Source organism: Molossus molossus, unplaced genomic scaffold, assembly GCF_014108415.1.
Source record: "Molossus molossus isolate mMolMol1 unplaced genomic scaffold, mMolMol1.p scaffold_m16_p_1, whole genome shotgun sequence".
NCBI lineage: Eukaryota > Metazoa > Chordata > Mammalia > Chiroptera > Molossidae > Molossus > Molossus molossus.
Genome location: NW_023425344.1, coordinates 183,718,403 through 183,779,350, shown reverse-complemented (window position 1 = coordinate 183,779,350; position 60,948 = coordinate 183,718,403). Strand labels below are relative to the sequence as shown.

Here is a 60,948-nt window from a genome sequence, read left to right as displayed (position 1 = left end):
GGGACATTTCCAAAGAGGTCTTCAGTCCCCAGGGCCTCTGAGTGATGGAAACCCTGTAAAATATCAGTGCTGGAAGACCTTAAGATCATCTAACCCAGTGATTTTCAACACTTTTCATCTCATGGCACACATAAACTAATTATTAAAGTTCTGCAGAACACCAAAAATATATTTTTTGCTGGCCTGATTAAAAAAAACAGGTATAGCCCTGGTTGGTTTGGCTCAGTGGTTAAAGCGTCGGCCTGCAGTCCAGAGAGACCTGGGTTTGGTTCCTGCTAAGGGCATGTATATCGGTTGCAGTTTGTCCCCAACCCTGGTTGGGTCGTGCGGGTAGCAGCCACTCGATGTGTCCCTTTTATGTCGATGTTTCTCTCTCTCTCTCCCTCTCTCTCCCTCCCACTCTATCTGAACAAAAAATGAAGGAATGTCCTCAGGTGAGGATAAAAAACAGGTATAATTTTAATTTATTCATGGCTATTGTTGTGTTGGCTATTGTCATTTTTAAAAATTGACAATCTGCCCAGCCAGTGTGGCTCAGTGGTTGAGCATCAACCCATGGACCAAGAGGTCACTGGTTCGATTCCCGGTCAGGGCACATGCCCAGGTTGTGGGCCCGATCCCCAGTGGGGAGCATGCAGGAGGCGGCAGTGTTCTCTCTCATTGATGTTTCTATTGCTCCCTCTTCCCTTCCTCTCTCTCTCAAATTCAATAAAGAAAAAATAATAATCTCTTGAAAGTAAATAAATAAAAATGAACAATCTAAGGGAAAAGAGGTCAGTGCCTCTGATTAAATAGACAGGTATTGCATATCTTAAAATTTTTTGTGGCACACTGGTTGAAAATCACTGATCTAGCCCTACCCTGCCATTTAAGAAGGGAGAAAACCAAGGCTCAGATTGAAGTGACTTGGCAAATCACACAGTGAGTTGGTGTTGGGCCCGGGATTAGATAGAACCAAGAAATCCTGGCATCAGATCCTTTACATCTGCCCTTCATAGGTCTCATGGGTCCAAGACCAAAGGATAGAGGCTTCATCCCACCCCAGCAACCCCAAGAAGCTCCCATGGAGGGTAAGATCCAGTGAGAGATCTCTTGGCAGAAACACCATCTATACACCCCATGCTGCTGTCAGGTAACCAGAGAAGAACCTCAACGACTGGCTCAGCCAGGGCTTTAAGGGGAGAGGGCAGCTGGGGGGAGAGGCAGAGGCCGTGGCAGCATCGCTGTGTAGTCCCAGTGTGGCAGTGGCTGCACCAGAGAACAGCTGCTGCTGTCTTGAAGGCATTTCCCTCTGGTGATGAACTCCTAGCCAAGCCACTGCATCGCTGCCTCCTTTTCCATCCTGTTCTTCCCTGAGCCCTGGAGGACCTGGGTGTGTCAGGAGGGACAGGGACAGTGGAGACCTGCCTGCCACCAAGGGATGTGGGTCCTGTTGTTTGGCTTCTGTACTCCAAGCCTAGGTTGAGATCATGTGCAAAGGACAGTTCTGGGAAAAGACATATATCCAATAATCCTATCTGCCTCTCCACTCCTAACCTCTGGGCCAACCAACTTCCCCATTGGCCCTCTTTGTTCCCCTACAGGGAGCAAAACAGGAAGGGGCAGTGCTGTGCTACACAGAAGTAGGACCGGCGTGGCCAGAGAACCAAGGATTAGGAGAGCGGAAACTTCATGTCAGCCTCTGCTGTAGCAAAAGTGGATGGCAAGTAGGAGCTGCCAGAGCCGAGTCCCTTTCTCCTTTGGTGTCCGTGGGGCAGCCTCACTCTTCTACCCCCTAGTTTGCCTGAAGGGCCCTTCTCCCAGCTCTCCACCCGTACACCCTACCCCAGGCTGGGAGTGCCGGCTGGGTGGGGTCCTCAGTGTTGACGAAAGCTAACCAGGTGTCAGGCACCTGTGGTAGAGCACACAGAGGCTGGCGGGGCCACCCAAGCTTGGGGATCTCGTGGGGAATTTACGTTCTTGGTTCCGGGACTGATTCACTGAGTCCAACAATACGTATTGAGCACTTAGTGATGGGGTGAGGAATGAGTTCTTGGGCTTCCTGCAGCCCATTCCAGAGGATGTGGAGTCCAAGGTGCCCAGCAACAGCTCGGGAATACTGACTCGGGCCCTCTCACCACCCGGAGGACTGACTTGGTGGCCCACCCACACCATCTCCTCTCCTGCCACCCTCTGCCCCTGCTTGGGAAGCTGTGAAACGTCACAGTAGCGGGAGAGCTCCTCAGGGGATTTGGAATGGGAAGTATTCCCTGAACTGCTGTTTTCAATCAGCCCATTCACCCTTCAAAATTTCCCACATGGCAGGAATCATGTAGCCCATTTAACAGACTGGGACAAGACTGATATAGAAGACCCAGCCCAATCACCATTGTGTAATAAGCGACACAAGTCTATGTTTTTTCTTTATTGATTTTAGAGAGGAAGGGAGAGAGAGATAGAAACATTGATAAGAGAGAACATCGAATGGCCACCTCCTGCATGTGCTCCACTGGGAATCAGGCCCACAACCTGGGCATGTGCCCTGACCGGGAATCGAACTGGTGACCTCTTGGTGCATGGTTTGACGCTCAACCACTGAGCCACACCAGCTGGGTGAAGAAGAAAGTTTTAAGAAATGGCAGCTGGCAAGTCTGGGCCTGGAGCTAAATAGAACTGAGAAGTAGGCACAGTGGGTGATGTGGCTACTGAGTATGTGCATGTGTTGTGTGTAGACAGAAGTCAAAATCCTACCCTCCTCCAGAGATGACATAAGAAAAGTCACAAATGGACATAATGTGGTTGGGCCCAACTCTTACACAGTAAAATTAAAATAAGGTCACAGTTTTAGAGCTATTATTCAGACAGAGACACCAAGAGTCTTAACTGGCTATGAGAAGGGAGAGGTTTTCTATTTATAGTTACCAGAGCCACATGGAATTATGTAATGATCATGTGTGAGCCTTAGGTAGGTGTCTCCTGGTTGCCTAGTGACAAAGAAGCCTGCAGTGGCTGCCCCTGAACAGTGGAAGGAAGAGTGTGTGTGTGTGTGTGTGTGTGTGTGTGTGTGTGTGTGTGTGAGGGGGGGGGTGTTAGGAAAGTGGTTATTCACCTCGCAAACACAGTTCTCGGGGGTTGAAAATGAGGGAGTTTTCAAGCAGTGTAGAGAAGTTCCCTGACTAGTTCTACATCTGGGGAATGCAAGCTGGTTTGACCACATGTGGGATTTTGGCTTTATTTGTTTGATTGATTTAATAATTACTCTAGACTCAGGAAGCTCAGTCCCTTATTCTCCTTTTGTCATCAAACCAAATAGCACCTATGTCTAGAAACACTGTGCTCTAAACCAAAACTGCTGACAGCCCCTCATTCCAGACCCTGAGCTGCAGGTTCTCATGAACATCAGCTTCTGGGTCAGATAAGTCTTGATAAAGTTGTCTCTTCATAACCCCATCCCCCACCTGGTCACAATCACAGTGGAACCAGGAACTCAGCAGACAGACTTCCTTCCTCAATCAACTTAGGCAATTCCAGGAAGAAGAATTCCCAGAATCTGCCTGCCAAACTCTGGTCCACTTGCTGAACTTTGCTCAGCAGAAACAGGTCATTCTGACTATAAGTTCCCCCAAACTATCCCTACTTGTGTTTTTAAGGCACACGAATTCCTCTATGTAAGGCTCTCTGCTTATATTGAATTATTTTAATTACCCTTACTACTTAAAAGAAACTTTTGCCTTAAAGCTCACCCTTGTCTAGCCATTTAGTCCTGAGATGCTGAGAGGGTGGGAATGAGGACAGAGCCCAATTAACATCAGGGGTTCTGGTTGTTGGGGTCGCACTTGATCATGACTTTCAAACCCAATCCCTTTTTGGATGCTTCAAAGGCCTCCAGAGCTTTCTCCAGAGGAAACCTATGGGTCACTAAGGACTTGACATTCACAGACTTGGACGCAAGCATTGAAATCGCCATCGGCCATCTGTAAAAGATCACAAGCGTTACGTTCAGCCTTCATGAGGAAAGAGCCAGGCCCCCAAAAGTACCAAGCACAGTATCAGCTTGGCCATATTTAGCACTGTGGTTCTGCCAGGTCAATTCTACAGACCAACACTGGTGGGAATGATCTTATGACTTATAATTTGGGAGTACAGAGCCTGTTCCCAAATACCCCCTGACCCCTCTGCAATGTCTGCCATGAAGCAGAGAATTATTTCGGCAGGAAGGCACGAGATATATGGAGGCCACTGTGAAAAGGCAGCTAAGGTTTAGGGAGGTAGGCCGGGATAATCGATCAACCCTGTAGCATCTCAACTTGAGAGGGTTTACTGGAAAGCTGGCACTCTGCTGTGGAAATTGTTAGACTCCAAAGATGGGAATAAGGGACACTGGTGGGGAACATGGTCCTGGACAGGGTTCCCCAGCAAGGGAGAGGGTGGAGCCACAGAATGTGGGCTGTGGTGAAATAAGACTCTCTCACTTCCCAGGGTGGGCCCTGGGCCTCTGGAGTGGGAGCCAAGGGACTTGACTCTGTCCTTTCTCTCCTCCTTCCCTTTGAAGGGAGAAAATGGCCATCTGGCCACTTAAGTAAATGAAAAAGATAGGGCCTGGGATAGGAGTGGCAGACAGCCAAGAGCAATGCTTCAACATCCCCCACCCTCCCTCCCTCTGCCATCTCTGCCCTGTTCTTTAACCAGGAGTGAATCCTCTCTTTGGACCCCTATCATATGGCATGGCTGTCCATGTGCCAGGGAGAGCTCCTCATGAATAAATAGAGACTCTTGGTCCCAGAGGCCTGCCCTGGTCTTGCTGGCCATTGGACACCCCACTGCCCACAACATACTCACGTGTTGCAGTATCGAAAGACGCCCTTGATATCCACTTCCCGGGTGGCTGCATGCACTAGGGGCACACTGGTCATCTCGGAACCCAGTCCCACAAGCACCAGAGTCCCACCAGAACAAGTGGCCTGAAGAGGAAGTAAGAACAAGAAAACCTGGAAGATAAGAAATGCAGACTTCCTGCTCACAACAACACCGCTGTCACACAAATATCTGCTGACTGCATCCAAAAATTCCAGAGAATGAGTCTTTCTATCTGCTGAACTCTTCAATATGACCATACTCAACAGAGTAGCCAAGTAAACCTTCTCTTCTTTAAAGATCCTGAAATAATATACTTCATCACTGGAGGACCAGGCAAAGTGGGAGCATCTTTCACTGTCCACAACATCCCACAAAATAACTAAGGTTCTCCAGACCTCAGTGAGAACCTCCCCTACAAACAACATTGATCTTCAGCAACCTCTGAGCATCTTTTGAAGCTTTACTAATCCATACCAGGTGTTGGCTTCAGTCACTTCATCTCAGCACCTGTTCCTCCTCCAGAGTGCCCACACCACAAGACAGGACTTTTATTTGTTAATTCTCACCTGAGAATATTTTCCCCATTGATTTTTAGAGGGAGTGGAAGGGAGGGAGGAGAAAGAAATAGAGGGAGGGAAGGAGAGAGAGAGAGAGAGAGAGAGAGAGAGAGAGAGAGAGGTGAGAGAGACACATCGATTGATTGCCTCTCACGCACACCCTGACCAGGGCCCGGGATCAAACCTGCAACCCAGGTGTGTGCCCTTGACTGGGTATTGAACCCGAGACCCTTTGGTGCATGGGCTGACACTCTAACCACTGAGCCAAACCAGCTAGGGCAAGACAGGAATTTTATCAAACCGCTAAGGAACCACCCTCTTGGTGAGAAAACTACTAAGCATCATGCAAATGGGGAGGGCTACCGGAATTTTGTGGTTTAAAAACTGCCTTATACATGCAAGCTGGCATTTAAAAATATCTTTGTTCCAGAGACATTTATTCCAGCAGTATTGGTCATAACGGATTTTGTCTTCCTTAAACATCTATCTCCCTTATCAGTTCCCTCTTGGAGTTGGCCAGAGAGTGAAGTTCATCTTGACAGTCTTCGCATAATCCCCATTTTCTTCAATAAAAAGATACTGATTTCCCACACTTAACAAAGACATGCTTCCCCATTTCTCCTACTGATCCTCTATCAAGAGCACAGCTTTTGTGATCACAGACATGATCGTGACAGCAACCCCATTCTGAATAGGTAGGGGACTTATCTTTCAAGGACTATGTATTTGTTACCTGGTTTAAACCTCACAATGACCCAATGAGAATGTTAGGCAAGTGCCACTATCTCCACAAGAGAGCTAAGAAAACAGAGAGAGCTCCTGAGTGTTGTGCCTGCTCCAGAGAATTTGGGGCATCACTGTGCTTGATGTTATGAGTGACAGACAAACAGCTCATTCCAGCCCCTCTCTCTGGGGGAAGGACATGCATGGAGAGGCTTGCATCATGGGGGTGACTCTGGCATTTGTGCTTCTGGGCTGTGGAGACCTGGATGGTGCCCTCTCAGCCAGTTTCTTCCTGTGCAAGAATAAGATGATTCCTCCCAGCAGGGCTGCTGGGCCTACAATCTTAGTGCTCGGTGCGAGGATGGACTCACTGTCACGTTATCAAAGTGCAGAATCACTTATAAACCACCTGTGATGTATGAACTCTGTCATTAGGAGGAGGGTTTTCACAACTGCAAGATGTGCTGTCTCAACTGGAGAAATAGGGGGAAGAGGTCAGAGCTGTGAGTGAGCCACAGAAAACTGAGACGTTTCCTAAGAAAACTGTTTTCCTATCAGCATTTCCTTATTGCCTGGTGAGGAGGAGGAATACGTTCACAGTGACCATCCCAAGCGGTCAGGAGGCTAGCAGTTTGCTGATTACAGACAAAGGAATGCTTGGACTACGTGATCACTGGTCCGTGGTGTGACCTAGGCACCAAGATGACATCAATTCTACCCTAAGCATTTTCCACTTCTTCCCATGAATATTATCTAGTCATGATCTGGCAGGAAAATGACTCAGGTATGTCCATGTATAGTGCCTCCACCTAACCTGCCAGCTGATGGGGTGGCCTGGAGCATTCGACAGCACCTGTCATGCATAATGGCTCCACTCCTCACTCAGGAGAGGCACAAGCCTCAGGTCTGGAAAGGCCCTTGGGTCACATTTACTTCCATGCTCACCTCAGGTAGCCTGGCAACTGGGCCCCCACCATTAACAACTGGAGATGCCAGCTGTTCCCAGATGCTCTCCAGCAGGAGAAAAGAGGAAGGAAAGCCTAGAATTGAGAAGCCACGTCTTTGCCCTGGCCGGTTTGGCTCAGCGGTTGGAGCGTCCGCCGGCGGTCCGGAGAGAAGCCGCGTCTTTTACTGCCTCTTTGTGGATGGGATGGGGGGTGGGGTCACTGACCTGCCAACAACTTGAAGACAGTAAACATTACTCATTATCATAGATCTCAAGGTGCCCAAGACATGTCAAGGACTGACTGATCACACCCATCACCTCTGAGTTTTGGTTTCTCTTGGCCTCGGGGCAACAGTGCTACTGGCTCTTTCCTCCTCCCACCACTTAATGTGCCCCTGATGCCATGGCCATCTTGGTAGGAGGAGAGCTGGGCAGCTCTGCCAGATGCCAGGCGTGAGGGCCATGCCACACAGCTCAAGGGATCAGCTTTCACCAAAATGTCTTGCATGGTGCCAAGTGCCCTTGTGTGTGACCCAGCTGTGACTCAGAAGGAAGGAGGAAGCCCGAACTGCTGAGGGGAAGCAGTCTGGGAGGCAAGGCAGAGTCCCAGTGGTGGCAGCTGTCGCCGCCCCGCCCCTCCCACCCTGGCATGACTGTGCACTGGTTTCTTGTCCCTTCTTCCCCTCTCTCTCCTAAGCAGTGGCCAGAGTAGGGAACGCACAGGCATTGGATCACTGTGCTCAAGGCCACTCACCAGGCCTCGCATTGTAAGATGTGGAGAATGATGACTAATTTCATGGCTTTGGTGCAGGTCGTGCATCAGGTTTACAAAGCACCCAGCAGAAGACCTGGCACGCGGTAGCTTCGGAATCTGGAACATATTCTCTCTCCCCTTTTTCCCCATTCTTTGACCTGTCAATGCCACTTCCTCTCCCTGCCTCCCAGCCAACTTCTCATAAATTACAGGTGGGTCCATGAGGGACTTGTCAGATACTGACAGCTTATCTGTTCCTAATTCTGGGAGAGGACAGTAGTACCCAACCATGACCCTGAAAATTCACCTTATCTTTGTGACTGACTGAACTAATAGCTGTCACTTTGTATAAATGACTCCAAGACTACTGTTTTCCTCAATAAAACACAATAGGGATTTCCCACACTTAATGGAGACATGCTTCCCTGTTCCTCCTACTGATCTTTTATCAAGAGCAAAACTTCTATGATCACAAATATGGACAGCAACCCCATCTTAAACATGAGGGTCACTTATCTTTGAAGGATTGTGAATATTTGCTACAGCGTTTAAACCTCACAGTGACCCAATGAGAATGTTAGACAAGTGCCACTACCTACACAGGAGAGAGAAGAAAACAGAACTATAAAGATATCCTATAATTTTGCTGGGAGGTCACAGAGCAAGTCAGTGGAGAAGCTTGATCCTAGACTCCTGAATTCTGTTCAGTTCACTACCCTGCCTCAATTCCCCAGAGCTGCCCAAACCCCACTCACGTAGATGCCCGCCTGGATGGCGGTCTCCGCGCCAGTGCACTCGATGGTGACTTCTGGCTTGCACCCCAGGAAACCTTCCACTTTACTGGCGATTTCCTGAGGGCTCTCCTTGGAGATCTGGAGGACAAAGTCAGCCCCAACTTCCTTGGCTTTGGACAACCGAGAGGCAGACAGATCTAAAATTGAAAAAAGGTTTCCTTCAAACTGAGACACTAGATGGTGAATTAGGGAGAAAATAAAAATGGAGGTACACCCCTGGCCTGTGTGGCTTAGTTGGTTGGGTGCTATCTCATGCACTGGGCTTGATCCCCAGTAGGGAGTGTGCAGGAGGCAGCTGATCAATGTTTCTCCCTCTCCCTTCCTCTCTCTCTAAGATCAATAAAAACATATTAAAAAAAAAAAAATGGAGGTACAGGTTCTGATGGCACTGAAGCCCTGCTGTAGTGGGTGGTGTCACTGAGCCCAACACATATATCTCTATACCTTCACACACTCCCACACACATCACGCATCTGCACACACACACTCTTCAAACACTTCCATGCTTTCACAGATACCTTCTATACACATTCTGATAGCTTCTCACACACTTCCACATTCCAACTACCCCATCATTTCTCCACACACACACCTGCACACCACACAACTACACACTCACCCACACACTCTCACATAAAACCTCTTCTTGCACAGATGCACAGTCTCAGATAGCTTACACACACACAAATATTTTCTCACAGATGCCTTCTCCACATACGCACACGTGTTTCCATACATACCACACTTCCTTCACAAGCACACCCACACATGCTGTTGGGTAATCTCACCTCACATATATCCACTCATGTCTCTCACTCACACCACATACCTCACACACTAACATCCTCTTATAAATATACTATACTTCACACCAACTCCACATCACACACATACATACAAACACATCCTGTCTCCTGGGCTTAAACAAATAAACTCAGGGTTGAGCCTCATCTTAGGGCTAAGTAGGCAGTATGGGCATCTCAGGTCCATGCATAAAGAGCCAGGTCCTCTTCTCCCAGCAGCTTCAAAAAGTCTCCTCCTGGGCCCTGACTTGGTCATTCCCTGGGTAGGCTTTTCAACCTTGGAACTTGGAGAAAAGAGGAGGAACCCCTTCAGAAATCCAGTACCCCATGAAGGGAATAGGTCTCATGCCTCTGCCTCACACTATAGGCCCAGCTCTTTCCTCTCTGAAGGATAGTTAAAAAGAAGAAAACCTTACCAGTCACCACCACTTGAGCTGCGCCCATTGCCTTGGCCACGAGCAAATTGACCAGTCCAATTGGCCCTAAATAAAGCAGGAAATGGGAGACATTTATGAAATATGAAACAGCAGTTCTTCCCCCTTTGCAGGCCACAAACAAGAACTGTATCCTTCATGTGCCGTCAGCATCTATCTCAGTGTCTTACACATAGTGAGATTCTGGCCATGTTTGTTGAATGAATGAGTAAGTGAATGCATGAGGAATTGTTTCTGCATGAAATTTGCTCGTAGTGCTGGGTTCTGTTTGACTCTCTCCTAAAACAGAGCTGTACATTTTCCACTTACTCTTGGGCACTACTTGGGGATAATGTCAAAGAACCTGAGGGCTCAAGGAAACATTTTTGCAGAGAAGTTATCTCAGAAGGTCTGGATACACTTTCCTGTTTTCTCTTTGACCCCTATCTTCTTAGAACCCACCACACCTCCCCAAAGAGAGACATAATGTTTTTAGGGGCCCTCTCAGGGCCACCCTGGAGTGTCCTGAAGTGAGCTGGCTCCCTGGGTTGAGGCAGCTGTTCAGGCAGCCCCAGGTGGTTCAGCTGGAAGACCACCTGCTTCCTCGCACTATCTACCTGCTAGATGACATGAGGGTTTTCACATAAAAACCAGACCCACAAAATAAGGCTATGCAGAAAATCTTTGGGGATTCTTTTTGGACACTCCCCTTGAAAATAATTTTGTGAGTTCTCACAGAAAGCAAAACACTGGAAAATACCTGAAATGCCCAACAAAGGGATTGGGTGAGTTTCTGTGTGTGCACATGTGGTGTGTATGACTTATCTTTTCATTATTTTTTTTAAACCTCACCTGAGGACATGCTTAGAGAAAGAGGAAGGGAGAGAGGAACATCGATTGGTTGCCTTCTGTACATGCCCCAACCAGTGATCAAACCCAAAACCCAGGTATGTGCCCTGACCAGGAACTGAACCACCAACCTTTTGGTGCACAGGTCAATGCTCAACCAACTGAGCCACTCTGGCTGGGCTAACTTTGTGTATATATGCCACATCTTCTTTATCCGTTCACCCACTGATGGATACTTAAGTTGTTTCAATGGAATATTACTCAGCCATAAAAAAGGAAATCTTGCCCTGGCCAGTTTGACTCAACAGTTAGAGCATCAGCCTGCAGACCAATGAGTCACAGGTATGATTCCCATCAAGGGCACGCACCTTGGTTGTGGTTCATCACCAGCCCTGGTTGGGGTCATGCGAGAGGCAACCAGTTGATGTGTCTCTCTCACATCAATGTTTCTCTCTCTCCCCCGCTCCCTCCCACTTTATCTGATGATAAATAGAAAAATATCCTTAGATGAGGATTAAAAAAAGAAGGAAATCTTACTATTTGTGACAACGTAAATGACCTTTGAGAGCATTATGCTAAGTAAGTCAGACAGAGAAAGACAAATACCATATGATTTCACTTTTATGTGGAATCTAAAACAAACAAAAAAAACCCCAAGCTCATTGATACAGAGAACAGATTGTTTGCCAGAGGAAGGGGGTAGGGAGTGAGTGAAATGGGTAAAGGAGAGGGAGTCAAAAGGTACAAACTTCCAGTTATAAAGTAAGTCAAAGTAATGTAATATACAGCATTGTAACTATAGTTAATAATACTGTATTGCATATTTGAAAGTTGCTGAGAGTAAATCCTAAAAGTTCTCATCTCAAGAAAAGAAAACTTTGCAACTATGTATAGTGATAGATGTTAACTAGACTTATTACGGTGGCCATTTTGCAATACACTTGACCCTTGCACAACACAGGTTCACTTATATGTGGATTTTTTTTCAATAAACGTGTACAGTAATGTAAATGTATTTTCTTAATAACATCTTTTCTCTAGCTTACTTTATTGTAAGAATACAGTATGTAATACATATAACATACAAAATATGTGTTAATCAACTGTTTATGTTATTGGTAAGGCTTCTAGTCAATAGTAGACAATTAGTAAAGTTTTTGGGGAGTCAAGTTATATGTGGACTTTCAACTATGCAGAAGGTGTGTATCGCTAACCCCAGCATTGTTCACGGTCACCTGAGGAACGAATAATCACTTTTACACCTGAAACTCATGTTATATGTCAATTATAACCTCCCCCTCCCCCAAAAAGTGTATGAGGAACAGTAGATCACACCCATAAGGAGTGTGAGCATGCAGTCTGAGTCACCAGTAGTTAAAAGCCTAGAATGATTCAGTCTGAGGCTGCTAGTGTTTGTTCGGGTGGTGGAGAGAAGGCAGCTTCCCAGTGCAGGCAGAGAGCTGGCTCATGGTGGGCTGGACTCTACTCCTTTTACAGGCAGTGAGCAGGCCACCTCTTATCTGGATGGACCAGAAGGTCACTTCTCTGGTACGATTAGGAAGTTCCAAAAGTTGCTTTTCCCTTTGCTATCAAAACTATTTCTCTAGTTTCCTGTCAAGGGTTGAAATGTAGTCCCAAGTTGCATTCTTTAAATGAATAAAAGGGTCATGTTGTCTAGGAAATGACATCATTTCTGCAGATATTAGTTTATTTACCAAAATGCTGGTCACTGAGGGAATGGGACACTGTAATCCTCTCCTACCCAGAAAGATCCTAGGACAGATTTCAGTCTTTGAATGAAGATGTGCAGAGGTGTCCCCACATTCCTCTTTAAATGAACTCATAACCAGGGTATCCTGTTTCTTACCAGCTCCACACACAAAGACCTTGTTCCCCAGGGTGATCCCAGCTCGCCGGCAGGCATGGATCCCCACAGACAGTGGCTCAATCAGGGCCCCTTCCTCAAAGGTGACATTGTCAGGAAGCCTGGGGAGTCAGTCATTCAACACACTCAGTTAGTACCTCTAGGTTGACAATGATAACAAAAGCTAATATTTATCGAGCATTGATTTATGTGCCGGGCATTGTGCTAAGCAATTTATATAAATTCACACGTGTAAATCTTCAGAACAGTTCTGTGGTAGATAGTATTATTCCTCTTTTACAGACAAGGAAACTGAGGCTTGGAGGATTAAATAACTCACTCTAAAGGTTCAAAACTGGTGAAGGACTCAAAAGATTTTAATTTGAAACCAGATGTAGACATAAGCCACATTCCAGCATCTCATGTTTTTCTCCAACCGACAGCCTTTCTGGTTTCACTTTAGCAGGCGATCCCGGCTACCTCCAGCTTTGCAAAACAGTGATTTAGAAGCTGGAGTCACTCTGTTCATCGTCTCCCCATTCCACGTTGCAGAAGAAGCACCTCGGAGGGCAGCAGCTGCCTGGCTGTCCCAGGACCAGTTATGGTGGGAAAAGGGCCTGTCCTCCATATAGCTGACTAAATGCTGTGTCACCTTTCACCATTGGCTTCTTGGTTTTTATTTCCACTGGTATCTTGATCCTTTTAAATAACCCTACTGATGATGACAGCATACATTTGCCTAAGGATTTACAGATTAGAGAGCTTTCTCATCCATTATTTCATTTAATCCTCACCATGACCTTGTCATATGGGAAGGGCAGGTTTTATTTTTACCTTTATTCCACAGAAGAGAAAACTGAAGCTCAATGACATTAAGAGACTTGCCCAAGGTTAAAATGCTAGTGAGTGAAAAAGCAAAGTTTGAATTCAGGTCTCCTGACTCCACATCCTCTGTCTGTCCCATTTCAGCTACCCCTTGGTTCAAGTAGTTCTGTAGTTAATATTTAATTTCTGTTAGTTGTTAACTGTCCAGTATTTATTTATTCAGTGCACCAAATACCTTCAATTCCAGCCCTGGCCAGTGTGGCTCAGTAGGTTGGGTGGCACCCCGTGTATGGAAAGGTTACCGGTTTGATTCCCGGTCAGGGTACATGCCTGGGGTTTTGGGCTCAATCCCCAGTAGGGAGTGTGCAGCAGTCAGCCAATCACTGTTTCACTATCACATCAATGTTTTTCTCTCTTTACCTCTCATTTCCTCTCCCTAAATAATAAAAACATATTTTAAAAAAATATATGTTTAAAAAAAAACTAAAGAAACTTAAAAGCCCTGGTAGTTTGGCTCAGCAGTTAGAGCTTTGGCCCGTGGACCAATGAGACCTGGGTTCAATTCCTGCCAAGGGCACGTACCTCGGTTGCACTTCTTCCCCAGCCCCGGTTGGGGTCTTGTGGGAGGCAACCAGTCAATGTGTTTCTCTCACATCGATGTTTCTCTCTCTCTCCTTCTCTCCATCCCTCCTAATCTGTCTAAAGGTAAATGGAAAAGTATCTTCAAATGAGGGGAAAAAAATCTTAAAGAAAACCATGAAGTTCAAAAAAGAAATAAAGGTGGCAGCCAGACCATGTGCTCATCCCCATGATCCTTCTGTCATGTTCACATTCCCAAAGAATAAATAACAAGGCCTATAGCCTGGCTGCCACCTACCACTCTTTCCTTCTCCCCTCCCCTCTGCTTCTCTCACATCTTCTTCCCTACCCCAATCCCCTGCCTGCCCTGATTACTGTCATCACCCCTTCTACCCACCCCATCAACTCAATATAAAAAAAAGTTTGAAATGGAATAATGCAGACCCCCAACCACATCCTCAGATACCTCTGCCCCTTCCCATCTGGGCCTCCCCTAAAGCTTGTATTGGCTCTGAGCTGAGGGGGCCTTTGGTCAGGAGCTATGTGCTCCTCTCCCTTCACTTTGACTTCCCCTTGGAATGAGAACACCAGGGAGATAAGAGATTGGGGATGGCGCCAAGAGAGGATTGTCACCTGGGAGATTATTCTACTGACTAGGCAGATCACACATGCCTTTTCACGTAGGCACTGTGCAGAGTCCTAGGGCCCAGCACAGAGACAGAAGCACCGTGCAGAGTCCTAGGGCCCAGCCCCTTTGCCACTGACCTTGGGAGAGTTACTGGGTCATCCTTCCCCAACCTTGTTCACTGGGGGTTGAGGGAGAAGGGGGTTGAGAGGGCTAAGTGTCTACCCAGCCCTAATCTTTTATGCCTTTATAAACATCAGAGAACAACAAGGCAACCTGGTGGTTTTCATAATAGGCTTCAGGGAACAGGCAAAAGGGTGATCAAGAAGCCAAGAGGAAGCAGGAAGGTAAACTGAAAATAAGGAGGGTAGGACAGAAAAGAAACTGGTAGTGAAGAAATCCTCACAAAGGGAAACCAGAGAGGAGGGCTTGGGTTCAGGGTCGGGCTGGGGACACAGATAGAAAGTACCCCAGGAGGAGAGAAGAGGTGAGGGTTGCATGTCCTCCTAGAGGGCCCCCCTCAGTCCTCCCATCACCACTGTCAGCCAACATTCCCAACAAGCCACCCCTCCACCCTCCTTAGCCCAAGGCTCCCTTTCAGGGCTAACCTTGTACCATCCCCCAAGCTCAAGGCCATGGCTATGACATATGATGGCAGCATTTACCAAGCACCTTCTATGTACCAGGACTCATACTGAGCACTTGATAGGCTTTTCTCACTGAATCCAATCAATAATTCTATGCATTTCATTATATGGGTTCTATTACCATCTCCACTGTAAGGCAACAATACTGAGGTTACAAAGTTTCAGTAACTTGTTCAAGGTCACACCGTGGTTAGTCTCAAGCTTTACCGCTTTGCTCTTCTGCCTTCCAGAAAAACCTTGTTTGGCACTTTGAGCTGGAAAGGGCCCAGGAAAGCTGGGCTGGTTCAGGAGCCACTGGCTGAAAAGTGGAATCTGCCCACACAACCTACTCTCTTCTAGAGCAGGCTCGGATGTTGACTTAGTTAAACTCATCGTGAGGTCTCCAGCCTGTGACTCCTCTCAAGGCTTCCAGTGGGCACTAGAAAACTCAGATCTGCCAGACTGCCCCCATGACTGGCACCTGGCCTCCATCAGACAAGCCCCATCCTGGCTAACAGAGCTACCGCTGGGGCCAGGCTGGGGTGGGAGGGATCAGAAGGAAAGTGGCGCATCAGCACCCAGAGCTCCACAGGCTGGGGCCACATAGGAGGGGCAGCACTTTGCTTCCTCAGACAAAACTTTCCACCCCCAAATAATTTTGAATGTTGGGGTTCCGCAGGGAGCACAGGGCAGGAGTTCGAGAATCACAGCTTGACTCCTGGCTCTGCTCTGTGCTCACGGCACGACCCCAGGGCCTCTGCTAACCCTTGCACTAAACCACACTACTGGTGTCCACCTTATTATTATTCTGGTAGAGGTAAGGTAAGGCATACAAAGCACTTAGTAGCACAAGGCCAGGCACGTAGTAATAGTAATTGTGACTTTACACGCATTGCCTTATTTAATTGTTTGGTCACTAAAGAAGACTGAAGCAGAGGAAGGTCAAGTCATTTCCCCAAAGTCAGTGGCTAGGAGGAAGTGGATCCAGAGTCCCACGTCACATGCAGGCTCCTTGACACGCCTCCTTAGTAAGACCTGGCAAGGTCACTGCTGTTTATAGTTATCTTTCCTTTAGCTGCAGTGGAGACCAATAATGGAAGATGAGCTGCAAGTTATCACTAGGATGGCTGGAAAAGAGTGAGTGACCTTAGCAACAACTTTTTATTGCTGCTCTTAGTGAGGGGACGTTAAGCTGAAAGACTAAAGCCAAGCACTGTGCGTCAGTCTTAAGTCCAGTTGGGCTGCCTTCCCTCCACTCACTAAGGGCAGGCCCACTGTGGGGATCCCTCATGTCTGGAATTAAGAGCTAAAAAGAAAAAAAGTCATCACAGAAAAGTAGAAGAAAGAACACCAAACAAACAGAGAGGGAGAGGTCCCACGTGGCAAGGCGAGGCTGGGCACTAACTTATAGCAGAAGTTGGCATTGTGCTTATAGAACCGGCAGAGGTTCCCATCATCAGGGGGTGTGGCACAGAAGAAGATAGATGGTGACAGGTTGTATCGGCCAATCTTGCAGAATTCATCAGTTTCTCGGGGAGCACCAGGCTCAATGGCAACACGATCACCTGGAAGGAAAACAGGAGTAGACACAGAGATGCAGGTTTATAGGCAGATACCAGCGAGGGTTCTAGCCAAATGAGCCACCCTCCTTCCTGAAGACCCAGGGTATCTTAAGCAAGCCCAGCCCATTAGTGCTTCCAAAAGAAACACAGGCTGAATTCCAGATTCACACTCTGAGAGAGAATGACCAGCCCACTTCTCCAAAGACTGGTTTGGCCTGCCCTTTTACCAGTTTATGGACTAGACCAACTTACCCTCTAGCTCCACAGTCACCTCCCAGCTCAGGAAACACAGAACCAGTCCCATCTCTAAGACAAGCTGGCTTAAACTGCTGCAAAAGAGGTAGCTAGTGTGTGGAGTTTGCAGACATTTTTTTTTTTTACCTGTTTTGAAAACATGGGGCAAGGCCTTCACAAAAGCCATACAGTCTGGTTGTGTTTAAACAATAATGAGGAGTCAACTGATTCCTGCTTAGCAGAAAACCATTAAGGTAAATGGCCCACAGAGGCCTCAACTCTGGTACAGCAGAGAGACTTGTGAACAGCCAACTCTATTGTACTTCTACTGGGTCTGTTTGGAAACCCAGTGTTAGAATTGCTCTTCTCTCTTATTAGGAAAATTTTAAAACATACAGCAAAGTTGAAAAAACTGTGCAGTAAACACCCAGATATCCTCCACCTAGATTCTTCAATTAATATTTAGCAACATTCACTTTATCACATATCCATCCATCCATCCATCCATCCCACCTATCCATCTCTCCCCTATCCATCGGTCCATTTTCTTTTCTGATGCATTTCAAACTAGGTTGTAGACATTAGTACACTTTACTCTTAAATACTTCAGCCTGCATAGCATTAACTAGAGTTCAATATTTGTTTATGGTTCTTTTTTTTTGTTTGTTTGTTTTTGTTTATCCTCACCTGAGGACACTTTTCCATTTTTTGTTCAGATAGAGCAGGAGGGAGAGAGAGGAAGAGAGAGAGAGAGAGAGAGAAACCTCAACGTGAAAGGCACACATCAAGTGGCTGCCATCCGCATGACCAACCAGGGCCAAGGACAAACTGCAATTGAAGTACGCGCTCTAGCGGGAACCGAACCCGGGTCTCTCTGGACCACAGGCCAATGCTCTAACCGCTGAGCAAACCGGACAGGGCTATGGTTTTTTTTTAAGGTAAAATTTTGATATTGATGAAATGCACAAATGTTAAGTGGATCATTACTTGAATTTTCATAGATGCATTCACCTGTGTGATGTAAACCCCTGTCAAGATACAGAACATTACCACTATCTTGGGAATTCCATTCCTTTGTGTTCCTCTCTAGTCAATCCCCACCCCACCACAAAAGGAGTGTACTAGTGGTGCTAGGGCCCCCCCTGAGTCTGAAGAATGTGTTGTTAGCCATCAGAAAAACTCTGGGAGGTCTGCCTTTTACTAAGCAGAGATGCATTAGGCTACTTTTTTTGTCTTTTGTGGTAAATGTACCCACAGAATAGTTTAGAGTCCTGGTACGTAATTAGTGCTCATTAAAATATTGGTGGCACTGGTGATAATAGTAGCAGTAATATATAGTAGCACCAACTAGTTTTATTATATTTATCATTAATATAATTGTCTGAGCTGGTATCATTGTAGAAGAAATTCAAACTATATAAGATAGATGGTTATATTGCATATAAATTAGGAATCCTTGCATGCCTTAAATATACTAGTTCTCCAATATTTGTTTAAATTTTATAAACAAATATATCAAGAACTACTCAATGAGTGGTTTTCTCCTTTCTAGATTAGTTGATTAGAGCTTTAGGTCAAAGTTAGCAAATGAAACACTTAGATAAAAATTTTGTCTTCTAAAAGTAAGTACCCACAGAAAACCCTGCGACCACTAAAATATGTTCCTCTACCTGCCTCTTCCTTCTATCCCCTCTACTTTCTCTGCTGCCCAATGAACTTTCTCCAAACTATGCTTCTAGCATTGACAATGAATTCTTCAACTTAGCATTGAAGACCCTTCATAATTAGGTGGAGTTTATATTATTTAGTTTTGTCTTCTAATTATTACATCATCATCATCATATTATAATAACTCAGAATTGTTTGGTGGAGTTGTTTGGTAGTTTTTAAAGAGGGACTTTTGTACAGATTATGCAAAGTTATCATCTCCACTAATTGTCTAAGACAGAACCTCTGCTCTGAGCAGCATAGACTTATTTTATGTATGTATGTATGTATGTATGTATTTATTTTTATCCTCACCTGAGGACATTTTTCCTTTTTTTTTTTTTTTTTTTTTTTTGTTCAGATGGAGTGGGAGGGAAAGAGAGGAAGAGAGAGAGAAACATTGATGTGAAAGGGACACATCGAGTGGCTGCCTCCCGCACAACCCAACCAGGGCCAGGGACAAACTGCAACCGAGGTATGTGCCCTTAGCAGGAAACGAACCCAGGTCTCTCTGGACCGCAGGCTGACGCTCTAACCGCTGAGCCAAACTGGCCAGGGCTAGAGCCCATTCTTTACTGATTTCACCCTATGGTCTTGTTTAATTGTTGGTATATATATCCTGATGTCTGGTCTCCCCAAACTAGATCGAAGCACCCAAGGATCTTATCTTCTCCCTTTTCTATATCCCTCAAAGCACCTGGCACAGGCTGGATCCATTGTCCATGTTGACTAAGCACCTGTTATAACTTAAATTTAGAGACACCCCACTCCTTGATATCACCTCCTTAGAGGCCTCGTCTCACAGGTAAGAACCAGTCAGTGGCTGTTGGAAGCTATGAAGCTTTTACTTTGGAAGAACCCTGCGAAACCTCAGGGGCTGTCTCCACTTTATTGATGATGGAGGGCCTCACTTAACATTTCTAAATGAGACACACATCTAGCTACTTCAGAGCTGGTTAATCCCTCTCCATGTAACTTGGCTCAAATAGCCTTCTAACTAACACAGGACGGTACCTCCTACCAACCTCCTCTTTTCTCCAAATAATATGATATCATATCTAGGTTGTACAGTGGCCTCATCAGCAAAGGAAGGTTAAAGCCAATGGCTAGTTATGCCAAGACAGCTTGGATTTAATTCATTGTGTTAGGGAATATATCATAGTCTGCCACAGCTGAGAATTCCACCCTCTGGGAGAATGAATTAAGCAAGTCTAGAAACATATTGGTGGTTTCCAAGCCATCAAATAAAATAAAAGACTGCATCAAAGGTTCTGGTTGTTAGTATGTGGAGGCATATTGTGGTTTCTGGGCCTGGAATATTTTCCCCATCCCTTTATCTGGCTTATTTCTTACTCATCTGCAGGGACCGGCTTAATTGTCCCTTGGATCAGCCAGGGATGAGTAGAACACACCCATTGCACCTGTATTCTTCTCTGCTGCCCTCAACATGATAGTAATTAAGTATCTGTATGTCCCAGCTCTGTCTCCCACTGTGGAAGGTAAGACCCACGTGCTTCAGGACCAAGGCTGTCTTGTTCACTTTTGTATCCCAGTGTTTAACAAAGAGCCCGGCCCTGAGAAAGCATACACAAATACTGATGTTGAATGAATAAGTTGATCCTTTAGCTGAAGGCTTGACTGACCTGGTTGTAGGTGCTTTACCAGTGATCCCACTTTAACGACTGTTCCTGAAGCTTCATGGCCTAGAACCATTGGCTTTTTCACAACAAAATCCCCAATTCGACCATGCTGCCAGTAGTGGACATCTGAGCCACAGATTCCAACGGAATGCATCCTCAGCAGCACCTCTGATAAAAAAAAAACGAGGAGAAAATAAGATTTTCTGGAGAACTATGACTAAAGCACTGTGTAAACACTAGGAAGAAATGTAATCAATGATATAAGATATAAAACATTTCTAGAAGATAATTATTACTAGATAATTACTATGTTAATGACTATTCTATGACTGATTTTCTTTTACTCATAAAAGGGAGGCTGGCAGGATCTAGGCTTGCCAATACTTCGGTAGCTATCAGACTATGTTTTCATGCTTATTGTTTTGTTAAAAAGTGCAGTGTTAATTTAAGCCACCCAAATATTTCAACTGGCGTTTCAACCTTCACAGGTTTGAATATAGTGAGATTTGGTGGTATTGTTGTTGTCAGTTTTCCAAGTTTAAAATAATGATGCTACTGAGCCCCTTGGCTAAAATAAGTCCTAAAGGATTACTGGCCTACTCTGGCTGAGATGACCATGTTATAAGTATCTCCCTGAGAAAAACAAAGACACCCAAAGCTGTGCTGTGCACTCAGGTGTCTTACACGGTCCTTGCCGCAAACCGTGGGAGATCCACTGGGTGTGGCTCTGAGGAACTTTCTCCATCTTCAGTTTTGGTAGAACAGAGGAAGAAATGTGAGGGTGAATTCTGAGATCCAAGGTAGGGAAAAGTCATTTGAGTTAGGAAAACTATCTCAGAATTTCCTCTCTTAAAGTTACCAATTTGTAATAAGAGGTGAAGTTCAACTTGCTACAACTCTAGTTGAAAGGTACCATCGTCTCCCCTTCCAATTCAAGGACAGCAAGAGGGAAGAAAGTGAGGGCAGAATGCTGCCCTGGGAAGAAAAGCAATACCAGGATCCTTTGTGTCCAAGGCAGCCCTGGTTTGGCCACCTCTAGAATCAATACCAACTTTTTAGGACACAGTGAGCTGTCTTTTACTTCTCAAGAAATGTTATCTTGGTGAAAACACTTAAGCCCTAAATATACAATACTTGCTAAATACTGATAGAAATAGCTCTTGCCTATATTCGTATCACTATAAATCAATAACCCAACTGACCTTTAAGTAGCAAAGCTCTGGAGGCTCCAGGAAAGCAACCTTCAATCTGATGTTCACACAGAAGTTACAGTTGTGCCCTGGCCGGTTTGGCTCAGCGGTTAGAGCGTCGGCCTGCGGTCCAGAGAGACCCAGGTTTGGTTCCCCTTAAGGGCACGTACCTTGGTTGCAGTTTGTCCCTGGCCCTGGTTGGGTCATGCGGGAGGCAGCCACTCGATGTGTCCCTTTCACGTCAATGTTTCTTTCTCTCTCTCCCTCCCACTCTATCTGAACCAAAAATGGAAAAATGTCCTCGGGACGGGGGGATTAAAAAAAAAAAAGAAGTTACAGTTGTGAGGTAAGGTGGGACAGCACACCCCAACTCATCAAGGACAGAAACGGGACCTGACTGGCTGGGTGTGAGATGAGCTATCTGCAGACACTCTGCCCCTTGCTGCCAGCCTCCCTTCAGGGTCTCCCTTCGCAGATCATGAAGTGGGACTCCAGGGATGGGTGGGATTGGAAAACTGTCCAGGAATCTGCCTTGGTCAATAGTGTGGTATGACTTCCCAGATACAGATACCACCCAGGAAACATACGTGTCAGCTCAGCCGCAGGCTGGAACAGTGAGAGGCCAGGAGGAGTGGAACAAAGTTTGTGGAACGCTGCCCCAGGGTGCACACCCACTTTCTATACCTGGTTGATTAGGGCAGCGGGGCAAGGTTCCAAGCAGCCTCTCCCATCCCCATTGGACAGAAAGTCTGGGTCTTCCTGTCATGACACTCCCTTTTCTAACTAAACCATTAAGTTATATAGACTCATGCCTTTTCAAATTTTGGATTCAGCCACCTGAATAGTGGTTTATAGTGGATAGAGTGACCTAAGGTCAAAAGAAGAACAATTTTGCTTTTGGCCCATAACTTGAAAACATTTTGTGCCAAACTTTTTGGGACAAGACAGCTGTCTGATATGGTAATTATTCTCATTCTACCACCGTTTTTTTCATTGCACGTAGCAGCCAGGTGGAGCCTATCCAATCATGCTATGGACAATGAACTAGGTGGAAAGTCTAAAAAAAGCATAGTTTTAACTGGAGGCAAAAGTATAAACTGTAACAGAAGAGGGGTACGGGAGCAATGCACATACATCTCCAGGGGAAACAAGAAAATATAAGTTGAGTATCCCAAGGACCTACCATTTGGGCCTGGTTCAGGAATAGGATAGTTCTCCTAAAGGAAACAAAATAGAAAAATCATTTAGCATGCATAATACATTTACCTAATGAACATTTTCAATTTTTAAAAATTAGAGTTTGACTCAGATGTTTCTTCTTAGACTTAACACAGGCTCAGGCCGTACTGTTGCTGGGTGGATTACGGAGGGGCTATACTGAACAGTGCTGTACTCACTCCACTCAATGGTGCACTTTGTCCGGGACTCAGAAAAAAGTATATTATGTGCATCTCTGGGCAGAAAGGATGTTTGGGCTGCTACCCTAGATCTGCCTTTCCTATCAGATCTTTCTGTCCTGAAAACACACCGTGTTAGATACAGATTTGTTTGGTCTGGCAAACTCGGAGAGAGAAAGGGTGAGGGTGTTTCTAGCAGCTGCACGAGAGCAGCTCCACAGGTTGGAAAAGGTTAGGCTGTTTGTTCTTTTCCCTCTGCACCAGGGCACAGACTGACACTTGGTCCTCTCTTTCAAAACATCCCGTGTGGAATTTTAGAGGTCTTCTGGGAATACATGAGACCTGTATTTTGAACTCTCAGGTTCAAAAAGCAATCTGAATTATTCCAGTATTCACAGCTATTTATTTTAGAGGAAGGGAAAGAGAGAAAAACATTGATTTGTTTCATTTATTTATGCAGTCATTGGTTGATCCTTATATGTGCCTTGACTGGGGATTGAACCCGCAACCTTGGCATATTGGGACGATGCTCCAACCAACTGAGCTACCAATTTGTAATAAGAGGTGAAATAAGCATTATTATTATTATTATTATTATTATTATTATTATTCTCCCTCAATGCCAACTGGCTAGGAAATTCCTGGTGATGAGGAAGGACAATGAGTGGACAAATAAATCCAAGTGGTTATTCTATTAATTCTTTGAAGGCAGCCTAGAAGAGGAAGAAGGGATATGAAATGTTCACAGTACCTACTATGTGCCAGACAATGTTCTGGGCTTTACACACATCGCAGCACATGGTCCTCACCATAGCCCACAATTTGCAGATGAGAAAACTGAGGCTGGGAAATTCAATCATTTAGCTAAGGTCATACTGTCAGAGAGTGGACAAATCAGGGCTAAACCCAGGCAGGATTCCCAAGCCTGCCTCAGTGCATCCCACTGCACCCCCAAGGTGGAATAGGGCTTTTCTCCTTCAGGGGTGATGCAAGGAGCCATCTGTTGGGTGATGAGCTGGGCCCCACATGGAGTGCTCTGGGAGGATGCAATACTCAAAGCTTGCCTCCTTCTGAGAGCCTCCCCAAGATGCTTTTATAGGTCATAATAAACAACACTGGGGCTATTTAACTAACAAGATAATAACCTTTATGCCAAAGACCATGCCTTCAATCTCTTTGGAACCGGGTACAGTGCTCTGCCCCAAATCTGGTGGGCTTATACTGGTTAAATGTCCATTTTCCATAATAGTGTTTCCACGGAAGGTCTAAGGTTGTTGCTCGTCTCAGATTATCAGCCCTTTCTGTTGAAGTAGCTCAGTGCTAATTTGAACCTGTCTCCAGTGACACAAAGCCCACAATGATCATGCTGATGCTGACCAACTCCTGTCAGGTCCTGTGCTAAGTGCTGTACATGCATCACCTTGTTTAACCCTCACAAGGGTACCTTCTATTACTATCCCATTTCCCATGTGATGAGACTGAGAATGGTGAGACTTAGCAACTGCCCATGGTAATACTAAGGTAATAAATGCTGGAGCTTCATCCAAAGGACTCTGTGTGGGCAAGGGGCTCACAGCAGCTTTTCATCTCTTAATCATTTAAACTAGCTACATCTGGCCCGGACCGTGTTGTTCAATGGTTAAAGGGTTGCAGATTTATTCTCGACCAGAGCTCGGGGAGTGAGCAGGAGGCAACAAATCGATGTCTCTCTCACCTGGATGTTTCTGTTTCTCTTTCTCTCTCCTCCCTCCCTTCCACTCTATATCCTAGGGTAAGGATTAACAAATAAATACAAATAAATAAACTGGCTACATCAGGAAGGAAGAAAGGGGGGGCAGGAGGGAGAGAGGGAGGGAAAGAGAAGGGGATAGGGAATCCATTTAGAAATGGGCAATTCAGGATAGCTGACTATCACTGAAATATTCAAAGGAGTTGCTGGTCCCACATCTGACATTATTCAACATCAGAGATTGTGGTGTAGTTATGTTTCTGTTATACTGAGTGAAATTTTAAACTGTAGGTTAAAACAGACCTTTATTTCAAACATAGACTAGCACCCCACCCTGCCCCCTAACGGCACTAGTTGGCAACTTCTCAGGCACTTAGTGAATTCAACCACATACTCCTCATAGCTTGCCTCCAACTAGGCCAGGCCTGAGCACCCCATTTTTGGATGGAGAGGGGGTAAGATTCCAGCTCATAGCAACTATTAGGCAAGCAGACCCTAGGTGTCACTAGAAATTACTACTGTAAATATTTGCCAGAGTTAACAGAAGGGAGGGACTAGCTTTGACCTTACCACAGAAGCAAGGTTGCAGTGACTTTCCCAAACACTAGAGGGTGCTGTGTGGATAGCCTGGTTTCATCTTGGCAACAGAACACACTTGATGGAGAATTTCAATACCTCTCTCCATATACCAACTTTCCTTCTATGTCCTTTTTCTTGCTAACTCTAATCACCCTTACAAGTCAGCTTGGCTCCTGACTCCCCTCTCTGCAGGAAACATGTCATCTGAGCACAAGACCATGTTAAAGACCAGCCCTTGAGTTTATAAATATTATTTTAAGCCCAGCTGTGGAGCTTACAATGTTTTAGAAAGTTATCACAACATGGTTAATAAAGAAACCTTGCTTTTTGTTGGTCACGGTGGCTACAATCCTGTTTATTTAATCTCCTCTTCTTCCTCAGATTTTGGTGGTGATATTTTGTCATTCATCCTATTTCTCGTTTATCAAAGTTCCTTACCTCCTCAGAGATGTGGGACATTCACTTTTATCCCCACAGCCCAATCAGGCATATTCTAGGTTTCCTAAACAGGATTTCTTATCTGTGAGTGTAGTAACAAGATGAGTTGAGTAACTGTTCTTTATTGTGGTTATGTCAGTTTTCTAGCATTTTTCACTTTTAAGTCATAAACAGTTTACATATTCTCCCTTCTATCCACTTGAAATCTTCCCATCACACCCCACCCACCCCCAACTCTAAATAAATTATGGAAATACTTCAGGAAATACTGTGGGAATATAGAATCATCTCAGGTGCCTCTAGCATCTTAAATGTTATATTGCCTTGCCCAGCCAGTATGGCTCAGTGGTTGAGCATCGGCCCATACACCAAGAGGTTGCCGGTTCAATTCCCAGTCAGGGCTCATGCCCAGGTTGTGGGCAAAATCCCCAGTGGGGGGCATGCAGGAGGCAGCCAGTTGATGTTTCTGTCTCTCTCTTTCTCTCCCTTTCTCTCTCTCTAAAATCAATAAAGAGAAAATTTTTGAGAAACAACAACAACAACAAAAAGAACTCAGACCCTAGAATCTCCTGTCCATGTACAAACCTAGGCTCCTCTCCACCAGCTATTCGACCTTGGGGTAATTGCATAATCTCTTTGTGCCCTCAATTTCCTCCTCTGTTTAATGAAGGTAATAATAAAAGAGAGTACCCGACTCAGAGTAAATAAGTTAGCTTTTATTGCACAAGAAAGAACACTAAAGTTCTTTTTCTACAGTTAGCTCACAGTATGGTTGAATCAGCTCTGGCCAACCTTGTCCTTTGCCTCTTGACAGGGTAGTTTTATGGTTTTGGATAAAAGTTGCATTTCCTTTATTTCCATGTCAATATTAAGAGAACTTGGCTGCTCCTTGAAGGCTGGAATATGGAAGAAAGTGAAGTAGATGTCTAGCAATGTTTTAGGCTTTATTCTATCAACTGTAGATAACAGTGTAAAGCCATAACCTCTGCCTTAGAGTGAGGCACGCAGGGCTTGGAGAAGATGGTGGGTCGTCCATGCCCCAGTTCCTCAAAGCCCACCTTCTCCTGCCTGCCAGGTCAACCAGTTGGCTGGTTGTCCTACATACTTAAAGAAAGCAAAGCAGGAGATTTTATTTTTGCTTCTTTCCTCCTCCTCAATTTTCCCTTCTTTGAGTGCCTGAAGGTTGTTTTCAGCCCTGGCTAGTGTGGTTCAGTCGTTAGTGTCTCCGGTCTTGGGCTCAGTTACTGGTCAAGGGCACATACCTGGGTTGCAGGTTTGATCTCCTGCCCCAGTTGGGGCATGTGTGGGAGGCAACCAATTGATGTGTTTCTCTCCCCCAACTCTCTCCCTCCCTTTCACTCCTAAAAATCTATGGAAAAGTATCTTCGGATAAGGATTTTTAAAAATATACTTTGAAGGGGAGCAGGAGTGGGGAGGAGGGTGTCAATGGGGGGAAAAGGAGAAACATCTGTAACAAAACAAATTAATTTTTAAAAAGGGTGTTTTGAGGGTGGGAGGAAAACCCAAAGGTTCCCGTTAGCCATTTTGTCATAAGAGGCTTTGTTCTTGGCATTGGTCCTGGCAAAAGGGGTCAAAGTAGAAGGGTCGGACACTGTCCCAAAGTTCACTCGGCACGTCTCCAGCCCAGGCTCTCAGTGCTCCAAGCCTCCCGAATTCTCAAACTCGCGGTTGCGCTCACTTGCTCTCCTCCTAGGAACCATTTCACCACTGGCTGATCTCTCACCTTCTTCAAGATCCCACAGAAGTGGGAAGTGAGGGGAAAAGAATCATCTGGGATGACTGCCTAATTTTTGTGGGAACTGGGGGAGATTTAGGTTCGGATGCATTGGGATTGTGGTGTTTCAGGACATTCAGGTGGGGCTGTCCAATAGGCAGGTCAGGGGTAGAGACTCATAAGCATGAATCATAAACATGGGATGAAACAAAAACCTGCAAGAAGACTTCTCTGTCTTCACTAGGCTGGGAAGGTGACCCCTTCCTCTCCTTTGAGCTTCTCCAGCACCTAGAATCCATGCATAATGAACGGATTGTTTAATTCTCAGCTATGATAAATAAATTTAAAGAGCCCTGGCCGGTTTGGTTCAGCAGTTAGAGCGTCAGCCCTCGGACCAATGAGTCATGGGTTTGATTCCGGTCATGGGCACAAGGGCACGTACCTCAGTTGCGGTTCCTCCCTCTCCCTGTCCCTGTCCCTGTCCCTGTCCATGTCTCTGTCTTTCTCTCTCCCTCCCTCCCCCTTCCCTTCCTCCCATTCTATCTAATGATAAATGGAGAAATATCCTCAGGTGAGGAATAAAAAACAAACAAAAAAAAAAATTTCCTCCTAATTCAAACATATTAACATAACCATAACATGAATTTACTAGATGATTTTTTTTTTAGGTACAAAAATGAATGTTTATTTAGAATGAGAAATAAAACCACAATGAATCACAAATGTTAAAAAAGCTGACTAGTATGACAAAATTCAAGACAGTAATAATAACTATTATTATTATTTGACTTACTGACATGAATAAAGGATTCTTTAAGCAAAAATAAAAAGTCTCTGAGCTTTGTTGGATGCTCTAGTCCAGCAGTTTCCAATCTTTTTCATCTACCAGCACACATAACCTAATTAATAAAATTCTGTGGCACACCAAAAAATATATTTTTTTGCCAGCCTGACAATAATAGGTATAATTTTGATTCATGCGCACCAGAAGGGTATTGTTGTGTTGGCTTTATTTTTTTATTTGACAATCTAAGGGAAAAGAGGTCAGTGCCCCATACTAAATAGTCAAGTACTGCATGTTTTAAAAATTCTTGCGGCACATCTATTGACATTCGCTGCTCTAGTCTGTTCGTAACATTGAATAAGTGCTCACTGTGTTCAAGCCTATGTAACTGAATATTTACATTAAAAAAAACTATTGAGCTGAATATCACTTCATAAAATCTGAACATATTTTCTCGTTATATGAGGACATATTTCTCCTCCTTAAATTCTGTCATGCAATTTTATCTTTTTTTTTTATCCTCACCCGAGGACATTTTTCCATTTTTTGTTCAGATTAAGTGGGAGGGAGAGAGAGAGAGAGAAACATCAACGTGAAAGGGACACATCGAGTGGTTGCCACCCGCACGACCCAACCAGGGCCAGGAACAAACTGCAACCGAGGTACGTGCCCTTAGCGGGAACCGAACCTGGGTCTCTCTGGACCGCAGGCCAATGCTCTAACCGCTTAACCGCTGAGCCAAACCAGCCAGGGCTGTCATGCAATTTTAAAAGAGAACCTTTCCCCACATCCATTATTCTAGTTTGCAACCTCAGAATAGGGTTAACTTTTACCATGTCTCTTAGTAGTACAAGGGCTTGTTACATAAAATGTTAAAATTCTATTTGTGGCACTTGCTCTTCCTGTTTTTTGAGGAAAAATATTAGGTTTTGCAGAGAAGGCGCTGCCCTTCCATGGCAGTAATTGCAGGATTTAATTTCCTGTTGTTTACTTGGTTTAGATTTTGCTTTAAAGCTGAAACATACTTGGGTGAGGAATAACAAAAAAATTAAAACTGCACAAGTGTTATTCTTGGGAATATTTTAGATCTTGTTCCCTGGCATATGTTGTTTGGACTTTTTTACAGTGATGTCTTCAAAATCAGTTCAAGCAGCATTCATGTCTAGGGCTCCTCCCCGGGCCAAGGGCCCCTTCCTGTGAGGCCTTTACTGTCTGTGATCTCCATCAAAGCCCTCACACTGTTTTGGTGTTTACTTCATCTGTCTATTCCTAGAGCAGCTGTGGTTAGGGACTGTGTTTTCCTCCTCCTCTCTGGGTGCCCAGCCCAGTGCTTGGCACATGCAAGGCAGTATCTCAACTAGTAAGTGTGGAATAAAGGACTGAGTTTGAAATCACTGTGTGTAGAGCTGTATCACTTTTCCTTCCTCATAATTCCATCTGGTGTTGGTAGCAATAAAGACTAATAGTGTCACTTTAATTCAGGACCTTGGGTGGAGGCTCTAAGGTGAGTGAAGAGAGAACTGGAATGGAAGTCCGAACCTCTGAGTTTTTGTCCGGGCTGTTAACTAACCAAGCCTGTCACCTTGGGGTTAGAACTTCAACTGAGGAAATGGAGGGTTGGCTCAAGGCAGGAGTTCTTAGTCTGGGTTCCACAGACCTCTAGAGAATCTATAGATGGGTTTAAAGGAAGTTTACCAACTCTCTGAAATTCTTGCCTTCTGTGGGGAAAGAGACTACAGATTCTTAAAGTCAAGAATTGCTAATCTGGATAATCTCCCGAGTCTCTTCAATCTAGATCCTGGTGATGTATGTTCTCTTTGAGGGGGAAGGACGTGTTAGGGAGGGATAGGGATGGCTGGCACCCAACTCCCTTACCCACAGCTGTCCTAAGCCCATCTGAGATGGACTTTGTCAAGGGAGCCCTGGCAGGATCCCCAGGCTGACTTTGCAGCCTCAGGAGCCAGGGAGGGGAAGCAGGATCCAGGCAGAGGAGACATATATACAATGCTCTTAAAGGGATAGGAGAGCAGGATCTGAAAGGAAAAAGGCTGGAAAGTGAACCAGATGTGGACTAAGGGAGCTAAAGAAGAAAGGAGCTTTATAGATATTGAGATTCTCAAGATCCAGAAGTCTGGCAAAGGCCCAGAAACACCAGGCGTCCTGGTGATGGAGGCCTGTGCTGGAAGGAAAGGAGCTGAGTACCTAGCAAGTGCTGAGTACTCTCGTGATCATAATAATCCTGCAAAGATTTTATCAGCCCCAAACAAGAGAGATTATACGAGTTCTACAGCTTTTAAATGTCCCTCTGTTGCCCCTTTCTGCCCTGCACTGTCTGTCCCGAGGATTTATGGGCATGTCCTAAGCCAAGCAGCCTCCTTGGTATCTCTTCTGAAAAGTGCAATGACAGAGGTGCACTACGGCTGGGAAAGGTGGGAGGAGGTGTCAATCATCTCACAACCTTCCCAGCCTCCAGCCACGTGCCAGCCTTGGACTAGGTTCCGGAAGGCACGAGACAAGAACCCTGCTCTTAGCGTCAGATGCCAACTGCCAACCGTCCCCCTCCCCCCACATGGTAAACAACTGGAATCTGGGTGGCCAGGACCCGGGAGGTGCAGGGCCTGTGCCGCGCTGGAACTGGCGAGGTGGCCTGCAGCTGGGCTCCAAGGCCAGTGGGACAGGGTCGGGCTAGGCTCCCACTCCCCTTCCCGTTTTACCAGGCGCAGGTCCCCGGGTCCGTGTACCACCAGGGAGAGGTTCTCATTCTTGGCAGCCGCCATGTCGCTCTTTCCTCTCCTCCGGGGTTGAAGCTGCAGCCCGCAGGACGCGTGCAGAATCTGGTGGCAGAGGGGCCAAGGGTCTGGGGTAAAAGGCTGGAGGCCGGGCTTGGGCAAGGCGGTGCGAGCCCGGCTCGGGGCGGGGCTTCCTCGTGCCTGAGAGCCTGGGCGGGGCTAGCGGGGGAGTGGGGCGGGGCTGCCCCACTGCCCCCTTAAGAGAGCCCTAGCGGGAGATGAGGACACTGAGAGAGGAAACCGGTCCGCAGCCTCTATCTGCAGCACACTTTTTCAGTCTGCCTCATGTCCAGTGAAACACTGCTGCCTTAAAAGCAGCTTGCAGAGGCAATAGCCACCGTACCAGTGTTCTCAAACTTGAGCTGCAGAAGAATGGGGATGTGCTGTGTGGGGCAGGTGCTCAGGAGGGGCCTGAGGGTCTGTATTATTAGCATCGGGAATACTGAGGCTGTAGAGGAACAGGGGCCACACTGATGTAGTGTCCATGTTGGCTCGGTGTCCCCAGCATGCAGCAAAGTGCCTGGCACAAGTAAGAGTGAATGAATGAGTTGGTGCATTAGTGTAAAGAAGCTGTGAAATGGGAAGCATTTAAAATCTTGCTCCCTGGCATATGTCTTCAGTTTGACTCAAACTCATAAAAATTCTGAAGCAGCAGCAGCAGCAGCAGCAGCAGCTGTGGAATGGAATCTGTGAGCCTCTTTCTCTTAACTGACTCTGCTTATTATAGAAGCAGGATTTCTGCCTAAATTCTTCCTTCAAGCCTCTCTCCCCTCAGAAACACTGAAATTTTACTCTAAGGGGAGAGAGCTGGCCACTGGACAGGCCTAATTCCATAAAGGCCCCCCTACCCCCTTTTGAGAACAGTGTGAAGGATTTCATTCCCTATGGCCTCTTTTCCAGGTACTCCTTTTACCTCCTCCAGGAGACCTTCCCTAGCTCTTCAAGATGACTGCGTTTGGCACTCACTGCATGCCCCATATATGGGATACAGCCTGTACTTTCAATCCCTTCCCCAATGCACTGGAAGCCCATGGAAGGCAAGGCTTCATTTCTTAAATAGAACCTGGCAAAATGTGCTGTACAGTGTAGGAGCTCAAAAAAATGTTTAATGATTAATGTAGATCAAGTTCTAGAACCTCACAATGACAAAAGGGGAAATGTGTGGAGAGGTAAGGGAGTGTTATAAGGTATGACAGTTATAAGGTATGACAAGGCAATGGGATGGATTTTTACAGGGGACTTACAGAGACAGTCCTGTTCTTTGCTTTGAGAGACCTCCCATAGGCTTGGCTGTTCCTGACTGGTTCCTTCAGCAGCTCCTTCACTCAGCTCCTGAGAAGGCCTTGCTTGGAGAGATGACTAAATAGAGGTTGCCTGCCTTTACTCATGAACCTGAATTTAAAACTCACCTTTCAGTCCTAACAGGTTTGGCTCAGCAGTTAGTACGTCAGCCCACAGACCAAAGGGTCAATTCCTCATCAAGGGCACATACCTGGCTTGCAGGTTTGATTCCTTGCCCTGACCAGGGTCATGCAAGAGGAAACCGATCAATGTGTCTCTCTCACATTGATGTTTCTCTCTCTCTCTCTTCTCCCTCCCACTCTACCTAAAAAAACCAATAAAAAATATTCTCAGGTGAGGATTAATAAAATAAAAATAAATTTAAAAAACTCACCCTGGTGGATGGGAGCAGCTGGCTACCACGCTAAGCAGCCCTTCAGGGGCTTCTCCCTGAGCCGCAGGGAGGTCTCACCATTTTGGAAGATCCTGGGTCTTCCCTGGGAGGAGGCAGTGGTAGCGGCTAGGACCCAGCAACCTGAGCCCACCAGCACACCTGGCACAATTGGACCAGTGGACACTCTCTCAACACAGACCGGTGCACAGTATTGGAGCACCCAAGGTGCTGGTCGTGGAAGCCACAGACAGCCTGGAGCCCAGCATGATCCCCCATAGTAGCAGTCTGATCAGAGTCGAGATATACCCCAGCAACAGAGGCTGGGGAGCAGACATTCATCCCCAGGCAACAGAAGCACAGACCAGCAGCTGAGACCCATCCCCAAAAACTACAGCAAAAGCTGAGTAGGAGTTGAGCCCCACAGGGCAGCAGCACTCCCCAGCCGCCAGGGGATGGACCTGGGACTTCACAGAGGCCTGTGCGGTCCAGTAGCCCACAAGAGCAATGGGAAGCCAGAGCCCAAGAGAGACTGGTGCGATCCAGCTGCCTGCCCATGGGAACTGCAGGGAGCTGAAGCACCAGAGAGGCTGGTGTGACCCAGCAGCCCATAAGATAGGCATAGAGCCGGGTCCCCAAAGGGACTGTGCGATCCAGTTACCCGCGGGACCTACAGGGTGTGGGGGCACCAGAAAGGCCTGTGACACCCAGCTGCACACAAGATAGGCGTAGAGGATGTGAAAATGGAGGCAGAGTGAATAGAAGCTACACAGACAATCTCCCAGGACCAAACGAGAATTACAACTAAAATAAGGACAAATCCTCAGAAAAAAGCAACATAAAAGCAGTAGGACAAGACCATATAACCAGGGACACTGGTAGGATCTGCAGAGGTGTGAGAGGGTGGTGATCTGGGAGCCCACCAACAGCAGCAGTCTTAGCTGTGAGCAGTGCCCTAGGGGAATAAGGACTAAGCCCACTCCACAGCACAGAGAGCCTGGACAGAGTGCTAAAATAGCCACAGCCACTCACCTGGGGGCTATGGCAGAGGGAGGGCAGACAGGGCTGTAACTCTGTGGGGACACCCGGTATTTGGAGGGCACTCAGAGTTTTTGCTGAGTTGCGGCCACAAAGGATCGTGGCCAGTGTGCTCCTTCCCAGAGCTGTGGGGAAAAGCAGCAACACTTCCGGCCCCCACTCCCACAAGATTCAGCCTTTCCCAGGTGAGGCAAAGAAATGCAAATTGAGGCTCATTAACAACCAGCAAGTATCCCACCCTCTGGAAATCCTCTTATGCAGAACACCAGGGCTACATTCCAAGGCACTGAGTAACTGAGACTACTAGCCACCAGGAAAAAGCTAGAGGATAACTAAACTGTTCCTGGGCTTGCAAACCTACCCAGGAAAGTAAGACTTGACAGTGGTGTTTAACGTGGGCCCACCCAGGCTCATCCAAATCCAGTAGAGGGAGCCACAAACAGCAGAACACCAACACCCACAGGGAAAATTTGGCAGGCTCCAGAACACACTGAGATAGCCAAAATGGTGAAACAAAGAAACAAATCCTAAATGAAAGAACAAGAGAACTCTGTCGAAGATGACATAAAGGAAATACAGCTAAGCAAATTATCAGAGGTAGAGTTCAGGGCCATGATCTTGAGGAAGCTCAACAGCATGAGTAAGGACATCAGCACCATGAGTAAAGATATAGAAACATTGAAAACCAACCAAGTGGAAATGAAGAATGACATAGTGGAAATTAAGAACACATTGGAAGGACTGACCAGCAGAGTAGAGGAAGCTAAGGACCGGATCAATGAATTAGAAGACAGGGTAGAAAAAATCAACCAATCAGAAAACCAAAAGGAAAAAACAATTAAAAAACAGGAAGACAGCTTAAGAGAACTTAGGATGTCTGAAAACATAATAACATTCACATCATAGGAGTCCCCAAAGAGGAATAAAATGGGCAAAGGTTAGAGAATATATGTGAAGAAATAGTGACACAAAACTCTCCTAACTTGGTGAAGGAAGAAGGCATTCAAGTTCAAGAAGCACAGAGAGCCCCAAGTAAGAAGAACCCAAAGAGGCCCACACCATGACACATAGTGATTAAAATGCCAAAAATTAAAGACAAAGAGAGAATCCTAAAGTCAGCAAGAGATAAGCAACAGGTTACCTACAAGGAAAACCCCATAAGGCTCTCAGCTGACTTCTCAACAGAAACACTACAGGCCAGAAAAGAATGACATGAAGTAATCAAGGTCATGAAAAACAAGGATCTGAACCCAAGACTACTCTACCCAGCAAAGCTATCATTCAAAATAGAAGGTCAAATTAACAGCTTCCCAGACCAAAAAAAAAAAAAAAAAAGGCTAAGGAAATCTATTAACACCAAACCAGCACTAGCACTGCAAGATATGCTAAAAGGACTGCTGTAATTAGTAGAAGAAATAGGAAGAAAAATAGAACCACACTAAACAAAAATGACAATAAATAAGTACATATCAATTACCACCTTAAATGTAAATGGTTTGAATGCTCTGATAAAAAGACACAGAGTAGCTGGCTGGATAAGAAAGCATGACTCACATTTATGTTGTTTACAAGAGACCTACCTCACAACAAAAGATTCACATAGGTTAAAAGTGAAGGGATGTAATAAAATCTTTCAAGCAAACAGAAAGCAAAAAAAAGCTGGGGTAGCAATACTGATATCTGATAAAGTAGATTTCAAAATGAAGGCCATAACTAGAGACAAAGAAAGACACTACATAATATTGAAAAGATCTATCCAACAGGAAGATATAACCCTGGTAAACATATATGCACCCAATATAGGAGCACCAATATATATTAAAAATCTTTTGGAGGACTTCAAAGGAGAAATCAACAGTAATACAATCATAGCAGAAGACTTCAATACCCCGCTGACATCACTGGATAGATCTTCTAGACAAAAAATTAACACGGAAATGCAGTCTCTAAATGAAGCACTAGATCAAATGGATTTAATAGATACCTACAGAGAATTACACCCCAAAACTACAGAATTCACCTTCTTCTCAAGAGCACATGGGACATTCTCAAAGATAGACCACTAGTTAGGGCACAAACAAAGTCTCTACAAGTTCAAGAAGATTGAAATCATATCAAGCATCTTCTCAGATCACAATGGCATGCAACTAGAAATCAATTGCAACAAGAACATGCAAAGACATTTGAACACATGGAGGCGAAATAGCATGTTAGTGAACAATGAATGGGTTACCATGGAGATCAAGGAAGAAATAAAAAGCTTCCTAGAAACCAATGAAAATGAACACACAACAACACAAAATCTATGGGATGCAGCGAAAGCAGTTCTGAGAGGAAAGATCATAGCACTACAGGCCTACCTCAAGAAGCAAGAAAAATTTCTAATTGACTATCTAACCTCACAACTTAAAGAACTAGAAAGCAAACAGAAAGAAAACCCCAGAGCAAGTAGAAGGAAGGAAATAGTAAAGATCAGAGCAGAAATAAATGACATAGAGACCAAAAAAACAAAACAAAAAATTCAAAGTATCAATGAAACAAAGAGCTGGTTCTTTGAAAAGATAAACAAGATTGATGGACCCTTAGCTAGATTCACCAAGAAACAAAGAGAGAGAACCCAAATACACAAAATTGGAAATGAAAGAGGAGAAATAACAACTGACACCACAGAAATACAAAGAATTGTTAACAAATATTACGAACATTTATACAGCAATGAAATTGACAATCTAAGCAATATGGACAAATTTCTAGAAACACATAGTCTCCCAAAACTGACCCGGAAAGAGATAGAAAACTTGAACAGACCAATAACAATAAAAGAAATTGAAGATGTAATCAAGACTCTACCAGCAAACAAAAGCCCGGGCCCGACGGCTTCACGGGGAAATTTTACTGAACATTCGAAGAAGAACTAATACCCATTTTCCTCCAACTATTTCAAAAAATTTAAGAAGAAGGAAGACTTCCAAACTCGTTTTATGAGGCCAGTATAATCCTAATTCCAAAACCAGAAAAAGACACTACAAAGAAAGAAAACTACAGGCAAATATCCCTGATGAACATAGATGCCAAAATCCTGAACAAAATACTAGCAAATCAAATCCAGCAATACATCAAAAAAATTATACATGACTAAGTGAAATTCTTCCCAAGAATGCAAGGCTGGTACAATATTTGTAAATTAATAAATATGATACACCACATAAACAAAATGAAAGATAAAAATTATATGATCATATCAATAGACAATGAAAAAGCATTCAACAAGATCCATCACCCATTTCTGATAAAAACGCTCAGCAATCTGGGAATAGAGGGATCATATCCCAACATAATAAAGGCCATACATGAAAGACCTACAGCCAACATCATACTCAATCGTCAAAAATTAAAAGCATTTTGAGACTTCCGGTCAAGATGGTGGCGTAGGTAAACGCGGTATCGCGTCCTCCCACAACCACATCAAAGTTACAACTAAACTAAAGAACAACCATCATTCAAAACCGCCTGAAATCAAGCTGAATGGAAGTCGTACAACTACGGAACTAAGGGGAAAAAAAAAAGCAGCTACATCCAGACCGGTAGGACGGGCGGCGGCGCGAGGGGGGGCGGCGGCGGCGCAGCGGAGGCGGAGCGCGCAGCAGCTAGACGGGCTGGTCCCACACCCAAGCGTGGTGGATAAAAATCAGGAGGATCCCGCGGCTGGGAAGGTCCTTCCTGAGGACTGAGGGGTCCCCGTCCCACACCAGGTGCCCCGTTCAGGGTTCCAGTGCCAGGAAGAGAAGTCCCCATAACTTCTGGCTGGAAAAACCAGCGGAAACTGAGGCTCAGGGAAGCTGAAGCGGCTGGAGCCCCAGGCAGCTCCTTAAAGGGCCCGCGCACGGACTTATCGGACTCTCTCCCTCTAAGCTCGGAGGGGAGGCAGCTCGAGGGGCACCAGAGACATACAGGGAAGAACTGAGCTGTTTGGCACTGGAGCGAGGGCTGGAGAGGGGGCTTCCTCGGGGACAAACGTGCTGTCAGAGGCCTTTGTTCCTTTGGTGAGCCCTTCCCGGGGGCGGCAGACAGAAGCCATATCTGGGACTCCAGCAACCTGGCTCACACTGGTAGCCCCGCCCTGCTGACTCCCTGAGGCCCCGCCCCGCCCCCGCCCCACACAACTTTCAAGCTGGTGCCACTTGCTTAACCATAGGATTGGCCGGTCTTGGATCCTGCTTCAGGTTTTTCCTAAATTCTTTCAAACAAGCAGCACCGGGTCTCAGCGAGCCCCATACCTCTCATTAAGTAATACACAGAAACAAACACAGGGAGGCAGCCAAAATGAGGATACAAAGAAACAGGTCCCAAATGAAAGAACAGAACAAAACCCCAATAAAAGAACTAAGCGAAAGGGAGATAAGCAACCTAACAGATACTGAGTTCAAAATACTGCTTATAAGGATGCTCAATGAACTTAGTGAGAACCTCAGTGAACTTAGGGAGGGCATCAAGAGCATAAAAAAGTACCAGTTAGAAATCATGGATACACAGTTAGAATTAAAGGAGGCATTAACTGAAATAAAGAATAATTTACACAGCTTCAATAATAGAGTATGTAGATCCAAGGAGCAAACCATCGATTTGGAATATAAGGAAGCAAAAAATCCCCAATCAGAAGAGCAAAAAGAAAAAAGAATCAAAAAAAATGAGGATAGAGTAAGGAGCCTCTGGGATAACTTCAAGCGTGCCAACATTCGCATCTTGGGGGTGCCCGAAGGAGAAGAGAGAGAACAAGAAATCGAAAACCTGTTTGAAACAATAATGGCAGAAAACTTTCCTAACTTGGTGAAGGAAACAGACATACAAGTCCAGGAAGCACAGAGAGTCCCAAACAAGATGAACCCCAAGAGGCACACACCAAGACACATCATCATCAAAATGCAAAAGGTTCAAGACAAAGAGAGAATATTAAAAGCAGCAAGAGAAAGGCAGCTAGTTACCTACAAGGGAGTACCCATTAGGCTGTCAGCTGATTTCTCAAAAGAAACTTTGCAGGCCAGAAGGGAGTGGCAAGAAATATTTAGAGTGATGAAAACCAAGAACCTACAACCAAAATTGCTCTATCCTGCAAAGCTGTCATTTAGAATCGATGGACATACAAAAACTTTCCCAGACAAGAAAAAGTTAAAGGAGTTCATCACCACCAAACCGTTATTATATGAAATGATGAAGGGTCTTTTTGAAGAAAAAGATAAAATGTATGAACAAACAAAATGGCAATGAATGCATATCTATCAACAATGGAATCTACAAACAAAATGAACAGGAAGAACAGAAACATTCTCATAGATACAGAGAACATTTTGTTGGTTGCCAGTTGGGAAGGGGATTGGGGGAATGGGTGAAAAAGGTGAAGGGATTAAGAAGCACAAATTCATTGCTAGACTGACAAACCTCAAAGGGAAAGGGGTTGGGAGGGTGGGAAGAAATAAACCAAAGAACTTAAATGCATAACCAATGGACACAGACAATAATGTGGGAAAAGGTGGGAGGGGGGCGGGAGTGGGGAGGAGGGGGTCAATGGGGGAAAAATGTGGAACATCTGTAATACATTTTACATCCAACAATAAAGATTTGGGAAAAAAAAAAAAAAAATTAAAAGCATTTTCCTTAAGAACAGGAAGAAGACAAGAATGCCCACTTTTGCCACTCTTATTTAACATAGTACTAGAAGACTTAGCCACAGCAATCAGACAGAAAGAAAAAATAAAAGAGATCCAAATTGGAAAGGAGGAAGTGAAACTGTCATTATTCGCAGATGACATGATACTATACGTAGAAAACCCCAAAGACTCCACCAAAAATTTACTAGACTTAATAAATGAATTTGGCAAAGTAGCAGGATACAAAATTAATGTCAAGAAATCTATGGCATTTTTATACACCAATGATGAACTCACAGAAAGAGAAACTGAAAAAATAATCCTATTTACCATTGTGGCAAAAAAAGTAAGATACCTAAAAATAAAATTAACCGAAGAAGTAAAGGACCTATTCACAGAAAACTACAGGTTATTGAAAAAAGAAATAGAGGAAGATATAAAAAGTGGAAGCACATACCTTGTTCATGGATTGGAAGAATCAACATCATTAAAATGTCCATACTACCCAAAGCAATCTATAGATTTAATGCAATCCCCATCAAAACACCTACAACATACTTCACAGAACTAGAACACATACTTCAAAAGTTCATATGGAACCAAAAAAGACCTTGAATAGCCACAGCAAACAGGACATACAAATGGCTAAGAGACATATGAAGAAATGCTCAACATCACTAATCATCAGAGAGATGCAAATTAAAACAACAATGAGGTATCACCTCACAACTGTCGGAATGTCGCCATCAACAAATCATCAAACAAGTGTTGGCGAGGGTGTGGAGAAAAGGGGACTCTAGTACACTGCTGGTGGGAATGCAGACTGGTGCATCCACTATGGAAAACATATGGTGTTACCTCAAAAAATTAAAGATTGAACTTCCATTTGACCAAGTGATCCCACTTCTAGGAATATATCCTAAGAAGCCTGAAACTCCAATCAGAAAGAATATATGTACCCCCATGTTCATAGCAGCACTATTTACAATAGCTAAGATCTGGAAACAGCCCAAATGTCCATTAATAGACGAATGGATAAAAAAGCTGTGGTACATATACACAATGGAGTACTATGAAGCTATAAGAAAGAAAGATCTCTTATCCTTTGAAACTACATGGAGGGACCTGGAAAGTATTATCCTAAGTGAAACAAGCCAAACAGAGAAAGACAAGTATCATATGATCTTACTTATTTGTGGAATATAATGAACATAACAGTCTGAGGAATGGGGTAGTTCCAGAGATGTGGAAGTGGGGTACAGACTGACAATCCCCAGAAGAGGGGGTGGTGGGGAAGAGATAAACCACAGAACTTATATGCATGTATGCATGACCAATGGACATGGACAACAAAGCTGGGGACAGGCCGGGGAGGGTGGGGAAGGGGGAAATCAGTGGGGGGAAAAGGAGAAACATCTGTAACAAAAATAAATTAATTAATTAAAAAAAAAAACTAACCTTTCAGCCCTGGCTCACCAGTTCAGTTAATCATTGGGTCATCCTGATACGTACGCCAAGGTTTCAGGTTCCATCCCTAGTCAGGGCACATACAAGAAGCAAGAAGTGCCCTGGCCAGGTGGCTCAGTTGATTGGAGCAATGTTCCCATACATCAAAAGGTGGAGGGTTTGAGTCCCGGAGGGCACATACCTAGATTGTAGGTTTGATCCCCAGTTGTGCTGTGTATGGGAGGTAATGGATTGATGTTTCTCTCTCACATTGATCTCTCTCTCTCTCTGTGTCTCTCTCTCTCTCTCAAATCAGTAAACATGTCCTCAGGTGAGCATTTAAAAAAAAGAAGAATCAAGAAGCAACCAAACCAGTGAATAATACATAAATAAGTGGAACATGAGATCGTGCTTCCTGATATATGTCTCAGTGTCTCAAATACACTCATAATAAAAAACAACAACTCACCTTTTCCTCCTTGCCTTGTGGGGTTTCCAGACAGTCGCCCAAGCATGTCTTTCCAGTGGGTGAAGTGGAAGATGGAGAAAACCCCAGGAATTGAAACTGTGGGCCCTTAAGACTTTGATTAAATTTAGCTTTAAATCCTAGCTCTAGAAATAATCTCCCCAGTATAATCAGCAACCCCTGAGGCATCAGAAGACAGCAACCTGGACCCAACTAATGACCACAAGGTAGGTACCTCTAGCAGGCTAAAGATAACATCTTAACCTAAGTTGTGTTTCACTCCAGAGCCCTATGGTAGAACTACCCCATGGCTACTTTCCCATGGGACCAAAAAGAGGGATACCAGACAGACCTCAGATCTGTCCTCCGGACCTGAAGAAATGATTTATTACCCTTACCTCACTTCTGACCAGTCAACTCCCAGCACGACCCAATCCCTAACCCATGTTATCTTGTGATTTTGCCCTATATAATCTGTAACCTACACACCATCAGGGAGTTCAGGCTTTTGAACATTAGCTTCCCATTCCTCCCGGGTGGCTTCATTCATAATGAAATAGCCTATTTTTATCCACTGCAATTTTTGGTGTTAAGTGTTTGGCTCTGCTAGCACCAGGTGGATAAACTCTTTCTGTTCGATAGATGACAGAATGACTTTAGAGCTGAGGGTCACTTGAAGTAGACATTTTTTTACTTTTAAATTAAGAAAACAGAGTACCAGAACCAAAGCAAAAGTCATTAAAATAATGACAGAATGGCCACACTTAGAGTGGTATTTGTCTTCTCCTGAGCAGTATTACTTTGAAACTGTTTTGAAGGGGTAAAGAGATTTGGAAAGGCAGGAGACAAATTTATTATTATTATTATTATTATTATTATCATCTTCACCTGAGGACATTTTTGCATTTATCTTCAGATAGAGAGGGGGAGAGAGAGGGAAGAAGAGAGAGAGAGAGAGAAACATCGATGTGAGAGAGACACATCGAGTGGTTGCCACCCACATGACCCCAACGAGGGCCAGAGACAAACTGCAACTGAGGTACAGGCCCTTAGGGGGAACCAAACCTAGGACTTTCTGGTCCGTGGACCAACGCTCTAACCACTTAGCAAACCAGCCAGGGCCAGAAGGCAGATTTAGAAATATATTCTATGACTTTACAGAAAAGCTAAAAGGGCAAGTTGATAAGAGTCTTAAAAAACTGATATTTTTAAGTATAAAAACATAAGTAGTTGTTAACAGTATTTAAACAACTTGTGACATTTCTACATAATTTCCTAACAGAGACCAGCATTCACAGTGGTGACAAACAGACTTCTAGGCATTTTACTGAATAAGGGATAAAATGCTGGCTTTGCCTTTGCTAGTGGCCTGCTTGGCTCAGCTTCTCTGGATCTCTGCCTGACTTTCCCAAATAACAGCACTTTGAGGCACTCTCTCCACCGAATACAACTTCAACAGATTGTCGATACATTTCTGCTATAAAAAAAATTTTTTTGTTTATTTTGGTATGTGCCCCTAGCGGGAACCGAACCCGTGACTTTCTGGTTCTGCCGTAAAAATATTTTGGAATTTAGAAATTAATTTATAGGACATGTGTCCTCTGGAGTCACATATCTAGAAAAGGGAGACTTTAGCTCAGGGAACATCTTATCACAGATACTCGGTTACTTCAAGTCTGAATTACACAGTTCTAACAAGAAAAATTAGTGTGCCCCGAGATCTAAGTGTTCCAAAGATCAGAACAATTATAAAATCTTGACTTCCAGATTTCTAGACAAAATTTCTGCTTTCTGAGTTCTTTTTCTTAATCCTTTTTTTTTAAGTGTAAAAGTTTATTAGTGAAGTAGTGAGACAGCGAGTGGGCTACTCCACAGACAGAGCAGCTCCTAACCCTTCTTAACCGTTTCTTGAAATTTGTTAGTGGCAGGTATATTATTAGTTCCTTAGGGAAGTTCATTAATCTCATTCATTGCATATGGATTTTACTAGTTTAGATCTCATTGGTAACCTTATTTCCAAGGTCTGCAAAAATTATCGTGGTTGTTTTTTGTTTGTTTGTTTTTATTTTTTCCTTTTGTTGTAAATAAGTAGATTTGGGTAGTTAAATAGGACCTCAGATTTCTTTCTCCATTTAGTCATCAACTATTTAACTACTCAAGCATGTGCCCCGACCAGGAATCAGACCCCTTCAGTGCAGGATATGATGCTCAACCAACTGAGCCACACCAGCCAGAGCTGATTCCCAGATTTTTGACATTATGGACTGGATGGATAAGATCTATTATCTGATATGGGCAGCACTGAGAGAAGAGGAGTAGTTTTGGGGAAAAGATCAGGCAAGTAGTTTTGGATAGGCCAAGTGAAAATGACCAAAGGGCATGTTTGATATAAGGGTCTTGGAAAGTCTAGACTAGATTTAGAAATCATTGGTATGTAGGTTGTACTTTTTTTTTTAATATGTTTTTTTTTAGAGAGAGAGATAGAAACATTGATCAGCTGCCTCCTGCACGCTCCCTACTGGGAATCGAACCCACAACTTGAGCATGTGCCCTGCCTGGGAATTAAAATGGGACCTCTCAGCCAATAGGATGACACTCAATCCACTGAGCCACACTGGCCAAGCTGTATACAAACTGTATTTAAAGCAATAAGAGAGTGAGATGATCTAAGGAGAGAGTGTAGAATGAAAAAAAGAAAAGAAAAGACAGTTCAGATTTAAGCTCTGAGCATCTAACACTGAAGAGCCAGGAAAAGGAAACAGTGTTGAAAATCAAGTGAAGCCATAATAGGAAAAACCAGTGTTTTAAGAAGGAAGCAGCCAACTATTGAATAACAACGTGAGACATGTTAGTAAGCCAGGAATAGGGAAATAAGGAAATTGAGACAAATAGTTAACAAGCAGTTTACAGCCATCTGGTAAATCCCAAACTCCTTTCTTCCCTAACCCCTCACCAAGGACACTTAAGAGTAAATGATTTACGCCCTGACTGGTTTGGCTCAGCGGTTGGAGCATCGGCCTGCGGACCAGAGTCCCGGGTTTGGTTCCTGCTAGGGGCACGTACCAAAAAGACAAAAAAGAAAAAAAGAAACAAGAGTAAATGATTTACACTTCTCCTTTCCAACCAGAGAGTAAATAGTGTAAATCACTCTACTCAGGGAGACAGATAACAAAAATCCAATTATGCCATTTGTGCCAGCCACTCCCAAGGATGGATGAAGTCAGGGGAGTAAATCTCACTTTGGTGTATCAGCACAAAGGTGATGAATACTCTATTGAGATCCTCCTCTAGGACCACTTCCAGAATTCTGAACCCTCCAGACAAAGACCCAGATTGCGCTCTCTCTGGAGCAAGTCCATGCCTTTCTTCCTTCTCAGGTGCACATTTTAAATTTTCTCTCCTAAACTCTAAGGGTCCCCATGAGACTTGCAACCAGGGGAAGAATGGGCAGTGGCAGCCTGTCCTGGACTTGCCTCCTGAACCTGACTCCAAGGCCCCCTTTGATCTGACTTTTCAGTGAGCTAACAGCAGCCCTACCTTGGCTCACTTTTTTCCTATGTTTCTACAGAGCCAAAGCAGCCACGTCTAGTCTCTTTCCTGTTGCTTCTTCTACCCTAAGCCCTTCCTTTGTTTCATTGTCCCCAGTTTTAATAAATGTACTCTCAAATCACTTGATTTGTGCTGTGAAATGTAAAGTGTCTAGTGCCCTGGCCGGTTTGGCTCAGCGCTATGTAGGAGCATTGGCCTGTGGACCAGAGTCCCGGGTTTGGTTCCCGCTAAGGGCACATACCTCGGTTGCAGTTTGTCCCTGCCCAGGTTGGGGTCATGTGGGTGGCAACCAGTTGATGTGTCTCTCTCACATTGATGTTTCTCTCTCTCTCTTCCCCCCTCTCTCCCTCCCACTCTATCTGAAGATAAATGCAAAAAATGTCCTAGGGTGAGGATAAAAAAAGAAATAGTGTCTAGTAGCAGTGGTCCTCAACCTTCCTAATGCCACAACCCTTTAATACAGTTCTTCATGTTGTGGTGACCCCCAACCATAAAATTATTTTTGTTGCTACTTCATAACTGTAATTTTGCTACTGTTGTCTTAGGCAACCCCTGTGAAAGGGTTGTTCCACCCCCAAAGGGGTTGCGATCCACAGGTTGAGAATTGCTGGTGGACTGAGCAACAAGGAGGTCATTGGTGATAATGGAAAAAAGTTTGGGCCCAGCAGTGTGGCTCAGTGGTTGAGTGCCAACCCATGCACCAAGAGGTCACTGGTTCAATTCCCCACCAGGGCACATGCCCATGTTGTGAGCCAAATCCCCAGTGGGGGGCATGCAGGAGGCAGCCAATTGATGTTCTCTATCATCAATGTTTCAATTTCTCTCTCTCTCTCCCTCTCCCTTCCTCTCTCTTAAAAAAAAAATCAATAAAGGAAAACTAAAAAGAAAAGTTTGGGTATAAAGGTATGAGAAGGAGATGTATTAGGTTGAGGTCATTCATTCACTCATTCAGTAAATATGTAATAAGTATCTATGGAGCCCTGGCCGGTTTGGCTCAGCGGTTAGAGCGTTGGCCTGCGGTCCGGAGAGACCCGGGTTCGGTTCCCGCTAAGGGCACGTACCTCGGTTGCAGTTTGTCCCCGGCCCTGGATGGTTGTGCGGGTGGCAGCCACTCGATGTGCCCCTTCACGTCGATGTTTCTCTCTCTCTCTCTGTTCCTCTCTCTCCCTCCCACTCTATCTGTACAAAAAATGGAAAAACATCCTCGGGTGAGGATAAAAAAAAAAAAAAAGTATCTATGAACATGCCCTGTACAAAGTATTGGGAATGGCCCTGGTCGGGTCGTGTAGGAGGCAACCAGCTAATGTGGCTCTATCACATCGATATTTCTCTCTGTCTTTCTCTCTCTCCTACTCTATCTGATGATAAATGGAAAAATATCCTCGGGTGAAGAATAAAAAAAATTTTTTTTTAATTAAAAAAATATATATATGTGTGTGTATATATATATATACATATATGGAAACAAAGTATTGAGGATACAATGAATAAGACAGACACAATCTCCACTTCAGGGAGGAAAAGTCATTAAATAAATAATCAAAAAAGTAATAACTCAACAATAATTATGATAAAGGCTATGAAGAAAAAGGTAAGGATGACATGAAATTGTGTAACAGGGGAACCCAGTCCAGTTTGAAAACTAAAAGGTCTGAGCAGGCGGGAGATAATATCCACAACACAAGGTCAATGTAGAACAAAACAACTCTATTGCATGTGCCTGGGTGAAGGTGGGCTGAACCCAAAAAAGGGGTTAGCCTCAAATAACAGTTGGGGTGTAGGTTATATACTCTGCTTCTGGCTTCCGGCAGTTCATGCTGACACACTCTGGGTGGCCCATTGTCCACTTTGCAGTTGGACTGGTCTAGTATCTCGTACTGCAGCTGCTGGTTGATTCGTTGTCTTGCAGGTAATCCAGATAATCCATACTCAACAGAAGGCTGAGCAAAGGTCATGCAAGCAAAGCATTTTTCACAGTTTCCGCCTTTTACAAGCTTTTAACTTTACCCTTTAAAACATTACTAACCTGAGACTTCTGGTCAAGATGGCGACGTAGATAAACACAGTACTCACCTGCTCCCCCAACCATGTCAAAATTACAACTAAACTACAGCACAACCATTATTCAGAACCACTTGACATCGAGCTGAATGAAAGTCCTACAACTACGAAATTAAAGCAGCAGCCACATCAAGACTGGTAGGAGGGGTGGAGACACGGACAGCTGGTCCCACACTCATGTGTGGTGGATGAAAATCAGGAGGATACCTCGGCTGGGAAGGTCCTCCCTGAGGAGCAAGGGGTCCCCATCCCACACCAGGCACCCAGCTCAGGGTTCCATTGCCAGGAAGAGAAGTCCTCATAACTTCAGGCTGTAAAGCCAGCAGAAACTGAGGCTGAGGGAGGCTGAGGCGGCTGGAGCCCCAGGCAGCTCCTCTTAAAGGGCCTGTGCACAGACTTACTTGGACTTGCTCCCTCTAAGCTCTGAGGGGATGCAGCAGCTTGACAGGCACCAGAGACATACAGGGAAGAACTGAGCTGTTTGGCCTCAGGACGAGGGCTGCAGAGGCAGCTTTCTCTCAGACAGACGTGCTGGTGGAGGCCTTTGTTCCTTTGGTGAGCCCTTCCCCAGGGCAGCAGACTTGGCGCATATCTGGTACTCCAGCAACCTGGCTCACACTGTTTGCCCCACCCTGGTGATTCCCTGAGGCCCCGCCCTACCAAACTTTCGGGTCCAAGCTGTTTCCAAAGGCTTTACCATGGGATTGCCCTGCTTGGATCCTGCTTCAGTTTCCTAAAATCTCTCAAAAAAGCAGCATCTGGCCTCAGTGAGCCTCATACTTCTCACTAAGTGGCTCCAGGCCTGGCACTAGAAACAGCCAGCCTTGGTTCACAACTTGGCTTTTCCTGGGCATCTCCAAGCCCAGCACAAGAAGCAGCCATCTGCAGATCACCTTGTAGTTTATGCCCAGTGGCCCTGGATAGAAACAGGCAATGACTGACCTTACCCCAGAGCCAGCACACCCAACAGATAGCTTCAGACCACATCAGAAACACCACCACCCAACCACCTCCACAAATGACACACTCAATGAGTGGACTCAGTGGGTACCAAAGCCCTGATGAAGTAAGTCTTTCTCTGTGTGTTGGGCCCCTACATAGCTGATCCTCCAAGGTAGTCAGAGGCCAGTGGTCAGTGGGCACAGCCAGTCCTTGCAGCTGATCAGCCTGAGTAAATCTCTCCCATTGACATGCCAACATCAATCAAGACTCAATTACAACAGAAGGGTATACAGTCCATATTAGGGGTCACCTTGCGGCCCAGCTGGGGTAATCAGGGAGGTTGTGCCACTGGAGCCAACAGGACACCTCAACAATAGGCCACCCTATGAAGCCTAGGAGACATAGCAACTCTACCTAGTACATAGGAACAATCACAGGGAAGCAGCCAAAATGAGAAGACAAAGAAACACATCCCAAATGAAAGAAAAAAACAAAACTCCAGGAAAAGAATTAAACAAAATGGAGATAAGCAATCAATCAGATGCCAAGTTCAAAACACTGGTTATAAATTGCTCAAGAAACTTGGTGAGACATTCAAGGAATTTAGTGAGACCTTCAAGGAACTTAAGGAGACCTCCAAGGAACTTAGTGAGAACATCAACAACATAAAAAAGGACCAGTCAGAAATGCCCTGGCTGGTTTGGATCAGTGGTCAGAGCGCTAGCCTGCAGTTCAGAAAGACCCAGGTTTGGTTCCTGCTAAGGGCACGTACCTCGGTTGCAGTTTGTCCCTGGCCCTGGTTGGGTCAGGGCCGTGCAGGAGGCAGGCACTCGATATGTCCCTTTCACATTAATCTCTCTCTCTCTCTCTCTATCTCTCTCTCTCTTCCTCTCTCTCCCTCCCACTTTATCTGAACAAAAAATGAAAAAATGTCCCAGAGTGAGGATAAAAAAAAAAAAAAGGATCAGTCAGAAATGAAGGATGCATTAACTGAAATAAAGAATAATCTATGGGGAATCAATAGCAGAGTAGGTAAAACCAAGAAGCAAACCATCAATTTGGAATATAAGGAGAAAAAAAAACAAAAACAAAAACAAAAAGCAATCAGAACAGAGAAGAAAAAAAAGAAGCCAAAAAAATAAGGATAGTGTAAGGAGCCTCTGGGACAACTTTAAACATGCCAACATTCACATCATGGGGGTGCCAGAAGGAGAAGAGAGCAAGCAAGAAATTGAAAACCTATTTGAAACAATAATGACAGAAAACTTCCCTAACTTGATGAAGGAAACAGACATACAAGTCCAGGAAGCACAGAGAGTCCCAAACAAGATGAACCCAAAGAGGTCCACACCAAGGCACATCATCATCAAAATGCTAAAGGTTAAAGACAAAGAGAGAATCTTAAAAGCAGCAAGAGAAAAACAGTTTGTAACCTACAAAGGAGCTCCCATAAGACTGTCAGCTGATTTCTCAAAAGAAACTTTGCAGGCCAGAAAGGAGTGGCAAGAGATATTAAGGTGATGAAAAGCAACGACCTACAACCAAGATTACTCTACCCTGTAAAGCTATCATTTAGAATCGATGGACATATCAAGAGTTTCCCAGACAAAAAAAAGCTAAAGGAGTTCACCACCACCAAATCATTATTATATGAAATGTTGAAGGGTTTTCTTGTAGGAGAAGAAGAACAAAAATATGAACAATAAATTGACAATTAATACATATCTATCAACAATTGAATCTACAAACAAAATGAGAAAGCAGAACAGAAATAGACTCATAGATACAGAGAACTTTCTGTTGCTTGCCAGATGGGTGGGTGCTGGAAGAATGGGTGAAAAAAAATGCAGGAATTAAGAAGTAAAAATTGGTTGTTAGACTGATGAACCGCAAAGAGAACAGGGAGGGCAGGATGAGATAAACCAAAGAACTTCTATGCATATATGCAGGAGAGGGGCGGGATTGGGGAGAAAGGGGTCAATGGGGAAAAAAGGGGGGGAAATTTAAAATACATTCAACAATAAAGATGAGTTAAAGTAAATAAATAAATAAATAAATAAATAAATAAATAAATAAATAAATAAAATAAAAATGGTACTAAGCCTTTCAATATAAGGGACGGTTGTCCCCCAAAAAGTGATATATGAGCTGCACTCAAAAGTTGTGGGTAGTCATAACAGTGAGGCAAGGGAGAGAGAGTGTGTGTTCCAGGCTGAAGGAGTCTTAGAGGGGGTGGAGACCATTATTAGAAGTCAGGTATGTGGCAGGGCCATAGTGAATAAGGGGACCCACTCCAGAGATGTACATGGGTCATATAGTGTTTCCCCTTTTTGGAAATGCAGGAGTACAAGAAGAAATGTAGTGAGGTAAGGGAGACTAAGTATGATGAGGAGGATAACCACAGGGAAGGGCCAATGTAGGAGCCCGGGTAGGCTGGGGACAGCATTTGTCAGATAAGAAGGCAGCCACAGAGATAGGAGATTGGTGCACACAGAGCTATCAATAAAATAAGTAAATATATCAAGGATGATAAGAGCATGGTTTCTTACTGTTGGAAAAGGGAGGTACAAATATGGAAAGAGAAAAAAACAGAATGAAGCCTGTGTGGTGTTACATAAAATTGAACAGATCAGTATAAATTCATAGTTTCAATGTAGATAGACAGAAATAAATATAAATATCTGCGTGTTTACATACACGCCATAGCTCTGTCTACTGAAAGAGCTTGGAAACGGTGATGTCTGATAGCAAAGAACATATCTAGCACCCAAATCTTGGTTTCTAAAAACTATTCTCCACTGAAAGAAACAACAGTTCTTTAAAGAAATGATTTAGACCTGGCTGGTTTTGCTCAGTGGTTAGAGCGTTAACCCGGAGAAACCCGGTTTCCACTAAGGGCATGTACCTCAGTTGCAATTTGTCCTCCTCCCTGGTTGGGGTCATGTGGGTGGCAACCAATCACTGTGTGTCTCTCACATAGATGTTTCTCCCTCTCTCCCTCCCGCTCTGTCTGAAGATAAGTGCAAAAACGTCCTTGAGTGAGGGGGAAAAAAAAAAAAGAAAGAAATGATTTAATTTAGGTCTGGGACATGAAGGTACAAGATAAACCTAGTAAATCTTATTGTGCCAGAAAGTAAGGAAGTATTCCAAGAATGATGGGACACATTAAAGGACACAGAAGCCAGCTGGCAGAGATCTACTGGCCAAATCAGAGGCACTTTGAGCATAAAAATAAATAATAGTAACATTATAACTGAAAAGGTTGCTAACGTTTTAAAGGGTAAAGGTAAAGCTTGCAAAAGACGGAAACTGAAAAAACTTGTTGCTTTCATGACCTTTGCTCAGCCTTCTATTGAGTAGAGATTATCTGGATTATCCACAAAACAATGAATCACCCAGCAGATGCAGGACGAGATACCAGACCAGTCCAACTGCAAAGTGGACAATGGGCCACGCAGAGTACGTCAGCAGGAACTGCCAGAAGCTAGAAGCAGAATATATAACCTACACCCCAACTGTTATTCAAGGCTGACTCCCCTTTTTGGAGGCTCAGCCTACCTGCACCCAGGGGCATTCAATAAAGCTGTTTTGCTCCACATTGACCTTGCTTTGTGGATATGATCTTCTGCTGACTCAGACCTTTTATTTGGTGCCGAAACCCGGGAGGACTGTAAGGATCCCACATAGAGGACAGCCATGGGGTCCCTGGAGTCCTCTGGGCCTCCTTTTGGACTGGGATCAATCACATCCTCATGAGACACGGGACCTCCAACCTTTCCTACCGATCTAGCATCAACACCAGACACTAATTCGCTTGTGAGTGTTTTTGCCTACCCCTACCGGTCTGATTCTCCGGGCTGTCCTATTATCGCCTGTCTGAGACATAAGAGAGCCAGGTCTCTTGATCATGTCTATGTGATTGTAACTCCTGAAATCCAGCGCTAGTCGGGACACGCTCCTCAGAAACAAGGTTCCCTCATCTCACCATCTAGGGACACCTGATACAGGTGAGTTCCATGTCTCTCTAAGGGAGAAGGGGAGACGCCTTCTTCTTCCTCTTCTACTAGTGTATCTGTCAGACCACTAGGCCATGACATCTAACACCAACACATGGGACAACATCCCTAGGATGTCTCCTAAAAAATTTAGACACTAGGGTTCGCTCAGGACTTACGTTTCAAGTGACTCATTTTTCACTCCAACACTGCATGGCCTCAGTACAAACTAGACAATGGTCACAATAGCCTGAGAATGGCACTTTTCACATTCTCACTGACCTAGACAATTTCTGTCAAAGGCAAGAAAAATGGTCCAAGTTTTCTTACATCCAGGCCCCTTTGCACTCAGATCACACCCCTCTTTATGCGACCCTTGCTCTCCCTCCCAAATCTTCTTACTTCACTGTACTCCTCCCAAACCTCTCTCAAGATGAGCACTAACTTCTCCTGTTTCCTCCTTTGACCCAATTGATCTTGCTCCACCACCTCCTCAGCTCCTCTGGCAGGGCCTCCTCCTCCAGCCCTTTCTGTGGGCCCCTCGCCCTACCATGAACCTCCTACTCCAGCTCTGACTCTTCTACAACCACAAATGACTCCCTCACACACACAATCAGGAATCAGCTTTGGTCCCTATTCATCCCCTACCTTGGCCCCCAGTTTTAGAATGCCCCCTAAGGGAAGCAGTGGGAGCTGAAGGGATTGTCAGAGTTCATCTCCCCTCTCTCTCAGATTTGTACCAAATAAATAAAAGATTAGGATCCTTTACTAAGGAACCCACTAATTATACTCAGGAATTCTAGTACCTTACCCAGTCCTATAATTTAACTTGGAATGATATTCATGTTAATCTCTTTTCCACCCTTAATCCAGAAAATAAAAATCGAGTCTGGGTTAATGCCCAGGGCCATGACAATAATCTGAGGTGACAGGCCCCCACTAACCTGGTAGGGGTTGAAGCAGTCCCTAGCCAGGACCCCAGGTGGAATTATCAGGACAATGGGGCCGGAAGAAAAACCAGGGACCATATAGTAATATGTCTCATTGAGGGACTTCATAAAGCTTCACACAAGACCATTAACTATGAAAAACTGTCAGAGATAATCCAGGAAAGGAAAGAAAAACCTGCAACCTTTCTATTCTGCCTTACATAGGCTATGAGAAGATATACTAACTTAGACCTTCTAGCTCAGAAGGGACTGTCATTTTATTTTTTTTTAATTTATTTTTATTTATTTATTTCATTTTATTTTTTTTATGAATTATTTATTTTTTTGTTACAGATATTTTACCTTTTTACCCCATTGGCACCCCCCACCCCACCTCACCTCCGCCCCGTCCCCGGCTTAGTTGTCCATGTCCATTGGTCATGCATACATGCATAAGTTCTGTGGTTTATCTCTTCCCACCCACCCCCACCCCACCCACCCCCTCTTCCAAGGGATGTCAGTCTGTGCCCTACTTCCATGTGTCTGGGTCTACTGTATTCCTCAGACTGTTATGTTCATTATATTCCGTATATAAGTGAGATCATGTGGTATTTGTCTTTTTCTGCTTGGCTTCTTTCACTTAGGATAATACTTTCCAGGTCCCTCCATGTCGTCTCAAAGGATAAGAGATCTTTCTTTCTTACCGCTGCATAGTACTCCATTGTGTATATGTACCACTGCTTTTTTATCCATTCGTCTACTGGTGGACACTTGGGCTGTTTCCAGATCTTAGCTATTGTAAATAGTGCTGCTATGAACATGGGGGTACATATATTCTTCCTGATTGGTGTTTCAGGCTTCTTAGGGTATATTCCCAGCAGTGGGATCACTGGGTCAAATGGAAGTTCAATTTTTAATTTTTTGAGGTAGCACCATATTGTATTCCATAGCGGCTGCACCAGTCTGCATTCCCACCAGCAGTGTATTAGAGTCCCCTTTTCTCCACACCCTCACCAACACTTGTTGTTTGATGATTTGTTGATGGCGGCCATTCTGACAGGTGTGAGGTGATACCTCATTGTTGTTTTAATTTGCATCTCTCTGATGATTAGTGATGTTGAGCATTTCTTCATATGTCTTTTGGCCATTTGTATGTCCTGTTTGGAGAGGTGTCTATTCAGCTCCTCTGCCCATTTTTTAATTGGGTTCTTTGTCTTCCTTTTGTTGAGTTGTAGGAGCACTCTCTATATATTGGAAATTAACCCCTTATCTGATACATCATTGGCAATGATGTTCTCCCATACAGTGGGTTGCCTTTCCATTTTGATGATTGTTTCTTTTGCTGTGCAGAAGCTTTTTAGTTTAATGTAGTCCCATGTGTTCATTTTCTCCTTTATTTCTGTTGCCTTAGGTGATGTATCAGTGAAAATTCTGCTGCGTATGATGTCCAAAATTTTGTTGCCTACATTTTCTTCTAGAATTTTTATGGATTCACGGGTCACATTTAAGTCTTTTATCCATTTTGAGTTTATTTTTGTGTATGGTGTAAGTTGATGGTCTAGTTTCATTTTTTTGCATGTAGCTGTCCAATTTTCCCAACACCATTTATTAAAGAGGCTGTCTTTACTCCACTGTATGCTCTTGCCACCTTTGTCAAATATTAATTGAGCGTATTGCCTTGGGACCATTTCTGGGTTTTCAGTTCTGTTCCACTGGTCTATATGCCTGTTCTTGTGCCAGTACCAGGCTGTTTTGGTTACAGTCGCTTTGTAGTATAACCTGATATCTGGTATTGTGATCCCACCTACTCTGTTCTTCTTTTTCAAGATTGCTGTGGCTATTCGGGGTCTTTTTTGGTTCCATATGAACTTTTGAAGTATTTGTTCTAGTTCTATGAAATATGTCGTTGGTATTTTGATGGGGATTGCATTAAATCTATAGATTGCTTTGGGTAGTATGGACATTTTAATTATGTTAATTCTTCCAATCCATGAACAGGGTATGTGCTTCCACTTTTTTACATCTTCTTCTATTTCTTTTTTAAATGACCTGCAGTTTTCTGCAAATAGGTCCTTTACTTCTTTGGTTAAGTTTATTCCTAGGTATCGTAATTTTTTTGGCGCGATGGTAAATGGGATTGTTTTTTCAGTTTCTCTTTCTGTGAGTTCATCATTGGTGTACAAGAATGCCGTCGATTTCTTGACATTAATTTTGTATCCTGCTACTTTGCCAAATTCATTTATTAAGTCTAGTAGATTTTTGATGGAGTCTTTAGGGTTTTCTATGTACAATATCATGTCATCTGCAAATAATGACAGTTTCACTTCCTCCTTTCCAATTTGGATCCCTTTAATTTTTTCTTCCTGTCTGATTGCTGTGGCTAAGACTTCCAGTACAATGTTAAGTAAGAGTGGCGAAAGTGGACATCCCTGTCTTGTTCCTGTTCTTAATGGAAATGTTTTTAGTTTCTGTCCATTGAGTATGATGTTGGCTGTCTTTCATATATGGCCTTTATTATGTCGAGATATGATCCCTCTATTCCTACATTGCTGAGCGTTGTTATCAGAAATGGATGCTGGATTTTGTCGAATGCTTTTTCAGCATCTATTGATATGATCATGTGGTTTTTATTCTTCATTTTGTTTATGTGGTGTATCACGTTTATTGATTTGCGAATATTGTACCAGCCTTGCATCCCTGGAATGAATCCCACTTGGTCATGGTGAATAATTTTTTTGATGTATTTCTGGATCCGATTTGCTAATATTTTGTTCAGGATTTTGGCGTCTATGTTCATCAAGGATATTGGTCTGTAGTTTTCTTTCCTTGTAGTGTCTTTTTCTGGTTTTGGAATTAGAATTATGCTGGCTTCATAGAACGTGTTTGGAAGTCTTCCTTCTTGAATTTTTTGAAAGAGTTTGTGGAGAATAGGTGTTAGTTCTTTTTTGAATGTTCGGTAAAACTCCCCCGTGAAGCCATCTGGGCCTGGGCTTTTGTTTGCTGGGAGAGTCTTGATTACCTCTTCAATTTCCTTAGTTGTTATTGGTCTGTTCAAGTTTTCTATCCCTTCCGGGAATAGTTTTGGGAGACTGTGTGTTTCTAGAAATTTGTCCATTTCGCTTAGATTGTCGAATTTGTTGCCATATAGTTGTTCATAGTAGTTGTTAATGATCTTTTGTATTTCCGTGGTGTTGGTTGTTACTTCTCCTCTTTCATTTCTGATTTTGTGTATTTGGGTTCTCTCTCTTTGTTTCTTGGTGAGTCTAGCTAAGGGTCCGTCAATCTTGTTTATCTTTTCGAAAAACCAGCTCTTTGTTTCATTGATCCTTTGAATTGTTTTTTTGGTCTCTATGTCATTTATTGCTGCTCTGATCTTTACTATTTCCTTCCTTCTACTTGCGCTGGGGTTTTCTTTTTGTTTGCTTTCTAATTCTTTAAGTTGTGAGGTTAGACAGTCAATTAGAAATTTTTCTTGTTTTTTGAGGTAGGCCTGTAGTGCTATGAACTTCCCTCTCAGAACTGCTTTCGCTGCATCCCATAGATTTTGTGTTGTGTGTTCATTTTCATTGGTTTCCAGGAAGTTTTTAATTTCTTCCTTGATCTCCTCGGTGACCCATTCATTGTTTAATAACATGCTATTTAGCCTCCATGTGTTCAAATGTCTTTGTATGTTCTTGTTGCAATTGATTTCTAGTTTCTTGCCATTGTGATCTGAGAAGATGCTTGATATGATTTCAATCTTCTTGAACTTGTAGAGATTTAGTTTGTGTCCTATCATATGGTCTATCTTTGAGAATGTCCCATGTGCACTTGAGAAGAATGTGTATTCTGTAGTTTTGGGGTGTAATTCTCTGTAGATATCTATTAAATCCATTTGGTCTAGTGCTTCATTTAGAGTCTCTGTTTTCTTGCTAATTTTTTGCCTAGAGGATCTATCCAGTGCTGTCAACGGGGTGTTGAAGTCCCCTGCTATGATTGTATTGTTGTCGATTTCTCCTTGGAAGTCCTCCAAAAGATTTTTAATGTATTTTGGTGCTCCTATATTGGGTGCATATATGTTTATCAAGGTTATATCTTCCTGTTGGATAGATCCTTTCAATATTATGTAGTGGCCGTCTTTGTCTCTAGTTATGGTCTTCATTTTGAAATCTATTTTATCAGATATGAGAATTGCTACCCCAGCTTTTTTTTGCTTTCCATTTGCTTGGAAAATTTTTTTCCATCCCTTCACTTTCAACCTATGTGAGTCTTTTGTTGAGAGGTGGGTCTCTTGTAAACAACATATAGATGAGTCATGCTTTCTTATCCAATCAGCTACTCTGTGTCTCTTTATGGGAGCATTCAATCCATTTACGTTTAAGGTGATTATTGATATGTACTTATTTATTGCCATTTTTGTTTAGTGTGGTTCTATTTTTCTTCCCCTTTCTACTGCTAATTACAGCAGTCCTTTTAACATTTCTTGCAGTGCTGGTTTGGTGCTAATGTATTCCCTTAGCCTTTTTTTGTCTGGGAAGCTCTTTATTTGGTCTTCTATTTTGAATGATAGCCTTGCTGGGTAGAGTAGTCTTGGATTCAGATTCTTGTTTTTCATGACTTTGATTACTTCATGCCATTCTCTTCTGGCCTGTAGTGTTTCTTGGGAGAAGTCAGCTGAGAGCCTTATGGGGTTCCCTTTGTAGGTAATCTGTTGCTTATCTCTTGCTGCTTTTAGGATTCTCTCTTTGTCTTTAATTTGTGGCATTTTAATTACTATGTGTCTTAGTGTGGGCCTGTTTGGGTTCTTCTTACTTGGGACTCTCTGTGCTTCTTGAACTTGAATGCCTTCTTCCTTCACCAAATTAGGGAAGTTTTCTCTCACTATTTTTTTGAATATATTCTCTATCCCTTGCTCATTTTCTTCTTCTTCGAGGACTCCTATGATGCGAATATTATTACGTTTCCAGTTGTCCCACAGTTCTCTTAAGCTGTCTTCCTGTTTTTTAATAGTTTTTTCCTTTTGTTTTTCTGATTGGTTGATTTTTTCTACCCTGTCTTCTAATTTATTGATCCGGTCCTCAGCTTCCTCTACTCTGCTTTTTAAACATTCCAATGTGTTTTTCATTTCAGATATGTCATTTTTTATCTCTTCTTGTTGGTTTTTAATTTCCAATTGGCTTAGTTTCAGTGTCTCTCTGTCCTTACTCATGCTGTTCAGCTTCCTCAAGATCATGGCTCTGAATTCTAGCTCTGTTAACATGCCTAATTGCTCCACATTGATCTCATCTTCGGTGGAGGTCTCTTGCTCTTTCATTTGGCTTCTGTTTCTGTCTTTCACCATTTTGGCTATCACTGTGGGCTTTGGAGCCTGTCAAGTTTTCCCTGTGGGTGTTGGTGTTCTGCTGTTTGTGGCTCCCTCTCCTGTGTTTAGATGAGCGAGGGAGGACCCACGTTGAACACCACTGTCAAGTCTTGCTTTCCTGGTTAAAGTTGCCAGCCCAGGAAAGGTACTGTTATCCTCTAGCTTTTTGCCTGGAGGCTAGCAGTCTAGGTCACTTGATGAGTTTTGGGTTGTCAGTTGATTGAAAAGCTCCCTCAGGTGCTTAGCACAAGGGGATTTCCCGAGGGTGGGGCAGATGCTGGTCATTAGCCTCAATTAGCATTTCAATGCCCCACAGGGTGGGGTTGGATCTCCGAGGGAGGGGCTGCTGCCTCTCTCAGAGCCCTGGGAAGGAGCAATATGCCCACCGTCCTGCGTGGCTGCACTCAGCCAAAGCTCTGAGCGCCCTCCAAATCCTGAGTGCCCCGACTCAGTTCCAGTCCAGTCTGCCCTCCCTCTGTGGGAGCCCAAGGTGAGTGGCTGTGGCTGTTTTAGCCTCTGTCCCGGCTGCGCTGTGGAGCCACCTGGGAGTGTAGCCCGAGGGCGCTGCTCACAGCTAAGGCCGCTGCAGAGCTGCGGACCGTGGGCTCCCAGCCCCCGACTCGCGCCTTCGCAAGCCTACCGGGATGGAGTCAGTGTCCCTCGTTATATGGTCCTCCAAGCTGCTTTTCTGTTGCTTTTTCCTGTCGATTTGTCTGTGTTATAGTTGTAATTCCAGTTTGGTTCTGGGAGACAGTCTGTGTAGCTCCGTTCACGCCGCCGCCATTTTTTTCCTCCTGGGACTGTCATTTTAAACCTGAGATTTATCAGTCAGCTCCAGACATTAGGAGAAAGTTAAAAAAACTGGAAGAAGTCCCTCAAACCCCTCAACAGGAACTTCTATATCTAGCCTTTAAGGTTTTTAATAACCACGATGAAGAGGCTACAGGAAAGAATAGCAGAATTCCAAATGCTTGCCTCTGCCATCAGAGGCCCCACTAATCAAAGGGGTCAGCAAACCCCCTTTGGGGGACAGAAGATATAATCAGACTGGCCATTGGGCAAGACAATGCCCCAATCCCCAACCACTGCTTAAGCCTCAATGTGGAGGGCCCCACTGGAAGTCAGACTGCAGACAGACTGCGCAGAGTCGGTCCTCATCCCTTCCTCAGGCTGGCGGAATGGGCAATCCATTCCTGGCGTGGATCTGATTGGCCTTGCAGCTGAAGACTGAAGGTGCCCAGGAACGGACGCCAGGACCATCATCTCAAACTCCAAACCTTGGGTAACTCTGATGGTAGCAGGTAGGCCAATTTCCTTCTTTCTTTTTTTTCCCCATTTTTTGTTCAGATAGAGTGGGGGTTGGGGGGAGAGAGAGAGAGATCGATGTGAAAAAGACACATCAAGTGGCTGCCACCTGCATGACAAACCAGGGCCGGGGACAAACTGCAACCGAGGTACGTGCCCTTAGCAGGAACCGAACCCAGGTCTCTCTGGACCGCAGGCCGATGCTCTAACCGCTGAGCCAAACTGGCCAGGGCCCAATTATATTTTTAATTGATAACAGGGCAACCTCTGCCCTCCCCAAGTTCAGGGGACCTCTTCAATGCCTGGGGTTTCAGTTGTGGGAATTGATGGCCAAATATCGCAACCCAGGCCAACCCAGACACTCACTTGTTCTTTAGGCCCTTACATCTTTCTCCACTCTTTTTTAGTGTTACTAGCCTGCCCCACCCCTTTGTTAGGGCGAGAGATTCTATCTAAACTCCATGCTACTTTAACCTTTACTCCTTCTCTCCCCACCAATCACTCTCATTCTTTACTTTGCCTCCTCCAAGCATCGGCCTCCTCTCCTAACATAAACCCCCTATCATTACCTTCAGAACTAGTTAACCCCATATTGAGGGACACATCAATCCCTTCTATAGCTAAGCATCATACACCAATCAAGCTATCTCTCAAAAATCCCTCATTTATCCTGTCCCAGAAACAATACCCTATCCCCCCAGAAGCCCCAAAAGGACTGAAACCTGTCTTAACTCCTAAAGAGAATTTTACTCTGCCCTACCATTTTGCCAGTACAAAAGCCTGATGGATCTTGCCATCTAGTGCAGGACCTCTGCATCATAAATCAGGCCATACAGCAGACACACACAGTTGTTCCTAACCCATATACCCTTCTTTCTCAAATCCCAGCCAATACACAGTTCTTTACAGTCCTAGACTTTATTATTTTTTTATCTTTACCTGAGGACATTTCTGCATAGAGAAAGAGAGAGGAAGAGAGAGAGAAACATCGATGTGAGAAAGACACATTGAGTGGTTGCCATCCACACGACCCCAACCGGGGCTGGGGACAAACTGCAACGGAGGTGGGACCTGAACCCAGTCTCTGGACCATGGGCCAACACTCTAACCGCTGAGCCAAACCGGCCAGGATTATAGTTCTAGACCTTAAAGATGCCTTTTTTTTTTTTTTTTTTACTATTCCCTTGCATCCAGGTTCTCAAAACCTTTTTGCTTTCACCTGGACTGAGCCAGACATCAGACAGTCCCAACAGCTAACCTGGACCGTTCTCCCTCAAGGATTTCGGGACAGTCCCCTGTCCCCTCCTTTTTGGGCAGGACACTCGACATAAAAGGGTCCACTCTTCTTCAGTACATAGATGACCTTCTCCTTTGTAGTCTCACCAGAGAGGATTCTGAAAATCATCCTGCCTGTTTATTGAATTTCCTTACAGAAAAAGGGTACCAGGTTTCCCCTAAAAAAGTTCAACTTACAACTCCTCGAGTAACCTACTTAGGGTTCACTCTTACTCCCCATTCCAGAAGGATCCCTGCAGGCCGAATTCCCTCATCTCTGAAACCCCAGTCCCGGGGACTAAACAA

General features: G+C 44.4%; 1 protein-coding gene across 1 annotated transcript; it reads right to left on the bottom strand.

Annotated features, from left to right (window-relative positions):
• Positions 1 to 2,501: 2,501 nt before the first annotated feature.
• Positions 2,502 to 31,087, bottom strand: SORD (sorbitol dehydrogenase). The gene is made up of 9 exons (XM_036244440.1): positions 30,904 to 31,087; positions 22,711 to 22,744; positions 20,341 to 20,505; positions 16,600 to 16,759; positions 12,543 to 12,661; positions 9,830 to 9,895; positions 8,572 to 8,747; positions 4,819 to 4,940; positions 2,502 to 3,953 (listed from the first exon to the last, which is right to left on the bottom strand). Exons 1-9 carry the CDS (start codon positions 30,964 to 30,966, stop codon positions 3,788 to 3,790), a joined length of 1,071 nt encoding a protein of 356 aa, XP_036100333.1. The 5' UTR covers positions 30,967 to 31,087; the 3' UTR covers positions 2,502 to 3,787.
• Between the last annotated feature and the right edge of the window lie 29,861 nt (positions 31,088 to 60,948).

What these genes read in the sequence shown, in the direction of transcription:
- SORD (XM_036244440.1), bottom strand. Translation starts at nt 30,966, where the DNA reads ATGGCGGCTGCCAAGAATGAGAACCTCTCCCTGGTGGTACACGGACCC. An exon ending in TCCTGAACCAGGCCCAAATG is followed by an intron (nt 20,506 to 22,710) that starts GTAGGTCCTTGG and finishes TTTTTTTATCAG; the next exon opens with AGGTGCTGCTGAGGATGCAT. An exon ending in GTCTTTCGATACTGCAACAC is followed by an intron (nt 3,954 to 4,818) that starts GTGAGTATGTTG and finishes GATCTTTTACAG; the next exon opens with ATGGCCGATGGCGATTTCAA.